Below are 72,089 nucleotides of genomic sequence, written 5' to 3'. Positions count from 1 at the left end.
TCCCACAATCACTGACTTGTACAAATATTAATTTCAAGGGATCTCAGTCCTCTTTCAGACCTAGGGAAATATAATATTATTAGTTTTCTTGTTTTTTTATGCAACTGATGCAACACCAATCTCACCAAAGCTGAAATTAGAACAGTGAGGACTTATGACTTCAACTTTCCTAGCTATAAAAAGAGTTTTCAGAACCACTTTCAATTTTTTAATATACCCTTTACTAAACTTTATTCTCATTTGTTCATGCTATTTTCTTGCCTTTTCATATTTTTCCAAATATTTATATACTCCTCTTTGTTTACAATACTTTTATATCAATTCCTCTCCAAGTCTATCATTTTAATGTATTACTTTTCTTGCTACAGTTGTTACTTTTGCACATTTGTTAAAAATAATTGTCATACTTAAGTTCATAGATTAGTACTAAGCTAACTGCCCTTACAAGCTTAGCCAATTATCCTTTGTGGGATACAAACCCAGCACCTTGTGTTTGTAAGGTAAATACCTTAACCATTAGGCCACCCTCCCAACTCACATAATCTGAAAAGGGTTTATCAACTTATGTCTATGCGTAAAGCTATACAGTTTTAGTTCATTCATAAAACTAGATGAGATGTCATTTAACAGATGACAGAATTTTGAACAACCAAATATTTGAAACACAAAATGTTGATCTAATATGATGAAAACTCACATTAACAAAAACAAATATAGATAGATAGATAGATAGATAGATAGATAGATAGATAGATAGATAGATAGATAGATAGATAGCTATGCATGAAAACCTATTTTATGCCGAACACAAGCCCCCTGCAACCTTCACATGGGGAACTGACCCCCTCAGTCCCCTGCAACTTATATATATACCCATTACTGAGACAGCACAGCAGTGTGGAAAGGTAAGTTCCCACTCCTTGCTGTACCATAACCTGTCATTCAAAGATGCCAGCAATATTTAACATTAAGAGACTTCAATCTCTTATGCAGGGAAGAACAAACTACAAGATTCCAAATGTTTCCAGAAATGCATGGAACCCATTTAACAAAACTGTTTTCCTTACAATTTTTTTGAATTTGTCCAACTATTTAGGTTTCTTAATACTGTGAGAGGAATGGATGCTGTTTGTAATTCGGGGCACAGTTAAATTAGAGAAATTAGTATTATTTTAGTCGTTAGTTTTCTTCTTGGCATTTGCTATGTACCAAGACTTGCCTCCTTCTGTAGTTCATATGGCATTATCTGCATCAGAACATGTTTAAGTATGCCTGAAAATACATCTGCTACAACTACTACAACTGATTATGGCCTATAAAATCCTCTATAATCCGGACAATACTCCTGCACTTAAAAATATTATCACCCCCTATAACAATCCTAGACCGCTTTGATCCTCTAATAAACTACTAATTCAGACTAGCAAAATTAATAACACAGCCGGTGACTCTCTCTTTGCAAACTCTATAAGTAGACCCTGGAACTCTCTTCCAGCTGATATTACCTTACTTTCTACCTTAGGTCAATTTAAAACTAGACTCAAACAACATTTGGCACTTAACTGGCTATGTCAATGTATCAAGCCTGGCTAACCCGCTCTAGAATGTGTAAAAATCTGGCAAGCCACACTATCCGTTCCAGTAAATCTCCTCCAAGCACCAGCACACCACAAATCCAACGATGTAGAGTTAATAAAAATAAATTTAATAATTTTCCAAATAACAGTTAAGCGCTTTCATCTTACAAAGACTTCATCAGAACAACTCTTACATATACTTCATTCACTTTTAAATGCAAAAACATCATCAGCTGACCCACATTCGTTAAAATTTAAAGTGCTAGTGCTATATTCAAGTTCCTTCATGACAACTAAAAATACATTCATGTACAAACATACAAACATTTAAAACGGATTTAAATGTTTTCACTTATTAAAAATAAACATAAAAATACTTGTTAATAACATTTATTAAAAATTGCACACTCTAATGACCTAAGAGTGTGCATATCTTGTCTATAATATAATAACATTGTTGGATTTGTGGTGTGCTGGTGCTTGGAGGAGATTTACTGGAACGGATAGTGTGGCTTGCCAGTATTGTTATTTGTTGACTGTTCCAGTGTACTTGGTTTATTATGTGTAAAAATCTGTTAACCAGCTTACTGTGCAATTTAATTTAATCCTGACTTACGCTCGGGATTAACTCTAACCTGTGGAACTTGTTTAACTTGCTTACTTATGTAATCACTGTAAGTAGTCTGTTTGTAATATGTAATGCTGGTATTATGTAATGCTGTATCTGCTTACCCTTAGAGCTTTCCTTCCCAGGCCTCCACTGAAAATGGACATGAATCCAGTCGCACTATCCTGGTCAACAAATGTAAAATAAATAAAATAAAAATAAATACTATTACTGAAACTATCTGAATATCTTCATCCCATTATTGTTGCAGGTTTCTGATTGCATAACCAGGTATATTATTAATGTATGTCTTTCAGTACCCAGGACACAGTCATCATAATGTGTAGCTATTTTAGTGATTACTGCTACTTTTGTCCTTTTTTTGTTTATTTTTGCTTCTACTTTAACTACTCACCCAATGTGATCACAAATAAATTTTTCAGTAATTCTTTATGGTTCAAATTTACAGTGCTTCTTAGCTACCTATGTGCTGTAGTGTTTACACAATCCCAGTGTAACAGTCTTACTGCATTACTGGGCCTTTCCATATATGAATTGTCAGTTGTATTCAGCAACAAGATGGCTAACTGTTTTTTTGTTCTGTGCTACAGAACCTATATTTGCCATTAGAAGACTTTGTAAACAACCATATATATAGTCTGTTATCTCAAATTGCTATTGTTAACCTTTCATCTACTCTCCTTAGCCATTCGTGTGTCAGATCTAGTTTGACATGTTCCTGTTCTAACAGTTCTTTATACTTGCAGCTATAATTGTGGGATGTCTCATTTTTATCTTTTACTTCTGGTAATGTGCTTCATCTTTCTTTCTTTTTTGGCACTTTCTACTGTAGCCTGATTTTTGTCTACTACTTGCCACTATAATTGGGAAGCCGCGGTGGTGCAGTAGTAGCATTATTGCCTCACAGCAAGAGGTTCTCCCATTTGATTCTCGACTGGAGCACCTTCTGTGTGGAGTCTGCATGTCCTCCCCGCAGTCGAGTAGCATTCAAAAGACATGCATAAATGGATGTGCCTTCGTTGAAGGTTGGGCATCAAGCTGGCACCGTAAAAATCTACTGCCAATCATTAGCAGAACAGAGTTCCACTGTGGCGACCCCTAACCAGGAAAAGCCAAAAGAAAAACAACAACTTGCCACTATAATTGGGAGATTTCTCAATTTCTATTCTATTCTTCTGGCAATGCTCTTTATATTATTTATTTTTCTTTTTGGCTCTTTCTGTTGCAGCCTGATTTTTCTCTACTTATGGTTTGATTTTCAAACCCACTCCTGTCTGCAATGCTTCTGTTAATCCTTTTGTTTTCTTTCTGTGCCCTTTACCTTGTCCCTGATGGCTATGAGGCATATGGGTCGGATGTATGACGAGAAGAAAGACTTTAATGGATTGATTTCATGGTGAAGAGGAAACTGAGAACAAACATGACTGACAGGCTGAAATGCAGATAAATGAGTGAAAAATAACAGCTGGATCAGCACACTGGTGCAGAGAGATAAAGACCGGACTTGTGCCCCAGACAACCAGGGTTTGAGTAGTGGCATGAGGGACAGTGGGGGCAGGAATGGGAGGATGGCACCAGCTCATCTATTCAGGGGGAGAGAGACAGCCAAGGTTTGCTGCAATAGCAGCATTAACAGCCTACCAAGCCCAGCACTGCAAGTGATGTACCTCTTGGTTGGGAGCTTACTCATGCCAGGAAGTGCAGATATACCTCCTGAAGGCAGCCATAGTGGGGCTTGCAATGCTACTACTGGATGGTGAGGTTGGAATACACTTGTCCACAGCAGTAATATGCTGCAGCAGCAGCAACCTTGACCACCTCATTGACTCTAGACATGGGGTAAGTTGAGCATGGGGAAGGCTTAGGTGGGTCCAGCAGACTCTGTAATCAATTAGAAGAGCTGATGCCAGCTTATGGTCAGCAGCAAAGATGTTAAAAAAAGAAGAAATGATGGGTGATATGCAGTTTTATGACAATATGAATTTTGTGGGTGTGCAGTACACTATAGAAACTCTGCCTCTTTTCTTTCTATTTTGTTGAAATTGATATTATATTCTATAGGAGAATAACAGTTCAAGGGCATGATGCAGAAAATGGGCAATGGCCAAATGGGGTATCTGAATGGAAAACTGGACTCTACAGGCCTGATCTCTGAGATTAAACGGGACAGGGTTTTAGAAGATTCACTGGAGTTAATACGTTGGGAATATTTTTTACGTATACATTAACTGGATGACATATACAAATATCTCCTTTTTTGTGTTTTCCATGCTAGTAACAGACAAAGATTGAATGAAAGAGGTCAAGGGCATATGATGGGGGAAGTTACACTGTGATACAGTGCCATCATAATGCTAAATCAAGGGGGCAGAAAAGAGAGAGAATGGGACAATAAGCCATAAAAGTAAAATGTTAGTGTTGAAATGTAGTGATTTTAATATCTTATAAGTGTACATTCATGTGTATTTAAATGCAAATGTTTTTGTTAGGTGTTTTATCTTTACACACAGCAAACAAATGTTATGAGCAGAAGACTGGAGAAATACTTGCAGAAACTGCTCTTATGTCTCCATTAACTGTGAGACATATGTAAATATGTAAATATTTTCTTATTCGGTGTTTCACTAATTGTAATACACAGATATGAATAAAAGTGTACTGGCATGGGTGGTGGGAGAGGGCAGTTTGATACATCATCATACAGTAGTAATTCATGTGGTCTAAAAGTAATGGAAGGGGAAATTTTTCATGTTATCAGGGCTTAATAAAAAATTGGGAGGCACAAGCTGATAATGGGTAGTTTAGTCTAAAAGTCTTTCAGCTTTTCTCGGTTAGAGGTCGCCACAGCGGAACTCTGGTCCACTAATGATTGGCAGTGGATTTTTATGGTGCCGAGTTGCCAGCCCGATGCCCAACCTTCAGAGAAGGCACACCCATTCACACATGCACCTACCTGTCTTTAGACATCATTCGACCACGACGAGGGCATGCAGACTCCCCACAGAAGGCACTCCAGCTGAGAATCGAATGGGAGAACCTCTTGCTGCGAGGCGACAATGCTAACTGCTCTACCACCGCGGCTTAATGAGTAGTTTAGTCTAAAAACCTGAAATCATGATTGCTGTGCCATAAATGTATCCTAAGCCTTATAAGGAAGTTGTGCAAAGGGTAATGAAAGAAGTACACAGTGAAAGAAAAGACATTTAGATTTTATGTGCAATAGCCACCTGGCACCGGCAATGAGTAGATGAACGGAAGAAAATTTAAGGGCTTATTTGCTGTTATTTAGGAGAATGAGACATGTTTTAGGTAGTGAAATAATAATTAGGTGTCCCAGGAATGGTTGAACGTGTCTGGTCAACAGATGAGCAAGATGACAGTATGCTGTTGTGATGAATGACCTTTAGCAACTGTGACCAGTTACTGCTGGTGGGGGAACATTGGTAGGCTTTGTCCAAAATTTCCACGAGTCTAACTCCAGAGGAGTGAGAGGTAGGGCCAGTCAGGAAGGGGGGTTGGTGAGAGGTTCAACACATGAATGTTAAATACTGGCGAAATCAATAACTAGTTTGAGAGGGGACAGATTTTGCATTAATGAAGGACATGAAGCTCAGGGAAAGAGAAATCAGAAAGCTCCATGAAAAGGATAATTGTTGACTGGGAATATTTAACACTGGCAGTAGACTTTTAATAAACTTTCAAGACCATAAACAAAATATTTCCTATCTCAATACCTGGGCATTAAATCCTAAAATTACACAAAACCAAGAAACAACACAAGAAATTCAGAATGTCCTAGCCCAACTCCAAAATGATTTTATATCCACTTAAATTCCATATGACTTACAATGGGCAGCTACCAAGCTGGTCATCAGGGGTATTATTATTCAAAAATCTGCATGGCTCAAAAAAATATATAACAATCTTAAGAATGAACTAGAGTATCAAATAAACACTGCTGAATTAGAACTTCAGGAAAAATCTTCTAAAGAACTTGAGGAAAAAATAATTGATTGGCAAAAACAATTACACAAACACTATTTAGAAAATATCTCCTTCTTATAATTAAGGTCAATATATCAATACTCAGAATGGGATCAAACACCATCAAAATTCCTAGCTAGACTAATTAACATAAAAAGTGGACCTCTTAGGATCAAAGAAATAAAATATGAAGGGCAGGTGAAATATAAAGACCAAGATATAGTAGACGCTTTTGGAGATATTTATAAGAAACAATACAATATACCCTTATCACCATCTACAGACAGATTTGAGGATTTTATACATAATATACACTTTCCACAAGTCACAGAAGATCAAAGGAAACTCTTAAAAATCACTATTACAATTAAAAGATATAAAAGCTGCAATAAACAAACTAAAACAAGGTAAATCCCCTGGGCCTGATGGATACACATCTGATTTTTATAAGCTATTCATGGAACCTATCTCCAAAGTTTTATTAAAAGTTTTCAACTATATAATAAAATATGGTATAACAGAAAAATACTTAAATAACTCCAAGACTGTGTTGATTCCTTAACTGCATTCTGACCCAACAGATCCAGCAAATTATAGACCAATAGCCCTCATAAACAGTGATCTTAAGATATTAGCCCATCTTATAGCAAATAGACAAGAATATACTCCCCTCTATTATTTCCCAACAGCAAATGGACTTTATGACAAACAGACAAACAAGTGACAACACCCTCCTCTTAGATACCATTGTAAGACTACTTAATAGTGATAAATGCCCCAGATATGCCCTTACAGTAGATGCAACCAAAGCTTTTGATAGAGTAAACTTACATTCTCTTTAATATACTGCCTTTATATGGTTTTCCTCATGAATTCATTAAAATGATCCAGGTTCTGTATCAGAAAGCTTCTACTACTATACAGGTAAACAAACATATAACTAACCCTATACTCTTATCCAGTGGTACAAGGCAAGGATGTCCTCTTTCGCCATACCTATTTAATCTTTATCTAGAACCACTCCTTCTGTTTATTTCACAAAAAACCTTTCATCATATTCCCAGAATCCACAATACAAATCTTATATACTTGGCCTTTGCCGATGACTTAAATATATACTTCCAACTCCCCACTACTGACCTCCAAAAAATACTTAAAGCTATTGATGAGTTCTCGCTAGTTTCAAACTATAAAATTTAAACAAGTCACACATATTTCCCCTCAATCCTATAGGTCATAAAGAATTGTACTTTCCCATGAGTGAGATCAAAATAAACTATCAGATAAAATATCTAGGATACTATTTACTTTGGACTTCAAAGATATTATAAACAATAACCTACTAAGTACGTAGACTAGTATTCAAAACGATATTGATAGATGGAAGAACATCAATATGTCTGTACTGTCAAAAGCTAGTGTTGTCAAGATTAATTTTCTGTCAAGAATATTCTTTCAATTAAATGCTGCTTTTTCAAATATTCCCCAAAATGTCTTCCTTGCCATGGAAAAAGCTATATCAAGATTCTTATGGTATCTCAAATCTACCAGAATTAAATATGGAAAACTTGTACTCGCCAAAGATAAGGGGGGATTGAGGTTGCCTGATTTTAAACTTTACTATAGTATAATTACTGTCTACAGACTAATACAAATAATAAACTATGACTCATATATAAATACTTGGTCACCCCAGTGGACCAAAATCTGGTATGAACAGTTGAAATCCCTTGGCTATAATATCAAATCCCTACCATTCTTGAATTTAAACCAGACTAGCATATACACGAAGAATCTACACCCACTAATTAAAAACATAATTCTTACAACACAGAAGCTATTTAAATCATTGCAATTAGCTGACACTTTTGCCCTTATACAACCGTTACACCTAAATCCTAATCTACTAATAAATACTAAATCTGTAAATCTAACAAACTACCCCTTGATAAAATACTACACAATATGGGATATATACCAATGGAAAGACTCTAACAGGGGGCAAATGAGACTTGAACTCAAACTTCCTAAGAAATATAGTATTATCCTTAACCAACTTCACCATCTTATAAATGCTAAATTCTCACAAATACACACTGACTTACGGAACATAAATGTAGTTAAATTAATACTTGAAAATCTTGCGATTAAAGAGAAAACAATTTCTAGGACTTTAAAATTGTAATGAGCGCAAAACATCAGAATTCTTTATTATTTTCAAACTGTTGGCAAATGAAAAATCAATCACTGACTGAAGAAAATAAGAAACTAGCCATTGAAAATGCAATCAAATTCATTCCTTTCAAGAAGCTGTTATATACACAAATTATGGTAAATAACAATCTATATTATACCTTATCTAAATTAAAAAAATTCAATCTTAACTTTTCACCTATATGTCCCCATTGTCTGGATCAAACAGCTGATATTTTGCATGTCATGTGGACCTGTACTAAGATACACAACTTATGGTGTTCCTTAAGAGTAAGATTAGAGAAGATGGGATATGAAAAATCAACCCTTACATGGGAGACAGCTATATTGCACATTAACATCAATCAACTTCCAAAAATATTAAAACATGTCTTTATTACGATGTGTGCCCTTATTAAATTCTTTATTACAAAGAATTGGAAGTTCATGTCACCAATTACATGGGAAAATTTTAGCAATCTTGCTATCAAATATATCTCATCTCACAAATGAGTTTATTCAAAAACAAAAAACAAATGCTATTACCAAAAATATTGGGGTTACTTACTAGATATAATTCTTGACAAATAAAATTCGCCCACAGATTGACATGGAAAGCTAACCTTTTAATAAGAAATGAAATGTAGTATAACCAGTTTTCTTGCATCTTCCCCTTCTCTTAGTATATGTGTATCTAGATATTTTCCCTAACCATACAATAAATGGTTGAATTTCTATCTTTACTTTCTATATAGGCTATCCCCATTCCACTATCACTTATGAGACCAAATGAACATAAGAATTCTCATACTCTACTTGACGATGTAGTGACTTCTAGTGTATGTATTGTGTATATATATATATATATATATATATATATATATATATATATATATATATGTATAATTTTCTCGGAACAAGATTGTTGTCTGTTTTCTTTAGATATGTATTTGTATTGTTTATTTGTGTTTTTGCATTATTGCATTGTTGTTATTATTTGGAAAAAAAGAAAATTGAAATAAAGAGATTTTGGAAAAAAAAACACTGGCAGCATTAACATAAAAGGAATTGATATTAGTGAGAGGATGGGATAGGATGGTAGGCTTTTCAGCATAGAAAGGATTAATGGGGAGAAGGGTGGCAATCAAAGTAAATTGCAAAGGAGAACACATGATTATTAATTTTAAATGCAGACGATGGGACAGTCTTACAAGACTGCATGAAGGGGCTGAGGAAAATCAGACTGAAGGTGGAACAAGTTAATTGTCAGTGGTTGCAACATGGTTTTGGAACCTGAGCCAAACAAATGGGAAGTAGAGCTTAATCACATACTTGATAATGAATTGGAAAAGTTAATATAAGATTTGGACTTGGTGGATGTATGGAGGAAAAAGAGGGACTTCAAACAGGATTCACATTTTCTTAGGATGCATGCAGGCAAGTCAACTTGATATGATGTCCTTACATTCACTGCTGCAGTATTCTTAACATATGGGATTACCTGCCATGGAAGCCCGACTTCCAACCAGTCTACCAAAGACTCCTGTTGCTTTAATGTTACGCTGAACATCACTCAAATGCTCCTTGCGTAGCTCAGGGCATAAAGGTGACATTCAGGCCTAACACAATCAGAACTTCTTTGCAGCCAGTCCGAACATATCTTTTCACCATCGGTCAGTTTACCTGTATCTGTTTTCTGCAAGTTGAAAGCATTTGCATTCTCCACTAACTACATACGACTGTTTGCTGACTTCTTTGCAATTGTAGATAAGTGCCTCATTGGGGGGTTTGTTTTTTCTGGTCTTGGTTTGTGCTCCTTAAGGTTAATGTCATCCAGGAAGGGTAAATGTCAGTGTGGGAGACACATTCCCATAAAGACCACCATGATAAGTGTCTTTTTTGTCTAGAAGCTTCTCGTGGTCATATATCTTGGTCAATTTGTCAGGCATTCATCCTGAAAACCCTTCACAGTAGACTTTCTTTCCTTTCTTTGTATCTTGAGAACCAACATCTTAAGCTTCTTGCTAAACATACAAAGGAAAGAATCTCCCACCCCAAGGGTCAGCCATTAGGGAAGAAGAAGGTGAAAAAGGTATGAATGGAATTTTCTGCTGTCCAGCTTCTACCCGGTGTTTCTCCTGAGGTTGTTATAAACCGCGAGGCTCACGCAGCTGTGTTGTCGAATTTCTCTGCCATAACAGTGTTAGATGCTGGTGAGTATCTGGCTGGCAGCATATCCAAAGAGGCTTTCCAAGCATGCATCTTAGACTTTCTGGGGAACCATGGTTGATTTTTTTCCAAGGGGCCTAGGGGAGTTTCGCTGTTTCTAGTTGGGGAAGAAGTTCCTACTACGGTTCTCGACAGTGATCCTTCTCAGTTTTTTGGTGAGTACATTCCCTTAAAAAAGAAACAAGAACTTTAACATGTTTCTTCTGCTCCTAGGGATTCACAAAGTGACTGTCAGGTCTTTACTCAGGGGCTATTTACTGCTTTAATGTCCTTAAAGCCTCCTCAAGAGTTTCAGTTCCTGCTCCCTCCTTGGTCCTCTACTCCACTTAAAAGGCCTAGAGAACAGGATTCTTCTGAGGATGAGTCAGATTCTGATGATGAATCCCTGACTTATTCTACACAAATTTCTTCTCTTTTGGACTATGGGACAGAGGAGGAGGAATTTATTAGTCCTAATGTTCCTTTTAAGAAATTTCCTTTGGGGGAACACTCTCTAGGATGATGGATTTTTTTAAGTGGGATTGTGCTCCGGTCTCTGATATAGGTTCATAGGTTGGTACTAGGCTATCAGCCCTAGGGCCTATACAAGCCTAGCCATAACAATTCCCTGGCTATTTCTTCCCACACTATTTACTTTCCTGGACCCCTGTCTAGCAGGGCGACTGACATGATTCCCAGGGTGAATTTCCTTTCTCCCATCCAATCATCAAGGTTACTTTTGAAGAGAGCCAAAGAGGTGCTCTGCTTGACATGAATGGGTAGTGTATTCCAGAGTTTGGGGAGTCTCTGGGTCAGGAACCTATCCCTCCAGCATGTTTTGTTTATTGTGATGACAAGGTTTAGATCCCTGGAGCATGTGGCTCTGAGGAATTGGGATTTCTTTATGTGTAGCATGTCCAACAGCTCTGGATTTAACATGGCCTTGTATGGTAAGCAGAGATCGCCTCAGAGTAGACGAAATGCGACAGAGTATAGCTGGAGTTTTTTTAAGGCAGTCAGCATAGGGCATCTGCTTTAGGCCTGTGATTCTTTCAGTGAGGTATTTTTGTGGCCTTTCCAGTTGTTGCAGATGTCTTGAGAGGTACATACCAAATGGGGCATTGCATTCTATAATGGGTCTAATGAGGGATGAGTACAGTGGGACAATGACCTCCTTTTTTCTGGATGTAAAGCCTTTAGTGATGAGTTGTGCCACATAGCAGGATTTCCTGACTGTTATGGTGATGTGGTTATTGAATGTGAGACCACTGTCCACCTGTGTCCTTAAGTCTCTTATCACACTTTCAGTGTTTAGTGTACTGTCACCTATGTGGTAATTCACAGCTACATGTTTTTTCCCAGAGGGGATAACTATATATGTCATGGCATTGAGCTTGAGCCCATGGCTCTGGCACCAAACATTTGTTTCTGTAACGCCCTTTTGTAGAGTATCCATATCATTTGGGGATTCAATAATGGCTCCCAGTTTGCAGTCATCTGTGAACTTTGTTAGCCAGAGTCCCTTAGTGTTGGCCTGTACTTCAGAGAAGTAGATGCCAAAAAAGAGAGGTCCCAGGACTGAACCCTGAGGTACTCCACTTGTCACTTGTCTGGAGCTGGATTTGGAGTCAGCTACTTTTACAATATGGGTTCTGTCAGTAAGCCAGCTGGTAACCCATCAAGTGACATAGAGATTAATGCCCAGCTTAGTAAGTTTATTCCAGAGTGGGGGATGATGTCAAAAGCCTTGGCGAGGTCCACATAGGCTGTGTGGACTGCCTTACCCTCATCCACGGCTCTGGAGACTGATTTGAAGAAGTCAATCAGGTTCAGGAGACAAGATGGGCCCTTCACAAACCCAAACTGGGTGGGGTCCAGTGTTTGAAGGTTGCCAAAGTCTTTGTTTATAAGTTCCATGATAATACATTCCATGGCCTTGCAGATCAGGCTCATCAGACTGATGGGGTGGTAGTTCCCGGGATTCAAGGTGGATCCCCCCTTGTGGAGTGGGATAACTGTAGTTGTGCGCCTCTCAGTGGGCATGAAGCCTGAGGTGAGGGTATGATTAAACATGACACTTAGGTAAGGTGCCAGTTCATTTTGTAGTTCATGTAGTACACAGCCCGGGATGTCATGTGGTCCCATGGATGCTGTATTCTTAACTTTGAAGAGTGAGTTTTTTACCTGTGTGGCCATTATTACTGGAATTTGGCAATCTTCCAGTATTGAGATGGGCCGTTTAGGTGGTGAGAGGGGGGTGAAGGTTGGGACTGAATTGATCTGCCAGGATATTGGCAGTATCCTTGGGATCAGTATATTTAATGCCATTCTGTTGTAGCTCAGAGCAGATCTGAGCATTGCCATTTAGATTCTTGACATAGTTATAGAATGCCTTGTGGTTGTCTTTGGAATCTTTGGCAATTTTATTTTCATAACTAGCTTTGGAGGATTTTATGAGGGACCTCAGTTTCTTACTGAGGCTGGTAAGGGAGTTTTTTGCATCCTGGGATTTTCCTCTTTTCTGCAACAGTTTCTTCCTTTTGTTGTAAAGTTTGTTTATGGCAGGGGACCGCCAGATTGGCTTCCTTTTTTTGGAGGAGAGCATCTTGGTTCTATTTGGGATGGCACGATTCATGCATGAGTGGATGTGCTAGTACAGTACCTTAGTGTAGGACTCAGCAGTCGAACGTTCAGTTCCCGTCTGCATGGGTGTCATGAAGTTTGTAACTTCTGACTTGAGTAGCATGAAGTTGACTTTGGAGATGTTTTTTAAGGACGTTTCCTTACTGGGGGGTGAGGGTGGGATGTGGATGTTAAGGGTGATTAGCTTATGATCGATTTCCCATGTTAGTAATGGCCAGGTCTGGGATATTGGAGCCCCTGGTGGGACTATGGATTAGTTGATCCAGGGCATTGGAATTTATGAATTCCAAGAACCGTTGGGCAAAGGTGTTAGTACACGAGTAGTTTTCCCTGTTACTGGCAGGGTAGTTGAAATCACCCAGTATTAGGGTGTTTGGTTGTATATTAATATTTTCCAGTATGTTTAAAAGGTGTAGTGAGAATCTTGGGGCATGGTGGGAGATCTATATCAAAATACAATTTGGATTGCAGTCTTACCTAGTGTTATTTGCACCTGGAGAATTTCTGACTCATTGTGTTTGGCAACTAATATCTATAAGATAATATCTATAAGAGGTACTATAAGTTGGTACAGTTGGAATCTCCTAAGTCTGCAGCTATTCCTCCTGTTTTGGCTGCTTTGCTCAATGCTTTTTCCAATGCCTCTCATGTGCCTGATTGTCTGTCCCCTGCTCCCAAGAAACCTGACAGGTTTTATAGGGTGTCTGAGGATTGTTATTTTTTATATAAATGTTCTGCTGCTGACCCCTCTGTATTGTCTGTGGCCTCTGGTAAATCATCTCATTTGGTTCCTTTACCTAAGTTATTGCCTTCTGACAAGGACAGCAGAGCAATGGAAAGGTTGAGTAAGGTTTACAATTCTACTACTCTAGCTTTTAGGGCTATTAAATATCAGACTCATATGTTTAGGTATGTGTTGACGCTTCTTTCTCAGGCCTGTCAACTTATTTCTGATTCTTCCAGACTCTGAGGGTAAAAGGTCTGTTCTTTCCTTGCTAGGGCCTTCCTCTCAAGTCATTCATCATTCTTCTGAATGTAGTTATGATGTGGCATATGCCTCTTCTAGGGCTGTTGTTTTTGCTTCAGTGATGAGGAGGTATTCTTGGCTTAGGCTTCAACCTCTACCTGATGATATTAAGGCTAAGTTGATGGATACTCCTCTGGATTCTAAGCTTTTGCTTGGAGAAGCTGCTGCTGGTTTGTTTAAGTCACTCAGGATAAGGGTAAAGCTTTAAAGGAGCTTAAACATATGTTTGCTTCTCCTATGCCTAAATTTCAGACAAACTATCCTGCTACACCTGCCTTTGCTTGTAGGCAATCCCACCTTTTTACTAAAGGTAAGAAGAGTGCCAAATGGGCTCCTCCTCTTAAGGCTCCTCAGTTTTCAGGGACTCTGAATCCTTCCTTTCCAGACAAACCAGGTACTGTATGACTACCCGTCCCTTCCCAGCTACATTCCTCTTTCTCTATGTCTTTCTCTTTCTCTTCCTGTTTGGCTTCAGATCACTCAGGATTCTTGTGTTATGTCAATCATTTGTCAGGGGTACTTTGTAGTGTGGAGGTTGGGTCCTACTTTTATGGGCATTCCTCAGCCTCCTCAGGAGCAACTTCTCTTTTTCCCTGAGGTTCTTCCAAAAGTACTATTCAAGAGGTGCCTGTGTCCCAAAGAAGGAAAGGGTTATATACCAAACTGTTTCAAGTGCCCAGGAAAGTGGGCACTTGGAGACCTATTCTAGACTTCTCTCATCTAAACACTTTTGTAAAAGTGTCTTCCTTCTGGATGTTGTCGCTTCACATTCTCTTTCCTGTCTTGTTCCCTCAGGCCTATATGGTGTCTCTGGATGTCAAGGATGCTTATCTCCATATTCTGATCCATCCTCTTTTCAGGAAGTTTTTGCATTTCCCTGTTGTTTCCTGGCATTTTCAGTTCTCTGCTTTGCCCTTTGGCCTTTATGGGTGTTCACCAAATGCCTTGCTCCTGTGATTGCTTTTTGCAAGCTTCAAGGGATCCAAATATTTCTTTACTTGGGTGACCTGTTGATTCAGGCTTTCTCTCCAAAGACCCTTTTGCAAAATCTTCATTTTTGCCATTTCCCTTCTTCAGAGTCTGGGGTTCACTATAAATTTCAAAAAGTCTTCTCTGACCCCCTCTCAGGATCATGTTTTTCTGGGTTGCAGGATTCAGATGTTGCCAATGTTGGCTTATCTGTCCCCTCCAAAGGCCTTAACTCTCATTTCTTTCCTTCACTCACTTCTTCCTCTAGCTTTCATTACCATCAGGGGGTTTGTGAAGGCCTCTTTACCCTGGGCCAGTAATCAAGGAGCCATAATCCTTACTACTGACACCGGTGAGAGATGGCCACTAAAACAGGAATGGATTTACACAGTATGTTTCAGATGCAGCTCTCTGCATCAAGATCATTTTCCCTCAAGATCACACAGGGAACATGCTCCAGACCTGGGACTGGACTCTATGTCTCTCCCGAACCCAAACAAGACTCACTTTGGAACACAGTGTCCCAGTTCAAAGTAGTTGACACACCCACACCTTGGTATTTGATTTTCACACACACACACACACACACACACACACACACACACACACACACACACACACACACACACACACACACACACTCCAGGGTAAGGTTGGTACAGATTTACTAGCTGTAAGTCTTCTGCCTAGACTATAAGGTAACCATGCTGCCACCAGTCAGTCACTCTAAGGTTCTTACAAGGCTATCCAATTATACTGAGTAAAATCAATACTAATATAAATGGTAGAGTGTAACCAAAGCAGCAAGGCTTTTTAGAGTGGCCAAAATGTCACTAAAATAAACACAAGCACTCTCAGTGTGCTAAAAGTATTCTCTAAAAGACCAGCCACAACGAAAGGTATAAAAACATTTAATAATAAATAATAAAATAGAAAATGTAAGAATACTAAATATAGCATTAAAGGAATTCCTGTGTACCTCTTGGATCTGGTCCTGCAATGACTCCACCTGAACATCTTCCCCCTTGCCTCTCCCTTAACTCCTAAGGCCCCATCATCTTTCTACCTCAACTGCCAAAGTAACTCCAATTTCTGATTTTACTTTTTTCACCACTAACTTCTCTCCAAACTATTTCTCTTCACCACTAACTTCCCTCCAATCAATCTCCTCTCTCAGCTACTCCTCAAGATTCTGAGTCCTCTTATTGCATATCACTGCAATGACTGTCTTGCTGACTTCTCTTATGACATAAATTGTTTTAAATCTATGTCATTCATAATTAGTGTAAAATGTTCCTATGATTAATTTACATGTCTTTTCTTTGTATTATGTTTTTTTATCTAGCTCTGTATAATAACGAATCACATTTCCTTTAATTTTTGTATTACTCAGTGTATTGCTACATTTTGCAATGGAGCTTATCTCCTCGGGTCTCTGCTGAAAAAGGGCATCTTGCCCAGTCAGACTAACCTGGTTAACAAATGTCAAATAAATAAAACACTAAACTAATCTCACTGTATCTCCTGACTGCCTATGAATAACTGTATGCTAGCTAACTTAATTAATACAGCAAGACAAGATTAGATGCTGAGATCCTTACTTCCACAAGGCAAAGTGATGAGCTTCAAATGTACACTGAAATGAACTTAACTAACTGATTGTGATAACTGTCATAGAACTTTATATCAGGTTCCAAAGAAAAGAAATCAAAGCAAAGTGCTGTGAGAGTTCCATCCTATCAGTGCTGGTTATAGAATTACATCACTCTTGATCACCTGGCTCTGGTACAATACACTCAGAGCTTTTCTAAGATCTGTTACAGTATTTGAAAGGTGTAGAACAATTTCAAAAACTACTACTCGTCCCTAAAATCTAGCAACCAAAACTAGTAAAACAAAAAAAGCACAGCAGTGTGTAGAATCCTAAGACACAAACTTTAAAAGTTTGTGTTTTTGGGATTCTACACACTGCTGTGCTTTATTTGTTTTGCTACTCTTCACTTCCAGAATTTTCTTTAAACATAAACATTTAATAAGTTATAATACCGCTGATACATATTTAACACAAGAATTTGTACAAGTCAGTGTGATAGTCAAATGACACAAATTATTTACAAAACTGCAGCTAGTTATGTTGCCATATGGTACACATGCACTTCTCCCTGACACAGATGGCAATACCTCACATCATCACAGCATCCACCATTCCGATGCTCCCTCTGGCCAAACTCCACATGAGAAACTTTCAATGGTTTCTGAATTCAGTGTGGCTTAAACATGTACATCCTCTAGACTTTGTAGTCCCTCTTCTTCCTTGTCTCAGAAAGAAACCTCACTAGTGGATTCAACTGTTGTCTCTGAATCCAGGGATACCTTTTCATCCCCCTCTTTCCTCTCAGGAATTGTTCACACATGCTTCAGATATGGGATGGGAGAACAATATTTGGCTCCCTAAAATTTCAGGTGTTGTGGTTGCCTCGTCAGCAGAAGGAGCACATCAATGTCAAAGAGATGAAAGCTCTTCTGCTGGCTCTTCAGGCCTTTCATTCTGTTTTCTCTCAAGGGCTTCAGAAGGTGTTCATAGACAATACCACAGTGATGTGGTATATCAACAAACGGGGGAATGAGATCTTAACTTCTTTGTCGGTTGGCAAGTCTGGTATGAGATCTTGCTGTCAAGTATCAAGTGATTCTTCAGGCAGTTTATATCCTTTCCAGCCAAAGCATTGTGGCAGACACTCTGAGAAGGTCCTTGACTCAGTCCCATGAATGGATGCTTTACAGGGATGTCTTTCTGGACATTATCCATCAGTGGGATACTCCTCAAGTGGATCTTTTTGCCTCCCCTCTGAGCAGACAACTTCCTCTGTTTTCTGCCAGAGTACCAGGACCTATTGTATGGAAGGTGGACATCCTCTCATTTTCTTGTAAGGAGTTGTTTCTTTATGCATTCCCTCCCCTTCCTGTCATTCTGAAAGTCTTTTTCAAAATTCAACAGGTTGCTGCCAAAATCTTTTTGGTGATTCCCCTTTGGCTGCAACAGCTCTGGTTCCCTCTTCTTCTTCTTCATTTCATCACAAGTTAACTCACAGGGTGGCTCTACTCTCACAATACAAGGGATCTCTCATCCATCCCTACCTGTCCATGTTTCAACTGACACTGTGGGTGATAGGATTTTGATTCTTCATAGGCATCTTTTTTCTGAGGATGTGCTGCAAGTCCTGCAGGAGGCCAGGAAACCTACTACTAGGAAATCCTAATTATCCAAATGGAAGAAGTTTTCTATGTGATGTCTCTCTCGTAACCTGGACCCACTCACAGTGGATGTTCCTTTGGTTCTCCCTTAGTTGTGTGAGTTGCACAATGCTGGTTTGGCCTATTCTTCTAGTAAGGACCACTTACCTGCTATCTCTGTGTGTCTGCCTTTTTCTCCTCCTTTAGCTTCTAGATTTGAGGTAAAATTATTTCTTAAAGGCATCCATAATATTAGACCTCCCAGGAGGCCTGTCCCTCCTCCCTGGGATCTTAATTTTGTTTTGGAGAAGTTGAATCGGGCGCCTTCTGAGCCTGCTGCTTCAGCTTCCATGCAACATTCTTCCTGAAGACCATTCTTTTGTTAGGTCTTACTTCTGCCAGATGGGTGTCTGAGTTACAGGCCCTTATGGCTTGTCCTTGTTTTTTAATCTTTCATGAGGACAGAGTGTCCTTGCACACTATCCCTTCTTTTATGCCTAAGGTGGTTAATGAGCTATCACTTAATCAGTCTATTAATCTGCCTACTTTTTTCCCCTCTCGGCAAACTGAAAGTGAGACAGTGCTGCATACTTTGGACATGCATAGGCAACTCAGTGTTTATTTGGATAAGACTAAGGGTATTAGAGAATCAGATCAGTTTGTTTCTTTTCATCTTAGATCTTTGGGACTTGCTGTATCCAAGCAAACTATTTCTTCTTGCATTTCTAATGCTATTTCTTTTTGTTACACCTTTCAAGGCAAGAACATTCCCTCTTCAGTCAAAGCTCATTCTACCAGATCTGTGGCTTCTTCTGCTACATTTTTCAAGGGATTAGATACTAATTCTATTTTCAAGCAGCTACCTGGACTTCTGTGCATACCTTTACCAAGCACTACAAGTTGGATGGCATCTCTAGAGCTAGGGCTGGTTTTGCTAGTGCCATTCTTCATGGCTTTTTAAGGGACTCTTCTGCTCCTTCCACTTCTCTAGTTTCCTCTTGAGCTTTGGCACTCTCCCATATGTTAAGAAGGGTCAATATCACTTTAGCGAAGTGACAGTTCAGTGAACAGTATTTCATCAGAAATGTTATTCATTGAAATTCACTCTTGTGGGGGGCTGTGCCCCCCACCCCCACCCCCGCTAATTATATATACCAAGTCCGAGATTGCACTACAGTGATGAAAGGGCAAATTTCCCTGTATTCACTGTATTGTGATCTCAGTATGAACAGTTCAATGAATGGTATGTTTGATGTAAGTGAACCAAAAATGCAGTTCACTGCACTGAATTTTTGCTGAAGTAATATAGACCAGTTAAGAATACTGCAGCAGTGAATGTAAGGACATAGAACAGTTGTGTAAAATCTTACCATAACAGTAGATTTCCTTGCCTTCAGTGCTGCAGTAGTCACTCCTTCTTTCCTTCTCCCTAGTCCTTTGCCTTCTCGGATGTACAGATTACCTCTTGGGTTCCTTGGAAAGGTGTTCCTACTGGGGCAATCTATTCTGACTATGGTAGGCCTGAATGTCACTTTTATGTCCTATGCTATGCAAGGAGCATTTGGGTGATGTTTGGCATACATTTAAAGCAACAGGACTCTTTGGTAGACTGGCTGGATGTTGGGCTTCCATGGCATTGAATCCCATATGTTAAGAATACTGTAGCCGTGAAGGCAAAAACATCTACTGTTATGGTAAGATTTTACGCAACTGCACTTTCCACCGAAATAGAATAACAGTAGTAGCGACAGGGAAGTTAAAGATTCTGGGCAGGTCAGTTTTGCCTCATGAGATGACAATAGTAGATTGGGAGTGGGGAACAGACAAAAAGGAATGGAGATGAAATTCATATAAGAGGAAAAGTGTGGACAAAACATGTTGGCTGAAGGAAGCTGTGCACAGATGGTAAAGGAGAATCAGATGGAGCAGAGTTGATGTTTATGGCTGGAGTTGAGTGCTGTTAACATAGTATGGTGGGGAAGGTTACTGTCTTACACAGGAATGCTTAGTAAAAGAATTAAGAATAAGGTGTAAGAGATAGAAGAGGAATTAGGGAGAAGTACAAATGTCTCCTGACATCTTCCTGGTAACAGAATGCTGATGTAGACAATAGATAAGCTACTATTAGACAAAAGTACAACAAGAAGTAGCTTAAATTTTTTATCCTGTTGACTGCATGTTTCTCATTGATAAATTAGAAGAGGTTATAGCAGAGATCCTGAACCTCTCTTAAAGGTTTGGGGCATAACTGGGGCTGAGGTTTCACGTACAGAAGCCAGTGATTATAAGAGTAAGCAAGAGAGTAAAGGTAAGATCAGACTTCCCAAAACTAGATGATGGGTAGAAAAATTTGGGATTAAACATTTATCCAACTGTGAAGTAGATGGTTTTCTGTAATGTATAGCATTTGGAGAGGAAGACTAGAGGTCTAATAGTTATATGAGAATGCTTTGAAGTAGTAAGTGTAACAATCTAACTCTTGGTGATGTATTTACTGTGATTACAATTGAAAATTTTTAATGGAAAGGAAAGACTATGAGTTAAATAGTAGCAGGCTAAGAGAAAGAAAGATGGGGAGAATGGGAAGTGTCCTGCTGCTGGAGATATTCAGTATAATGACTCTGAGCAGATGCAGGATCCAGTGCTAAGATATGCAGTTTCCAGTGGTATGTGGGTTCCAGTATGAGGGTTTCAGTGCTGTGTGGGTTCCAGTGGTGTGTGGATTCCAGTGCTGTGTGGGTTCCAGTGGTGTGTGGGTTTCAGTGCTGTGTGGGGTCTAGTGGTATGTGGGTTCCAGTAGTGTGTGAGTTCCAGTGCTGTGTGGGTTCCAGTAGTGTGTAGGTTCCAGTAGTGTGTGGGTGTCAGTGCTGTGTGGGTTCCAGTGCTGTGTGGGTTCCAGTAATGTGTGGGTTTCAGTGCTGTGTGGGTTCCAGTGGTGTGTGGGTTGCAGTAGTGTGTGGGTTTCAGTGCTGTGTGGGTTCCAGTGGTGTGTGGGTTCCAGTGGTAAAGTGGTTAAGGTAGGAGAAGAAATGAGATGATGGAAGGATGAGGAGAATAAATAACTAGCATAGAAAAAGGAAATGATAAAAAGCTGTGGAAATGCCTGGGGTATGATAAAATATAGGAGTTGGAAAGATACAGCGTTATGCTCTTTATAGGATAATGATTTGCCTTTGACAACCGAGAAAACACTGGAGGAATTGCAAAACAAAGGGGTGTGGTATGTGAATGACATACTATGACAACAAGCATGAGTCCAATAGAATTTAATGAGTTGAAGGTAAAGTGGAGAATTGTTGGGACTGATTGCTTTATTATGGCATAAAACAAAAGGATTATGAAACTGAAAGTGAGGGAGCAAAATGAGGCAAAGATTGGAGATCAGAGAATAGATTAGGCAAAAGGTGGTTGGTAGCTAGAAAGGGAGAGAGGAATGTTATGAAAGGACTTCAGTAGGAAGGAGAGTAGATGGGAATTAACTTGACTGAGATACAGCTGGATAGGTGAAGACCCCAACTAGAAAAATGATGAGATGTGGGAGAAAGTGTGGTGGACAGTACTTTGGCTAAAATGGATAGGACCAATACATGGCTTACAAATGACTTTGCTGCATCTTTGGTGCATTCATCAAGTAGATTAAACCAGAGGGATGGTTGCAAAATGCAAGGTGTTGGAAAAACAGATGTGGATAATTTGCATATATGCTGGAGATACAGAAACAACAGACAATTTTTGGAATACATAGGAAATATGTTGGAGAAAATACATATGAAACAGCTTCAAGAAGATTGTTTTCTCTATTTACTAAGTAAAGAAGGCATCACAGTGATAAAATGGATAGGAAATGGAAGTCATACAGGTTTTTGTAAGATAGTTTGAAAGAGAGAAATAGATGACACATGGGATAACACAATGAATTTGCTGTTCAATGAAAATGACATTTATGGATGGATAAGAAAGATCACTAGATGTTTTGGGGGAGGAAATTTGAAATATTATGAAGCAGATAGAAGTGATATGAGTTAGAGGTGGTAAAGTCAAAAGGATGATGGTGGAAACCATCATGGATGTTTAAGAACACAATGTTGAAGCAATACAGAAACAAGGAGCAATAGACACCTTTATGCTAACATCCCTAATAACTATTGCAAAGTTATGGCACATCAGAGAGGGAAGAGAGAGCTGTAAAATAGAGAGCTGTGAATGGAAGGGGGGGCATAAATTCCAATGGGCTAGAGGTAGGATATAATTTTATTACCAATGTGTTACAAGGTCATGCTCAACAGAAAATTATACTGTTTCCTCTTAGATGTCTGTAGGATAACATGTTATCATATTATGCAAGACATGCTGTGTTTGAGTATTAGCTTAAAAAATGCAAAACTAAATTGTGGTGATTAATGCTTTGTTGTATATACGCTGGTTATTAAATAAGCATAAAGAAAATAAAAAAAATATGAGGCTGGTCTTGTTTAACATAATTCTATACAAGGTTTATAGTAGTGGATTTAATACAGTACCATTTAAAATACACAATTAAAGTACTTATCAAAATAAATATTATTGGTATTATATTGTGGTCGTTCAATGCAAATCAACATTTTTTTCTGGCAAAAGCATCTTTTGCATGAGGTAATGTGCTGATGTTCATTTCCTTACTGTTATATTATTGGCCAAGGAATGATACAATATGCTTTCAATGTCCTTCAAAACACACAATTTTTTAGAAATGGTTTGGACCTTTTCTGTTATTTCATAATTGTCATAGTGTACAAGGGTGATATAAAGTTTGCCATATCTGCCATATACTTTTAGGGATGAAAAATAGTTTCAGTAAAACATGTGAACTATTTTACACAGAACCCTATAGAACAAATACCCAGTCTTACCTGCCTATATTCAATTCATAATGTAATCGTAAGACACCCATACTACACTAACCCCTCCCTCCTCTCTCTGCTCTCATCTCCTTCCTGCACCTTCTTCCATACCATCTTCCCAGTCCACTCTCCACCACTTCCCCACCTTCATTGCACCCACCTTCCTCTTGTGTTTTTCAGTTCCTGTTTAACCTGTCATTCACCTTCCACCTTATCATCCTATCTGTCATTATAGCCCAAATGTACCTACAGTTGCTTAGTGAACAGAATTGTATATATTTTGATATCAGACTCCTTCTTTGTTAGGCAGCTGTCTGCTATGTTTTTATAATGTTTTTGCATGATGGATATTGTATTAGACTCCATAGGTTCATTGTTGATTACTAGGTTAACAGCTCTAGGAGGCCTTTTTATGATTCGCCCTGTTTTCTCATGTGTAAATGAAAGGTTAAATTAGACTGGCGGTGTATAAATAGGTTTAGGTTGCCAAACATTTTTAGGCTGCCTCTGTTAAATAGTGGCATAGCAGCCAATCCAGGGTCAAATTCCTGATTCTCCATCCATTGTTTCAGGTTGTGTTTGAACAGGGTCAGGAGTGAACTCTGCTTCACATGAATGGGAAGCCTGTTCCAGAGTGTGGGGAATCTCTGAAATTCATACCTGTCTCTCTCCAAGAGTCTTCTATTTATGCTGCAAACAGGTTTAGAGTCTTTGATTGGCTATTTCTAATTATGTTAAGACTTGTGGATGAGCAGCAAATCCATCAGTGCTGGATCAGATCTGTGTCTTGTAGGTCAAGCATGATCACCTCTCAGCAGTCCGAAGGAGACTGAGTACAAAGATAACAAGTTGAGATGCTCTATGTATTGCATGTGCTTTACTCCTTGTATCCTACTTGTGATGAATCTTTGGAGGCATTCCATTTGTTGCATATACCTGGTCAGGTGCATATTGAAGGGAGCATTGCACTCTATGATATTATTGGCCTAATGACAGTTGAATACAGTAAGACAATAACATCTTTGGATCTGAATGAAATAGCCTTGCATATAAGTTGCAAAATATAAAATGATTTCCATACAGTGGTAGACATATGATGGTGAAAGGCTAAGTCTCTGCCCACATATGTTCCCAAGTTCCTAACCACTAGGTCTACTTCTACTCTAAGGAATATATTGCCTACGTAGCAATTCCTAGTTAACTCCAATTATGTTAGACAGACTTTTACCATGTAAATATGTTTTTGCATGCTTAATATTGCATTTATATTCTTCGTCTGCTATTCATTTAGTCTAAAAACAGTTCCTCATGGATCAGTGCTGTACCCAGGTCAACAAATGATAAATGCAATAAATAAATAATGAATTCAGTATGAAATGTAATCCTTAAATAAGTCACTTAGACTAATCAGGTTTGTTATATGTGGCTATCTTTTACTTGCCAGCAATATATTTTGTAAGATATGAAATTAAAACTGGAACTTAACATATACTCCAGCACAAATGTCAGCATTAAATAATTAAATTGAAATAATTCCCACAGTCTAAAATTGTCCTTTGCTAGCCTAAAAGCATATATATCAAGACATGAGCAACTGACTGTTCTAATGAATATTTGTTATCGATGCAAAGAAAATTGTATTAACCGCCATTCCAAAACAACTTTATGCATGCACATTATAAGATATTGTAGCCATCAGCACAGTGAGTATTGCTTGATTCAGAATTTACAAAATAAATATAGGTGTAAATTCAATAAATACTGCACAAGCCACTAAAACTGTGTATGCATCATGACATAACATGCACACGGTAGCTCATTGCTTTGTATTCAGTAAGTCACGCTACACGGTAAACACCATGGTATGCTAATTATAGGATAAGTGGCTAAATTCTAAGCTAATCAACTAATCCAAGATGGAGGAGTTATTCAACAAGCTATAAAGCAACTGTGCAGACTCAGTGGTGGTTTTCCTTGTGAATTCCAAAACCTATTGGAATACAGCCACTGAAAGGGAACACACAGAAAGAATGTTAAGGGCTGTGTATGTGCAATAGGCTGATGTCTATGCTGCTAATAAACCAAGGCCAAGAAGGAGAATAGTTTTCAGACCCCATTTAACTTATCACAATCTGTATGAGGTGGAAAGCACTACAGGGTGGATAGAAACACACTACAGGAACTCTGCAACCTCTGTTGTCCTCAACTCAAACCAAGGGCCAACTGAGGGGAACCAATACTGGTGGGAGACAATGTCATGTGTGCCACTTAGAATTTTAGCTACAGGAACCTTTCAGAGACCAACAGGAGACATGCTGGGTGTAACAGGCATCAGCATCCAGAATCCTCCATCAATTCCGGAATGGTATAGTCCAAAAGGCCAGTGACCATGTATATTTTCCCTGTACATCTGAGGACAGGGCCGCAAATATGCAGGAGTTCTACCTTGTTGCACACTACACTGAAGTACTGAGTGCCATAGATTGTACACATACAGAAATCAAAGCGCCACCCAGGGAACAGGGAAGGGTCTACATAAATAGAAAAGGCTTCCACTCCATTAACTGCCAAGTCGTATGTAATGCTAAGAGAATCATCTTGAATATGTGTGCTAACAACCCAGATAGTTATCACGACTCAGATATCTGGCACAACTCCCAACTGTATCAGATGTTCACTAGGGGTGATATCACACATGATCATTTACTGGGGAAAGCAGGTTATGCAATGGATCCATGGCTGATGATGCCCATCAGAAATGCACACACACCCACTGAAGAACACTATAATGAGGCACATGTCCAAACCAGCAATATAATAGAGCATGTGTTTGGGCTTCTGAAGTTGAGGATCCAGTGCCTAGATACATCTGAGGGAGCCTTCCATACAATCCATGTACATGTACTGAAATCTTCACTGTCTCTGCCATGCTTCCCAACATCATCTTGAGTAAACAGTTTCAGCAAGATCAACAAGGGGAAGAAGCACACATCCCACTACCACTGGCAAGGTCAACACATCCACACACAGGTGAGGAGTAAGAAGAGGAACCAGCAGCTGCTATGGGTTTAGGCAGATGTAGGTGTGCTCAATATGCCCTCGCATTGGCTAAGAGGCAATACATAGCACACTCTCACCACCTAAGGGGCTAAAATCTTTATCCTATGCACATTCATATAGTAGAATCATAGGATCATTGGAAGGTACTAGACTATTGGCCCTGAGGCCCTTACAAACCTAGCCAAAATTTTAGCCCATGTTCCAACAAGTCAGCACTCAATGTCCCTGTCCAGTAGGGACACTGATGGAATCCCAGGGGTGTATTTTCTGTTCCCCATCCAGTTATCCAGGTTGCACTTGAAATGGTTAATGAGGTACTCTGCTTGACGTAAAGCAGGAGTCTATTCCACAGAAGGGGAAGTCTCTGGGACATACATCTGTCCCATCAATAAGTCCTATTGATGTCACAGATCAAGTTGAGGTTACTCGTGTGGGTTACTCAAGTGAAGCTTGACTTGTGGATATGCAGCAGTCCTATCAAGTCGGGGTCTGAGATTGCTTTGTATGCCAGACAGCGGTCACCTCTGAGGAGTGTGTAGGAGACTGACTAAAGGGACAGAGCCTTTAGCCTATCTGTGTAGGGTAGATGTTTCAGGCTATAGATTCTCCTGGTGAGGAACCTCTGTGGTCTCTCCAGCTGCTGCATGTACTTTGTGAGGTACATGCCGAAAGAGGCATTGTACTCAATAATGGGGTCTTATAAGGGAAGAATACAGGGATGTTATGACCACCTTGTCTCTGGATGAGATACTCTTACTAATGAGATGGGCCATGTAGAAAGCTTTCCATACAATGGAGGCAATATGGTGGGCAAAAGTCAGTTTGCTATTAACCTGGGTGCCCAAGTCCCTCATGACTGATTGTGTGCTTAGGACCTTGTTATTAACATGATAATTTGTGGGGACATCAGTCTCCCCAAAGGGATGATGATGCATTTTTTTCATTCATTTGAGGCTATGTTTCTGGCAAAAGTTATTTGTCTGGGTGAAACCCTATTGGAGGATCTCCACATCACTAGGGGGAGTTCATGACAGTGCCCAGCTTGCAGTCATCTGCAAACCTGGTCAGCCATAGCCCACTGGTTTTGTTCTGCATGTCAGAAATGTATATCCCAAACAACAAAGGCCACAAGACTGATCCCTGTGGTACACCACTCATTACAGGTTGACTGCTTGAGGTGGCTATCCCTATTTTGACTAGGTGGGTTCTATCAGTAAACCAGTTTGCTACCCATCTGGTAACATACAGATTGATGCATAGTTGAAAGAGTTTATCTGTTATACCCGAGTTTGGAATAATATCAAAGGCTTGACCATGTCAAGGTAGGTGGTGTGTAGCGTCTTCCCTCATCCATGGCTTTGGTGACTGTCTCAAAGAAGTCGACTGAATTTAACAGGCATGACCTGCCCTTGAAACCAAACTGTGTGGGATTGAGTGTTTGGAGGTTGCCAATGTCCTTGTTAATGAGGTCCATGATAATCTGCTCCATGGCCTTGCAGATCAGGCTAGTTAGGCTGATGTGGCTCTAATTTCCTGGATAGGTGGATGCTCCACCTTTGTGCAAAGGTATGACAGTAGCTGTCCTCCACTTGGCTGGGATGAAGCTGGTACTCAGGCTTTGGTTGAATAGGGTGCCTAATGGTGCTGTAAGTTTGTGCCTGAGTTCATGTAGGATACATCCTGGGATGTTATCGGGTCCCATGGAGGCTGTATTTTTTGCCTTTGAGAGGGCAGTGATGGCTTGCTCCCTAGAGATAAGAGGAGGGGGGCAGGTGCTGAGAATGTCCTGATTTACTGATGGGGGAAGAGGGGTGAACTTTTCACTGAACCTGTCTGCCAGCAGGTTATCCATATCTATGGCATTTGTGTATGTGGTGTCCTTGACCACCAGTTCTGAGCAGATCTGGGTGCTTTCCTTGAGATTGCGGACATATGTGAAGAAAGGCTTGTGATAGTCATTAGTAGATATGGCCAGTTTGGACTCAAAGTTTGCTTTGGAGGATTTCACTAGTGCTCTTATTTGCTTATTCAGACTAGGGAGAAATTGCCTCCAATTAGTCACATGCTCCTTCTTGGTCCTGGACAGCAATTTTGTCCTTTTATTATAGAGTTTATTTATTCCAGATTTTAACCAGACAGGTTTAACCTTCCTTGAGAAGGAGGATTTTGTCCTGTCGGGTACTCCTGATTCCATGCAGCTAAATAAATGCTCATATTATACTTTGGTGTAGGTTTGAACATATGTGCCAGTTCCTATGGAGGGAGAGGGGACTGTGAAGCTGTTTACACCTTCCCTCAGGAAGTTGTAATCAGCTTTGGAGTTTTTTTTTTGTTCGATCCTAGCTGGGGGGTGGAGATGGTGACTTTAAAAGTGACTGCTTTGTGGCCGGATCTTACCAGGAAGGATGACTCTGTAGGGATGCTGCAGTGGTTACTTATGTTGATTAATACCAAGTCCAAGATATTTTCATCTCTTGTGGGGGGGGGGGTCGGCAAGCTGGTCCAAGGCATTTGCACTGACAAAATCAAGGAATCTCTGGGTATTTGTGTTTTGGCATGAGCAGTTCTTCCAATATATGGTTGGATAGTTAAAGTCACCCAGGATCAGGGTAAAGGGTTGAACCTTGATAGATTTGAAGATGTCCAGATAGGTGGAGTGGACATCTTGAGTCAAAGTTGAGGCCTGTAGCTAGCTATGATTTGAATAGGGGTCGTGGCAATGGTTAACTGCACCTGAAGTGTCTATTGTGCATCATGCCATTTGACCAGCCTGGAGGAGTGTATGTTTTTATATATATTGCAATTCCACCTCCTTTTGCTTTGCCCAAGGTTTGGGGTCTGAATCTATGATAGGATGAGTAACCTGGCATGATCGGGGTGCTCTCCAGAGCTTTGAACCAGGTTTCTGTGACTGCACAGATGTCAGCATCTTCCAGGGTTAAGAATGCTTGCAATGAGTGCAGTTTCATGTTTAGACTCCTAGTGTTTAATAACATTGATGCCATGCAATTCTCACAACCTTTACCTACCAATGTAATAGCTGTGTACTCCTATCATCAGATAGAGTCAGCCCTGAACTAAAACTGTAGCAACTGCTGGATTTACAAGTGTTGAACATGAAATAGAACAAAAAATGTGTAATACTACAAATGAATGGCTTGACCTTGAATACTGTTACTTGGCAATGAAAGTAAGTAAAAGGTGGTTGATTTTTACAGCAATTACTTTAAGATGTGACAGCAATGACTTATGTGAATACCTGTGTCGTCTATCAAGTAATAGGCCTCAGGCATCAAAGATTCACACATTCATACTTCTCAAAAGTAGTGATAGCCCCTGAATGTCCTCAGTTTGGCATCATACTTTTATACTGGCAAATCATTAAAAAGAGAAGTTAGAACTTAATGACACATATTTCAGTTTCAGACTTAATTTCCCTCAGAAAAATCTTAAAAAGACTGATGCAAAAACTGTCTGATTCTATTAATTTCTCTAACTTTGTAAGACCAAAATATTTAAAAAGTCTCCTTATTCTTCAGCTTTTGTCACATTTTTTATGGCTTGGTGCACCTTTTTTGCTGTAAGAGTATGGGAGGCATTTACACATTGCAAAAACCTGTAAGAAAGCAGTAGAATTAGAAAAACAACATAACAAACACAGATATTCTAAGCGCTAAGTCAGTTATGCACCCTGAGCACTAGACACAATGCTTATGCATTCCTGAATCCAAAATCTAGAAAACAAGGATATAGCACAGTTATCACCACTTGTTCAGGGTTTTGTGGGAGTGGGGATGCAGAAAGCCTAGGCTGAAACAAAAGGTAAGTGAGTGCATTTGAGAAAGAAACAAAAACAGTCAGAAATATGGATAAAGTATCAAATGACCACTGAGACAGAATGAGCTTTAAACCTCACAACTGAACCATATAACTGGTGTGTGTGTGTGTGTGTGTGTGCGTGTGTGTGTGTGCGTGTGTGTGCGTGTGTGTGCGTGTGTGTGCGTGTGTGTGCATGTGTGTGTGCATGTGTGTGTCTGTCTGTATAGTCACTGGTGTGTGAGTGTCGGCAAGAACACAGCCAAGCTCTTTGCTAGCTCTATCTTGTGGTATTTTGGATATGTGTGAGCTCTGCATGGTAGAGGTGGCAGTTGATCGTTGTCGTACCTGACCACAAGAATTGGCTCTGCTAGGAGTTGCACTAGCATGTTCATATCCATGGTCAGATGCACTACTGTTACCTGAATGTGACTGATGTCTGCTGGATGAGCTCTCGTCATGAGTATGCCCAGAACCACAAAGACATGGCATGCCTCATCTGGGTGTGGACACCTCAACCACTGATGGAACCGTGGAAATAGTGACACTACAGAAGTGTGATTGGGCATGGCCACTTTGGCTAACATCAGATGATGTGTCTGACCTACTCCCACAAGGATGCCATCCCCCTCCCAGCAGACATTCCCTCACAGACACCGCCCATTCCAAAGTGTCATTCATCTGATCCATTGAATAGGCAACATGATGGAGACAGTCACACATGTCACCCTGTGCCACATATACAACCCTAACCTTTTCCTCAGAGGCCCTATTGGAACATGCCTGCACCTCCATGACAGCCCTAAACATATGTCGAGTGGCATGGAAATACACATGTGGATCATGTGGAGGATAGACAGCAGGCCTCCTCCGAGCACCCCTAACAACCCTCTTGTGTGGCACTTTGCCCACACTTTGGCCATGTCCATAGTCAACAGGCACTGAGGCCACAGTAAACACCACCCTGATCAAGTGTCTCACCCTCCACCTATCCAATATCTGAGGGCTCACTGGAATGCGTTGGCATAGACCTAGTGACTGTGTCCACTGAAATTACAGTGGATGGCTAAATGTCAACCTCAGTGTCAGATTCAACCTCTGTACCCCCCCCCCAAAGGTGCCATGTTTGGCCACCCTCACCATCAAAGTCTGTCAATACTCTGACATCAGGTGGGAAGAATCCTACACTACCACTGTCAGGACTACCTGTGATAATAAGCCTCAGACACAGGAAAGAAATTAATAGCTACACTACTATAGTCCAATATATGCTAACAAACTAACAGTGGTGTCACTATTACAGACAGTACAGCAATACAATGACCCCCACATCACACATACAGCTAAAATAAATATTTATGTGAACAATAGTTGAGTCTACCTGAAAGCTCATCCTGGGACATATTTGTCCTCCCTGAAACAGCCAGACCAACATCAATCACATGCTGTTGTGAACTTTTACTGAGCTCTCTGGATCCCTGACAGTGGACAGGAACTCTTCATAAGGTGTCAGTGGTAGCTCTGTAGCAGTGCTCTCCTAGTACCATCTGTACATGGGCCACTGCAGCTCCTCTCCTCTGGGCTGATGAAATCATGTCAGCGGCCCTGTGACACATCTGATCATATGTCCTGCTGCAGCCCCCAACAGCATTTACATCTTCCACTATCTGCTGCAAAATTTGCATTCTTACAGACATACCTCCATGACCTCTCTTAAGCAGAAAGCCACCATGTTGCCTAAAGGCTTGTAGAATGACATCATTCTCAGGGTTACTGAAGGAGGGTTTGCAGGGAATGGGATGCTTGGGTGCCACAGTCCTAGGTGACATAAAACAGAAAAGAAGGATAATACACATAGATAAAAGTCCTGCTTATATATAAAAAATAAAGAAGTAGTTGTTCAATATTATCTACTGGAGAAAAAATATCAAATATATTCAAATATAAAAAAAATGATTTAGTGGTTTTAACATATCAGTCAGACACAACGCAAAGTTGGATCCAAAACTAGGGGAGTAAAGGGGAGTAAAAATAACAAAGCAAACCTCTTTACAATTTTCTATGTGCTAACACTGACATGGAACTTGGCTTCCCCACCCTCCCAAGACAACAAACAAACAAATGACATGTTGCTACCAAAGAAAGGAATTAGAACTTTCAGTGAATTGATATAACTGCTATCAAAGAAACTATCCTAAAACATTTGTTCACATTTACCACAGAACATTAATTTTGATGCATTTGATGGTCATTGTACATGCAGCCAGCACTCCCCTAGAGGTGGCTATAGGCTATCCAAGAAGGCTAACACCCCTGCATCATTGACAATATAGGATATTTACATTTTACCAGAATAACAATAGAAGAGTGTAAAAAGTGACAGTTGTAACATTTAACACTTGTGATGAAAGTTAATAAGGCTGTGTATCTGTGAAAGTAACATGTCCTGACCAAAATGCCTATACCCATCAGTAAACTTCTAAAAAGTGCATACAGATAAAAGTAGCATTTGCTAATACATATATAAAATATTTTTTCTGACATCTAAGCATATCTAGTATGTAACTGAAAAATGCAATTATACCTTATCGAAATCAGTAGTGTCCAGCTGAATCCAAAGTAATACCAATCTTCAATTGTATTATGCATAAAAGGAAGTCTCTTCACTTTCAGGTTCCCCAGCTATGTGGTTACTTTTTTATAGTGTAGAATCAGGGCTATGAGCATGGTGAAGATACAAATGAGGTTAGAATTGCTGAATCCCAAATTCTTGGTTCCATATAGCAGATGTAAACATAGCGCAGGTACTCCCTCAGTGTTTGTTGCTAATGGATGGCAACTGTGGAAGATTACTAGGGAGAAGGAAAAAACAAGAGCAATTCAGACTCCCTTACCTCCAGTTGGTGTAGCAGCCAGGTCAGACTTAAAAGTGTAGAAGCAATTGTATCAATGTTTTAAAAGTAAGTAAGCAGCATACATTTCACGGTTTCTGTTCAGTAACATCTAATCTCCACTACATTGGTTGAAAACTGTATATTTTTGTCATTTAATATTCTCTGATATTTTAAAGACAAAGATACAAAATGCTTTACATACTGTATGTCTCAGATTACTGCAGAGATAAGAGAAAATTGAACAACATACAGAGATAATACACAACTGCATTTCTCCAAACAATAGACAGAAATGGCTGTGTGATCACTCATTGCACTACATCTGAAATTAATACATGTACAAACAAGTGCCATATGTCTTGCTGATACTGTGGATGATTTTGGACTTGTATGCATGCATAATTATTTTCATTCTCTGCTACAAAGCTGTTTCTGTGGCAAAGAGGTATAAGACACCCTTACACTCTGTTTTGAAGGTTCATTGGTGTGAGAGTTCAAATCCAGACTTGTGTAAAAATCTTTCATGTGTAATAACATATATTTTGTAGTGTTGTTTATTTTATAGATTTCTCTTTTTTTTTTTTTATGACAGTATTTGCATGGTGCATGGTTTAGCTCAAACACGAGAAATGGAAAAACACAATAAATGTCAAGTAATGTACTTATTTGATAATGAATACATCAGCTACACCTGTGAATCACCTGTGTGTGTAGCACATCTACTAAACACATTGATCCACACAGCATATACTATGTGTACATTGGGTCTATATTAGAACGTTGAAAGGCCAAAAGAGAGAATGCCCTTACGTCAACACATCTTAAGGGAAACCACTAAATCTTGAATGGCCAGAACATCAATTTTTTTCCCCAGGGAAAAAAATCACTGGGCCAACAAAAAAAAAAAAACAAACCAACAGACAAAATAAAGTAGGGGGCTTCGCCTACCACACCCCCGATGTGCGGGGCTGTGCCCCCCACAACCACCTACTTAGATATACCAACTCTGAGGTTGCACTACAGTGGAGGAAATGCCAAATTCCCGACAATGGCCCAAAGATGTTTTGACATGGGAAAAAAAATTACTCTTCTGGCCATTTGAGATTTAATGGTTTCACTTAAGATGTGTTGACATAAAGGCATTCACTTTTTTGCCCTATCGACGTTCTACTATTGACCCATGTACATCAGGGTTCAAGTCCCACCTTTGTCTTTTAAGGATGACGCCTATAAACACTGATCACAAGACTAAAACAAGTATAGCTTTGCTTGTCTCATTTGTACAATGCTTACCATCATGCAAACCTGAACTAATGGCCCACACAGGAAGCAGACAGGACATAGACATTCTAAACATCAAAAAGGATACCTTGTTGCATTTTTTGCTTTTCGTCACATAACACCGCTTAGCTACAATGTGTGGCAGTTAACACACCTAATTTAATAATGAATAGAAAGATAGGGAGATATCCAACTATTATTTAAATATTCCTGTGGCAGCAGGTGTAAGTGTAGGGCTGTAATACAGATAGTCCTGGATTCTAATATGGGAAGTCCAACGTATTTTTACTGTTGTTACAGTTCAGTTTATAATAATGAACAGGAAAATATCCAAGTGTTATTTCAGTATTCATGTGGCCACAGGTGTAAGTGTAGGGCTGCCATATACATGGTCCTGGGTTTTAATACAGGAAATTTCAGACATTTTTACTCTTGTTCCCTTTCACAGTATATTAAATATCACTTATAACAATTTAAACATAATTATAAATTACCATAACTATGCATAACAGTGGAGCTCATATGAATTATATGTATAAGGGATAAGACATACTTACTGTGTTCTGAAGGTTCAGATGTATGACTGATGGTATACAGTCTACTAGGTTTCCATAATTCACCCAATCGCCCCACTGGTCAACTCCTGCTATCCTTTTCCTTAACAAAAAAATGGAATTCTCTTCCCTCCTCTCTAAGGACTTGTGCAAACTTTGAAAACTTTAAATCTCAGCTACATTCCTACATTTCTTTTAACAGAAAATGCAACTGCATTCTCCCCACCTAGTCCTATAATTCTCTCTCCACCTCTAAACCCCTGACTAACTATGATTACTAAATAACCAAACATAATTGCACATATTGTAAATATCTAAATTGTACTATGTACCTAAGAAATTATGCCTGCTCTCTAACATGAAATGTAATTGTAAATTGCGTCTTCTTTACTAAGATTGTATCTGTAACTAAATTATGTAATGCAGAGCTTTTCTCCCCGGGCCTCCACTGAAAATGGGCTCCCTGAGCCCAGTGGAACTCCCCGGTCATCAAACTAGCAATAAATAAAGTATAATTCTGTTAGCTCCACTTGGATGGCATTCACACTGCAATAAGACACATACATACATGGACGTATAAACACAGACCTTGTCTAGTCACATACATTCATGGTTAACACCTGAATCTGTCATCTGTATTTATAAATAATTCATGTCTATGTCTGAGAAGCACTTCTTCTTTGGCAAAGATGGAAAATTACTGCCGTGGAAGAAACCATTTTCTCTCTTACACATAGATTTGAATACCACAGTGTAAAAATCAGTTTTATCAGTGTATAAAGCCAAACCAAAAATGTGACAGGTCATGAAATTTATGACCCTAGTGCATGTCTGTAAATTTAAATCACATAAGAATTACAGCAGCAAACAACCCTAAAACCAATGTCAAGTGTCAGATTAAGTCTACAGATAAAACACCGCAAAGGCTCGGAATACTCTGAAACTAAAACTTTATTAAAAAACAATCATGTGAAGCGTTTTTCGTCCAGTAGCTTCACTGGACTTCTTCAGACTTGTTCATAAATATATCAACTACACTACAGAAATAAATAACAAATGCTTTCTTATATACCATACACATCTTTATAATGACAATACACATTCTGATTTTGCAGTACTTCTAGTAATACGGACACCTTGTTTGCATATAGGTTTTAAACCTGTCGCTTAAAGCCTACCTGCACATTGGAAATTCAAAACCAAATACTACACATTGCACACTCATCAATCTGGTAACACGCACAACATTAATATCTTGACAGTTGGACATGGCTTGCTATCCATTTCATGCAAGCCTCCCAACATCTTCTCTCCAATATCCATTGCTGATGTCATCCACTATAAGTTTTCCTGCAGCCTTGTAAAAATCAGACTTGTGCTGTGGCACCTGTGTAAAGTACTGAGTTCTCTAGTCCATGTACTTTTGATAGGTAGGGGTTCTGTTCTCACTGCAATCAAGTGTTTTGTGTGTGTGTGTGTGTGTGTGTGTGTGTGTGTGTGTGTGTGTGTGTGTGTGTGTGTGTGTGTGTGTGTGTGTGCGTGTGTGCGTGTGTGTGTGTGTACATGTGTTTCTCTAGTCAGAAGAGCATACGTGTGTATTCTGCAGTTACTATTCCAAACCCATGGAGCACCAATATTTGACAGTTGCACATGCCCACACATCCATTTTGTGCAGGTCTCCCAACATCTTCTCTCCAACATCCACTGCTGATGTCATCTACTATAAATGTTTCCACATCCTTGTAGAATTCAGACTTGTGTCATGGTGCTTGTGTAAAGTATTGAGTTCTCTAGTCCATGTACTTAGGTAGGGATTCTAATCTCACTGCAGTCAACTGGGGTCCGTGTGTGTGTGTGTGTGTGTGTGTGTGTGTGTGTGTGTGTGTGTGTGTGTGTGTGTGTGTGTGTGAGTGTGTGTGTATACTTGCTTGACATTAGAGACAGCATTTTACACCAGTGTGTTGGACACTGCTATTACCATCTTCCTGTCAACAGACTCACAGACTCTGCTGATGTCATCAGCTACAGCTGTCTCTCAAGCTTGTTCTGCTAAAGTCACAGGCTAGCTTAATATCCTTAGAGTGAATGACTCTTGTGCCACTAGATTTGTGGATGTGAAACATTTCCATCAGGGCAGGGTCAGACACTGGCTTGTAGGCCAGTCACAAGTCATCTCATCCTATACTATACAGAGTGCAGTGACAGGGCTTCTTGTCTATCCACACACATCATGGCATCACTTGTAGATACTGTATTTTCTTGATGAGAAATCCTCGTGGTCTCTCCAGCTGCTGCAGGTGTCTGGTGAGGTACATGCAAAAGGAAGCATTGTACTTTATTAGTGTTCTGATGAGATAAGAGTACAGTGGTATTATTACATTATTGAACTTGGGTATGATGGCCAGACTTATGAGGTGCACAACATAGAACACTCTCCTTACAAATGTGGAAACTTGGTGGTTGAAGTTTAGATTGCTATCTAGCTGTGTTCATATGTCTTGCATTACTGGGTTTGACATTGCGGGGGGTGTTGCCGATGCTATTTTTAGTGTGGAATACCACTTTGCAGAAGGAAAATATAATGACACATTTTGTGTTTCTTTGTAGACCGTGTGGCTTTGGCACCAATCATTTGTCTTTTTTAGCCACTCTTGTAGTATGTAAACATCATTGGTGGACTCAATGATTGTAGATCAATATGTGTGTATGTACTTTTAAGAAGCTATCCAAGGGCTTGCACAAGTGTATAAATACTGAGTATGTGCAAATCTGACTGCCATTTTCTAGTTAGCTGTAGAGATGTAAGAATGTATGCATGTAAGGTCTGTCTGTTAACCAGTTTGTTTATATTTTATGATGCTGATATATATCCTGAAGTGTTTCTATGTATTAAAGCATCTAAATGAAATATACCACCTGCTTGTCATCTATGTTAGAGAGAGATAAGTGACATGGTGTCAGAAGTGGCATGTCTAAAATGACATGGTGTTAGAAGCAGCATGTCTGAAGGACTTGAAGCCAGGATGGAATCCAAATTCTTCAGTTCGAGATCGAGAGACACTTAGTTGAATTTTTGTTGTGTCTTTTCGGCTTTTCCTGGTTAGGAGTCACTACAGTGGAACTCCGGTCCACTAATGATTGGTAGTTGAGTTTTATGTGCTGAGTTACCAGCCCTGACGCACAACCTTCAATGAAGGTACGCCCATTTACGCATGTCTCCGCACAGAAGATGCTCTAGCTGAGAATCGAACCGGACAGCGTCTTACTGTGAGGCGACAATGCTTAGTTGAAACTGGAGGAATATACAGGAGTAAATCATCCCTACAGTGTGCATAGCTCGCAAAACAGGTTAGAAATGAATTTTAGATATTAAAACTTGCTCAGCACTATTTCTTGTTCACAAAATATGAAATGAGGCATACAGAACGCTCTAAATGATATTCACATAAACCGATATGTTCAGTATTTATAAAAATATTCAAATTACTACAGAAAATGTTTGAAATAAAGGCCAAGTTGCATAAAACGAGTAAAAGAAAAGAAAACAACTGCATTTTTGCTGTGTGTGTATTTTTCGCATTAATCAAAGATATCTGAGTTATCAGAAGTGTATAAAGTTTTTGGATGTTTGTGCAGTATTACAGTAAAGTTGTTTCACAAAAATACAGCCATTACAGAGTATATATCGCAAAGTACAGTGTTTTGAAGAGTTTATTCTGCATTTGAATGTTAATTCAAGCTCACAGAACAGTTTGCTCATACATAATTACAAGGGCCATATTTTCAGTGTGTTTGTACATACTTTGTCGGCAAGGCAGACAGATTTTGAAACCCAATGCACTTGTGTTTGATAGTAATATTGCTAAGAACGGAGAGTGTTTGAGCAAGAGTACAACATTTTCATACAGGCTGCATTTTCTGATAAAGATGACCATACAAAGGCATTTATTCTACTTAATTTAACTGGGTCAGAAGCCATAGGAAGAGAATGTTCATTTGTGTATACACCTGCTATCTATACAGGAGAGAGGGAAAACCACCATATTGTTGTACAAGCTGAGTCAAAGGAGGACTCCATGCTTAAAACATACATTTAGAGAAATGTTTAACCCCCAGACAAATGTCACAATGGAGAGGCACTTATTTTACACAAGGTATCAAAAGCCTGGTGAAACCTTTGCAGCATGTATAACTGACTTGAGAAACAAAGCTAAAATGTGCAAATTTGGTGGTTTAAGGGATGAGTTGATAAAGGACAGACTTTTGTGTGGTATTAAAGATGATGCTGTGTGAAAGATTTTGCTTCATGACAGTGATTTAACTTTGAATAAGGCCATTGAGATTTGTCAGATACATGAGCTCACAGAAAAGCACACAAATATGCTTACAGATGAGAACAGTTCTATCAGGCACAGTGATGAAGCTCATGTTGATAGTATGCAGCACGTAGTTAAAAGAAACAGGCCCAAGCATATGGCAGCAACTGTAGCCCCTGTAGCACCCTCTGATAAACTCCAGAGCTTTCCAGCAAATTCCAGAGTTTCACACAGTCTCAGTGAAACATAAGAGTGAGTCAGCAAACTCAAAATACGGACCCTGACCCAGTTTCATTGGCAACTGTCATAGTTGTGGTGGAAATCATGAATCTAAAAGGGAAAAATGTTTAACTTTTGGTCAACAATTCCACAAATGCAATAAATGGAATAATTTCAAAAAGTTTTGTAAATCAAAAGGCCCACATTCTTTTATTAAAAGGGAACATTTTAAGAAATGAGCTGCAACCCTAATTTTTATGTGGATGGTGTGTCAGTGGTTTATGAAACAGTCAATGCAGTAAATTTAAGGGCAGAGACTGAAGTATTTTGTACTGTTTGAATAAATGGCAAACCCACAGAGCTCAAAACTGACACAGGTTCCAAGTGCAATGTTATGTCAGCAGAATCCTTTGCTAGAGTGTGTTATGGTGAAAGGCTTGATTTGGCGAGATGTGTGAAGCTCGTTGCTTATGGAGATGAAGAAATTCAAACTGAAGGCTCAGTAATGCTTTCATGTTACTCTGCTGGGAGAAGCTACGACTTGTTATTTTATGTGGTCAAGAGGCATGTCCAGTCATTATTAGGGCTCAGAGACAGTTTGAAGATGGGACTGCTTTCATTTAATAAGGATTTCCATCAAGTTATCTTAAAAGACCACTACTCTAATTTTACCCAGTATATTTTGTCTACTATGCTGATCTTTTCCAAGACAAACAAGGCAAGCTTCCATTTGTGTAGTCCATGAAGTTAGAACCAGATGTCAGTCCAGTCAGCAGCCCAGCTCAAAAAGTTCCAATAGCCATGCAGGACAGAATCAAAGCCGAGCTAGATAAAATGGTGAAACAAGTTGTGATTTGTCCAGCTGATAAACCTATTGAATGAGTATCTTCCATGGTGGTAGCTCATAAGAAAAGCTCAGATGACATCAGAATATGTATTGACTCACGAGATTTGAACAAAGTGCTAAAAAGATCTCATCATCCAATGTGCACAGTCGATGAAGTCACAGCTTTGATGCCAAATGCCACAGTTTTTTTCTGTCCTAGATGCACAGAGTTAAATTTGGCAAATTTTGCTTGACAAGAAATCATCATTGCTGACTACATTTAGCACTCTGTTTGGCAGGTGCAGATTTTTGAGAATGCCATTTGGGATAAATTTTGCAACTGAAGCCTTTCAATGTGCAATAGAGCAATTTTTTCCTGGGTATCCTTGTGCTATTATAGTCAGTGACATACTAGTAGGAGGTCATGATGAAGCTGAGCATGACAAAAGCCTCAGAAAAGATCTGGAAAGAGCACATCAAGTGAATATTAAGCTCAATCCATGGAAATGCAAATTCAGGCTACAGGAAGTCACTTATGTTGGTCATTTAATTACTAGTTCAGGCCTATGTCCAGACCCTTCTAAACAAACAGCCATTCTTGAGATGCCAGCTCTAGACAATGTTCATGCCCTGCAACATTTTCTTGGCATGGTTAACTACCTCGGCAAGTTCATTCCAGACTTGAGACAACTTTCACCACTGCTCAGAGAGCTTACATGTAAATATGTATCATGGTCTTGGCTAGAGCAACACAAAAGAGCATTTGAAGTCTTGAAACAGAGAATTGCTAATCCACCAACTCTCAGATACTATGATGTTCACAAGCCAGTTACTCTTTCATGTGATGCTTCAAAATCTGGTCTTGGTGTAGCCATTCTACAAGAAGGTCAACCTGTTGCCTGTGCATTGAGAACTCTTACCCAAATTGATATACAGTATGCCCAGATTGAGAGCTTTTGGCAATTGTGTTTACATGTTCAAAGTTCAATGATTATGCTTATGGTACACCTATCCAGATCAAAACAGCTCACCAACCTCTAGTCACTATCTTGAGAAAGCCTATGCATTCAGCTCCAGCCAGACTGCAACATATGATGCTGAGATTGCAAAAGTATAATTTCAATCTTGTCTACAAGAAAGGCAAACTTCTTTATCTTGCTGATACCTTATACAGATCACCCAGAAACACCACAGACCAACACGAGAATGAGTACATTGATTTTGAAGTCATGGAAGTGAGAAATATTTCTTTCACATGTCTTGATGAGCTGAGAGATCACACAGCCACAGATACAGTTTTACAAAGGCTGAACTACTTTATCAATTAAGGATGGCCGTCAAAGCACTCTAGTTTACCTCAAGAAGTGCAACCTTATTTTACATACACAGATGAGATTTTGTCTGACAAAGGTAGAATTATAAAAGGTCTGAAAGTATTTCTTCCAGAGTCCTTGCAACAAGAGTACGTTACTATCTCGCATCGTGGTCACCCAGGAATCAAGCCTACCAAAAGACGGGTGAGACGGCTAGTATTTTGGCCTTCTATGTCACAAGATATTGAGAAAGTACTTTTATATTGTTCCATGTGTAATAGTACAAAGCCACTTGCTGAATCGGATTTCTGAACTACTTTGGTCAACAGTAGCCACCAACATTTTCAAGTGGAATGGTCAGCATTATTTGGTGTTAGTAGACTCTTACTCCAACTGGTTCAAGATTGACCTACTTCCCAATCTGGCATCCAGTACTGTCATTACTAAGATGAAGCATCATTTTACAGTCCATGGTAGCCTGCACAAAGTTATTTCTGACAATGGCACATAGTTTACAAGCCAACAATTCAAAAGATCTGCTGAAGAATGGGATTTTACTTATGTCACGAGTACCCCAGAGTACATATAGTCAAATGGTTTGGCAGAACATGCAGTATAAACTGCAAAACAGTTACTAGACAAGTCAAAATGCGATAATAGTGATGTTTGCCTGAATCTCTTGAATCTCAGAAATGTTCCTCATGATAAACATCTTGGTTCACCTGCTCAGAGACTTCTTTCGAGAGAAACCAGAACCACATTACCAATCAGTAGTCAATTGTTGGTTCCATGTGTCAAGAACAACAGATCAGTGAAAGCCAATCTGTTAAAAAAATGCCTAGTCCAGAAGTCATACTACGATAAGACCAGCAAACCACTCGATCCTTTATGAGAAGGAGAAATGGTAAGGATGCAAATGTCCAAAGGTTATGATCAGATTGGTATCATGAAGAATATTTGCCCAGAACCAAGATCATACATTGTGGAATCACAAGGAGCAGAGTTTAGGTGGAACTGGAAACATTTGAGATTGGTGTCCGAGCCTATACCACAGCACGTAGCCTGTGAGAGAGACTCTTTATCAGAGTTAGTTGTCCGGTGTTCCAGTTCCAGAGGAGGTTCCAGAGAATATTCCTATTCCTGTAATGAATCCAGAAGCTCTTGATATGAGTTGTTCACCAAAGACTGTCCCTGTTGCTAAATTCAGTCCAGACTGTTATGTTATGAGATTTGGTCATATTTCTAAACTATGTTGCAGATACATGACAATGTGGACATGAACATTGTGTCTTGTTTCTAATGTCTATAGTAATGCATGCCTGACTCTAGTGTTGTTTTTACAAAGAGCAATCTTTAAGAGGGAGGATGTAGATAAATATGTGTGTATATGCCATTAAGAAGCTATCCAAGGGCTTGCACAAGTGTATAAATACTGAGCATGTGCAAGTCTGACTGCCATTTTGTAGTTAGCTGTCGAGATGTAAGCATGTATGTATGTAAGGTATGTCTGTTAACCAGTTCATTTATATTTTATGATGCTGCTATCCATCCTGAAGTGTTTCTATGTATTAAGGCATCTAAATGAAATACCCCTCCTGCTTGTCATCTATGTTAAAGAGGTACAAGCGACAGTGATTGCACCTAATATGCAGTCATCAGCAAGTTTTGTAAACCAAAGGCCATATACTTTAGCCTGAACTTCCAAGAAATAGATTCCAAACAGTAAAGGGACCAGCACAGATCCCTGGGGTATGCCACTGGTGATGGCTCTACTGGTAGAGGTTGTTTCACCAACTTTCACAGCGTGGGTTCTCTCAAGTGAGCCAGTTGGCTAACCATCTACCAACATAAGGGTTAATCCCCAGCTGGGAGAGTTTCTCAATGATACCTGAGTGGGGGATTATGTCAAAACCCTTGGTCAGATCATCATAGGTTGTATGCAATGCCCTATCTTCATCCAGCCCTTTGGTGTCTTTGTTTAAGTCTACTATGTTTAATTAGCATGATCTACCCTTAACAAAACCAAATTGGGTTGGGTTTAGAGTTTGAAGTTCAACCTATGTCCTTGTTGATAAGATCTATGATGATTCCTTTCATGGCCTTGCAGTTAAGACTGGTTAGACTTATAGATTCATATTTCCAGGGTTGGCTGATGATGATCCACCATTGTGCAAGGAGATTACTACTGCTGTTTTCTACTCCACTGGAACCAATCCAGTTCTCAAGTTATGGTGACAAAGAATGGTAATCTGGTCCACTAGGTCCTGTTGTAGATTGCTTAGTAAGTGATGCACACAGTACATACATAGCTGTTTGACAACATTAATGGCATGGGTTGCATTCATGACAGTGTGGATTGTGTCATATATATGCCATGCACACCTGTCAATTAGCCTGGATTGTTCATAATGTCACATACAGGTATAGCAGTGTCCCTCCTAACATCTCCAGCAGATGTTACAGTGTCAAAACGGTGTGCTTGATTACCCTCATAAATTGTTGACATCTCATAGTAATTGTACAAGTATGTTAATGCAGAAACATCTGTGATCACTCACAATCACATATGTTATTTCAGAGACATGGAATTACTGGTTGGATTATTCTGATATTGTTCATGACAGTGCATGCTTCAGTTTACTGTTGTCCATGAGCCTGTAACTATGTATCCCACTTGGTGGAGACCTCTGTTGACATTACAATCATATTCAAACAGCTCATTTTGCACAGCTTCACAATATGCAGCTAATGTCTATTGTAGATATCATCCCTGATAGATGTCCCCCATTGTACTTGTCAGGTTGTTCATATCACAAAAACATCCTTCTCCATTGTTGTCACCTTGTGTGACAGTCACATAATACACATTTACACTGTGCCGTCTGTACTGTATCATGATGATATGTGATTACTGTGCCTCCTTTGCTGTGTATTAAGATGTTTCACCTGTCCAATTTCCATTCATTTCTACAATTCATCGGTGGTGGTGCTGCAGTAGCGTTGTTGCCTCACAGTAAGACGCTGTCGGGTTCGATTCTCAGCTAGACCGTCTTCTGCGTGGAGACATGCATGAATGGGCATTCCTTCATTGAAGGTTGTGCGTTACGCCTGGCAAGCCAGTACGTAAAAATCAACTGCCAATCATTAGCGGACCGGAGTTCCACTGTGACGACCCCTAACCGGGAAAAGCCAAAAGACACAAACAATCTGTGTGTCCCTATTTAATAAACATGCTTCCCCTGATTGTGTATTTTAAATGATGGTCCATGTACAGTTATGGAGCATTTGCACTACTTTTGTACAGGATGCATGAAATATGATTCCACAATACTCTGCCCTGTATACACTGTCCTGTAATGTGGTTGGACCATATACATTGCTATATTATTAACCCTGGTAATCATTGTGGCATTCCGCACAATCCCACCGATATAGTTTGCCCATAGGTAAACAGGTCTTTTGTTGCTATCCATGTTGCTTTCCACTGTTTCTTGACCACCAACACATTTGCTAGTCACAAAACTAACTATGATTATTTATATTTAAATGTGGTGAGAGGAATGAATATGTAATAATTCGTACTTCTGCTCACTGCCCAAACATGTAAACACCATGTAGACTTCGCATGAAGCTTGCACTGAATTTATTGAATCTGCAGGATAATGTTAACTTATGTTATTGTTTCATGGTGTTCAGATGTTTAAGCTCAGTGTAAGTGGATTCAATAAATTCAGTGTAACCTTGCACAGAGCTTACACTGAGTTTGAATCCCCAGGATAATGTTAACTACTGTTACTGTTTTGTGGTGTTTAGGTGTTTAACTGATAAAGTAAAATTGCTTTATTTTTAAGCTGCCTGCATTGCCACGTGCCCATGTAGCAATCTGCTAAAGCAACCAGAAATTTCTGAGATGATGATGATGTAAGATGTAGCACCATATCAAGTATGCTGGGTGAGGAGAAAAAAAAATAAATCACAGTAATCATTGCACTCGGGATACAGATGTACTTAAATAAAATGTAGTAGTTATGTAACTTTAGTATTACTTCAGGTCCAGCACAATTAACCTGGGAAATATAAAAATCACCACTGTTTTCAATAACTCTAGCATTATTTGGAAAACTATTTAAAAGAAAGACATAACTACTTCGCTAATGAGTATTTAGATCATTATATGTACAAAGATATACAGGAGAACTTGTTTTACTCAAAATAGCTGCTGTTGTACTGCAATTATAATATTGTGTCATTACTGAATGATATCTTGATTAATTGCCAGAAGGCATTGAACCAGGTGTTAACTATGTGCAGATTGGATTCAGGGCTCTATGAACTTCATGGTATATTAAAGGCACAGACATCCCCAGTTGGAGAAATAAGCTTTTGTTTGATTTGGCAATGTTTGTAGCTCCCTGGGGCTAGTACCATAAAGGGTTTCCTGTAAGATTCTAGAGTAGTCTTTGTTGAAAAATTGTCCTGCAAAAAAAAAAAAATGCATTGAAGAATGGAGAGCATGCACAGTGATACACAAATGACATCTGCTTAGCTGAAACAATGGATATGAAATATATTTTACTATGTTGCATATTTCATATGACTTAAGTTAATAAGTGCATCTTAAAAATATTATGCAAAGTTTATGAGCTGAATTAATGTCTCTGGTTTCAGAACAGCAATGTCTCTGGTTTCAGAACAGCAAAATGCCAAATGAAAACATATACACTGAGATAGTACGTTGCAGGAAATGAGTTTTCAAAATCCAAGTGCTAGTGCTGTATTTGTTTGTCACTGAAAATCATTTCTAGCCCTTTGAATTGAGCACCTTCTGTTGGTTTAAGGCCAAGCTGCTACCTGCTAAGTAAGCACTTTTTTGTCAGTAGAAACAGACTATGGTGGCAGTCTGTTAGAAACACAAACGTAATTGAAAACAAAGCATGTGTGAGGCTATGAATAAAGGGGGCTGTTGTTAATTTTAACACCATCAAATATGGTGATGATTTCTTCTTCTGTTAGAAAGACCAAAGATGTCAATAAAAAAGAATCTAGATCAAAGCATTAAACACAGATCTAACTAGTCCCTGACAAAATGAAACATGATCGCTTACAGTAAACAGGAAAGAAAAAAAAAAGCCTTAAAGATGCTTTGATTTGTATAGGGGTTTCCAGTAGTATGTTTATGGAAAAAGCAACCCTGGATATATTGGAAAGGTAAGGGTTCCAAAATGTAAATAGTACATTTACAAAGAGAAGTGCCTTGTTTATCAAGCTGTTGTCAACAAAACTGGGTCATATTACATTACTACCAACTGTTTAAAAATTCTGATTATGACTGACCAGAGTACTTATGAATTGTATTGTATGGAAATATCATGAAATAAAATGATATTTGCTGAAATTAGGAATTTCAAAGAATATTTAATTATCTGACTACAGACTTCACCTTATATTACTTCCAACTTTAGAGCATGTCCTACAAAAATAATTTAAAAAGCATGGAGGATGTACTTCATTAAAGAAATATACAGTAAAATGAAATGGAATAAAATTAAATAAAGTTCTGAAGGCTATGTTTCAGAAAATTCAAGCAGTGTTCTGCACTTTGTGTAAATCAGAAAATAAAGGCATAAAGTTGTTACAAATTCCCATAACTGCTTGAAGGGAGCTCCTCGCTGACAGCACATTTAAGTCCTCCTGTTACAAATCTGGAAAGAGGAAATCATAATGATACTGGAAACTGCCCCTCAACAATCCTCTCAGTTCAATATTCAGACTTCTTATGCATTGCTGGCACCGTCTGTTCATACAAACTAATTATAACACCAATGGTATAAGGAAAGTAGTACCTTAAAATGCTTGTATGACAGTTACATATTCATTTCTAATTTTACCCAACTTAACTTCAATTAGTCTTAATATTTTTTGATGCTAACACTATGAATGCGTGTTATTTTATACTTCACAAGCCATGAGATACTACTGTGTGTTACTAAAGGGAAAACAATGTTTATTTTATTGTACATTTGTTAAGGTGGGGGGTGAGATAGTCTGTGAACCCCTTTTATAGATGAATGATGCTAAAGCAGAAGCATAAAATGTATTGTACAAATACAAATGACACATGCTATCATGTCTGTGTGCACATTCAAAAGTGGAATCAAACAAAAAACACTTTAGTCCTACAATTAAGTCAGGTAAGTAGTGACTTCCACTTATACAGTAGTGTTCACTGGCAGGAAGCATGGCACCTTACTTACTGAATCAATTCAGTCCTTCTATTCTTGAGTTAAACCAAAGGAGGCATACCTTTCTATTTCCCTATTTTAACAGGAGAGAAATGTACACAGGTGGTTAAAAAGAAATTAATTATTTGGGTTATGTGTGAGCTCAGCTATATCATGTTCTAGTCAGAGAAGCATGGCTATTCTGCGGCTGAGTGCCTGAGACTGTTTGAAAGGGAAGTTAACACTGGTGAAGTGTGAAGGTAAACTGTGCTCCTGTATATTTATGTATTTATTTTTATTTATTTGACATTTGTTGACTGGGAGTGTCTGACTGAGCAAAAGCCCTTTTTGAGTGGAAGCCCGGGGAGAAAACTTCACAATAGCATATAACAAAAAAGTATATATGAGTGAATAAAGTACATTAAGTTAAACAGTATATGCTTGCCTGAAGCAGCAGTAAGCCTATGTACTCTCTACGATATGATTACAGTGAGGAGAGGCAGTGTCCATCATATTTTGAGACTAGCTATGTCACAGGGCATTTGCTTGAAACAGTGGATCAGTAATTTAGAATTTACAAAATATCAATATAAAGTCAGCAAAAAACAATTAACAATAGCAAGAGTTATTTATAGGTTATTCAGAAGAGAGTCAGCATAAGACAGTTGAAGAACAATTGACAATGTACAACACCAGTATAGTGCAGGCTAGCAATGTCAGCATTGTTTGAGATTGGCTAGGAGATGCAGTTACAAGCTGAGGTATTGTTTGAGAGCCTTTTTGTATTTATGTGCAGTTGTTATTTTTTTTATGTCAAGGGGACGTTTGTTCCAGTTTTAGGCAAGGGAGTAGCTATATAAGTTTTGGCCAATGTTATTTTTGGGCTTAAAAATTTCCAGGTGCTGTTGACTAGAGCTCCTGATGGTTCTTGCTAGAGTATACATTGTGACCAGAGAGGAGATGCTAGTGCAGGTAGTGGGTTTGTAGAGAATGGAATGAATGGCAGTTGAGAGAGAATTGAAGTTGATGGGGGAACTCAAGCCAGTTTAAGGTGGAGAGTGAAAGAAAGTGATGTGAATTTGGGGGATGATTAGTAGCAAACTGTGCAATTTTGTTATAGGTGCTTTCCAGTTTGGCTCTTAGAGACGTCTGTAGGTTAGAAAGGATTTGTAAGCCATAGAGGAGACTGGGGAGAAGGCAAGCATGGGAGAGTGAGACTGTAGAGTCTTTAGTAAGGAACTTTTTATTTCTATAGAGTAGTTCTAGTTTTTGGTGGGTTTTCTTAATGCAATGGTGGACGTGGAGGTCAAATTTAAGTTGACCATCAATGATGGCCCCTTGGAGTTTTATTTGGGGTTCTATGTTGATTGTAGTGCTGTTAGATGAAGTGATAGAGAAGGTAGATTTGTGGAGGGTGAGAGATTTGGGGAGGAATAGAAGAAGTTTGGTCTTTTTGGGAATGAGAATAAATTGGTTGTTAGTGAGCTATTTTTCAATGGAGTTGAAAGAATTTTGGGTGAGGGTGTAGAGATCAGAGATGGTATCAGTGGTAGAGATTATAGTAGATCATCAGCATATTGTATGAGAGTAGTGTGAGGACAACATGTAGAGAGGTGGTTTGTGAAGATGCTGAAGAGCAGGGGGCCAAGGATAGATTCTTGAGGGATGCCCAGTTGGGTGGGAAGAAGAGAGATAGAGCAAGAGCCATTTTACTGAATGTTGCTAGTTGGAGAGGTAGCTGAAGAATCAGGAGATAGTTGAGGGAGAGAGGTTAAGGTCGGATAGTTTGGAGAGGATTTTGGGGTGAGAAGAGAGAGTGTCAAAGGCTTTAGTCAGGTCGAGGAAGAGGCAGGAGATCAATTTGTTATTATTTCTAGCAAGTAAGATGGAGTGGGAAAATATTGAGAAGGAAAGGGGGATACAAGAATTTGCTGGATAGTATCATGATCTACTTGCCTATTAAACATGTATAGTCATATATTCATAGATTGTTACTAGGCTAATGACATGAGGGGCCATTCTAAGCCTAACTAAGTTTTCCCGAAAAAAGAATGATGTCCTGTATCCAAATAGGCCATTGAAGGTCATGCATTTATTAGCTATCTTTATCCATAAGGAACATAGATGCCAGGTCTGGTGAAAATTTTCTACTCTCCATCCACTGGTCTAGTTTGCACTTACATTGGGTTATAGATGAACTCAGCTTCACATGGATGGGAAGCCTGTTCCATAGGAGGGATAGTCTCTAGGACTCACATCTGTCTCTCCAGCATGTTCTAAGTCACAGACACAATTCAGGTCCCTAAACCTTGTATTTCTGGTGCTGTTTGACTTATGAATATGCAGGAGATTCATAAATGTGTGGTTTGTGGATGCCTTGTAGGTCAGGCATAGATCACACCCTTCATAAGGAATGTCAGCAACAACCTGCTCACCAGTCCACAGGATATCAAAGGCAGCTGGAAGGAGTATTTCCAGCAGCTTCTGAATGAAGAAAACCCCACAGAAGCTGTACTGCTCCAGAAACAGCCTACAATGAGAGAAGAAGAGGAGCCCACCCTAGAAGAAGTAAGAACAGCACTAAGGAAGATGAAGTCAGGAAAAGCACCAGGCTCAGATGAGGTCACAGGAGCTATGATAAAGATGTGGGGTGAGAAGGGGAGAAATGGCTCCTGAGGGTACTAATAGCAGTGTGGAGAGAAAGGCACATCCCAGATGACTGGAGAATAAGCATACTTGTGCCAATGTACAAGAACAAAGGGGACATCCACAACTGTGGGCAGTACAGAGGCATAAAGCTCCTATCACATTGCATGAAAGTTTTGGAGAGGGTGATTCATAAATGGATATGCAGAGTAGTAGAATGTAAGAAGGGAGATGAGCAGTTTGGATTCAGATCAGGATGCAGCACAAGTGACCTGATGTTTGCAGTGAAACAGATACTTCAGAAGAAGCTAGAGATGAGGAGAGAGTCCAACTGGGCATTCCTAGACTTGGAGAAAGGATATGATAAGGTCCCAAGTAAGCTGATTTGGGCAGTACGGCGGTGGTTTGAAGTCCCAGAAACATTGGTAGAATTAGTGCAGACTATGTACAAGGACCCAATGACTTAAGTATGAACAGTGTTCAGCCTCACAGAGTGGTTTCCAGTGGGAGTGGATGTGCACCAGGGTTCAGCTCTGAGCCCACTGCTGTTCATACTGGTGATGGGCTACATTAGCAAACAGGTTGGAGGGGACAGATCAACAAAGTTTCTATATGCAGATGATGTGGCATTACAGGCAGACTCTGAGTTAGAACTTCAACAAAGGATAGGATAATGGAATGCAAAACTGAAGGTACATGGGATGAAACTAAGCACAGATAAGTCAGTGGTAATGACACCAAACTGGGGAAATCAGAATAAGCTGAAAATAGAGATAGATGGGAAACTAGTGGAACAGGTAAACAGCTTCAAGTATCTTGGAGGGGTTGATGAGGAGAAGAGAAGAGAAGTCTGAATGAAGCGGTCAAAGTTAGAATCAGAGGGGCTTCAGCCAACTGGCATAGAATGTCAGGTGTAATCTATGACAGAAGAATGCCAAAGAAGCTGAAAAGTAAGGTGTACAAGACAGTGGTGTGACCAGTACTACTGCATGGTACAGAAACCTGGGCAGTAAAGGCATAACAGTTGAAAAAGCTAGAGATGATGGAAACGAAATGCCTGAGAAGGGTGGTAGGATGCACACTGTGGAGCAGACGAAGAAATAAGGACATAAGAGCAGAAGCCAAAGTAGCTCCAGTTGCAGGAAAGATCACAAAGAACAGCTTACGGTGGTTTGGACATGTGCAGAAAAGCAGAAGACAGTCTGGTGAGGAAGAGTTGGGACAGACAGGAAGAAGGTAAGAGGAAGCAAAGATGTCCAATAAAGAGGTAGATGGTTTGTGTGAAAGAAGACCTTTGACAGTCAGGCATGAGTGTTGAAGAAGGCAGGAGTGTGGCACTGAATCGAGAGAGTTGGCAACAGTTAACACGATACCCTGTCCCCAAGTAGAAAAAATGGGGAAACGGGGGCAGATGATGATGAGGGCTAGCAGCTAGGGTGTGTGATGCCTCTTTGTACTTAATGCAGGATGGAACACATACTGGTCCTACATTGACAGAAGCAATATACAGAATTGAAATTCACCTTTAATAACGTAAATGAACTGCAGACTGAAATCATTTGCACATTGGTCAGACTGTCTGACAAATACGAGCTGTACAAAGAGTACCACCATGTTAAACAGTGAAGTCTGACAGAGATGGTAAAACATCAAGGCATGGCACACAGCAGGACCTGTGCACCATGCATCCAAATCATACTGCAAGCCCCTAATCTGTTTATTTTCCAGCAAATTTATTCCCATCTGTAAGGTTTCTACATCCACTGGGCAATATGTTTACAAACTTCTCTGTTTCTGATGAACATCCATTCATCTCTATTTTTCTTGCTTCTGTAAAAAAAAGTAGCTCTATTGCATTTATCTAGTTCCTTTTAGTCTGAAAATAAATGCTTGTGTAACTTTAAAGGATGTTACCCAAAGTTCAAGGTCCCTTTCTAACTGCTAGTAAAATAGCACATCAGTCGTATATGTATACCAAGCTTTTCTAAACATATTGTTTTGCCGTTTCATGAATTTTCTGCACAGTTGCACTACTTAACTAGCTAAGGTAGAAGCCCAAAGTGTATCTTTATCACTTTACTGCTCCTTTAACACCTTTAACTTCCACCTGTGCAGAGTCACTCTTGTCATATCCTTTAGCCTAGCTTGCTACACATGCCCAGTAGTGCTTCCAGAGATGGGCATGCAGTGAGTATAGTATGAGACTGTTCATTCACTTTTGCAAATGACATAAGCCTTCAGACATCACTTTCCCATCTTGGAATAGGTACCTCTAGAGTTTCTCCAGTCTCTGGAGAAGAACTTGGTGAAGTATGTGCCCCTGAATATGCAACCTTCTCCCAGGAAAGGCAAGTGAACACACTCTTTCCTCTGTGCAACAATTTAGTGCTTCTACTGCCAAGGCCACTAACCGAATCCCAGTCTTTTGATTCATAATTGGGATACTCTCTTTCTCTCTCTCTACAGCTATATATATATATATATATATATATATATATATATATATATATATATATATATATATATTAATACACATATGCACATGCACACACACCCTACACACACATATATACACATACATCTATATGACTCACAGTAAGACGCTGACCGGTTCGACTCTCAGCTAGAGCGTCTTCTGCGTGGAGACATGCGTGTATGGGCGTACCTTCGTTGAAGTTTGTGCATTAGGGCTGGCAACTCAGCACGTAAAAATCAACTGCTAAGCATTAGTGGACCGGAGTTCCGCTGTGGCGACCCCTAACCGGGAAAAGCCGAAAGACACAACAACATATATACATCTATATATACATCTATATATATATATATATGTATATATATACATCTATATATATATATATATGTATATATGTATGGAGTCACTTACTGAAATATCAAAATTCAGTAATTTGAGCCCATACAGTGGAATCCTGAAAAGAGCGAAACCTCAGAAGTGCAAAATTCAAAACCTCGAATACCGGAGGTTTTGAATAAGCTCTTCTGTTGTTTCGCTGTGGTATGGATTCAGGTAAGTGTGTATGTGCTAAGGGTTTTGGGTAGGGGCTGTGGTGTGTTACTGTGTTTTGTTGCTGTGATGTGTGTGTGCGAGGAGAATGTAGCTTGTGTGGTGGTGTTTTGTGTATGTTTGTATGTAGTGTGACCTTGGAGTTAGAATATTTAATTAGGGAGGCTGTGGGGGGGTGCGGGCCCCCAAATGGGTGCTGCAGGCACCTGCTTTTATGTTGTAGAGAGCTTGTGTTTGTGTGTGGGGAGGAAGGTGTGTGTGTGTGTGTGTGTGTGTGTGTGTGTGTGTGTGTGTGTGTGTGTGTGTGTGTGTGTGTGTGTGTGTGTGTGTGAAGTAGAAGCGCTAATTCAAAATCTCCAGCGTGCGAGATTTTGAATTTTGCACTTCTGAGTTTTCATTGATTTTAGGTATTGACTTTACAGTCTCAAAGTACTGAATTTCATCATTTCAGTATTTCGAGGATATAAAGTGAATCCAATACATATATATATATATATACACTTGACTAGCTTCAGTTTTGTTGTTGCCATTCCTACTAAACATCATACCATTCTAAAATGAAATAAAATGCACCCTGAAATATTTGCGGTTTGAGGTGTGTGTTTGTGTGTGTGTGTGTGTGTGTGTGTGTGTGTGTGTGTGTGTGTGTGTGTGTGTATATGTGTGTTTCCAAAGTGGCAACATCCCATCTCACTCAGGTCGTTTCAGTGAAATGTCCGTCCCTGGTCATTTTAGATTTTGCATACATCTTCTGAAAAATAGGCTTAATTTAACTTTGATAAAGACAAGATAGGAATTCCAGTTGGTATATGTCTGTCTGAACTGCATGGAAAGGCATACCCCAGCTGATTGCATGTACACACACAGATTCAGTCTGCATATGCATACCAGTGTCTGTAAATGATACATCTCCTCTCACAGCATCAAGGGATAAGAACAGTGACTGGACAGCAGGGTCACTGCCTCACATTATAACAGTTACTTAAATCACATGTCACATTTGCATTATGTAAGAAAGATACAGTAAGCCTGACTAGTTTTCCTTTAACACACTGCCATCCGTATAATCCCACCTTCCCCTCACCTTACCTTAACCTGTCCCATGCCATCTACAATGCCTCTCTGGATTCTCTCTTTAGCATTAAGTCCATAAGACCAATGCAGAAGTCCACAAATACCTTTGGAAAGAAGTGCTCTTAGAGATAAATGGGTAGTCATTTCCTATAATATATTGCATGTGTGCCATCCTAACCCCACTCTCTCTCTCTCTCTCTCTCTCTCTCTGTAATTCCAGTTATAATGAAGCCTTCATACTTTCCTAAGATGATATTATGAACCCATATCATGAACCCCTTTCTCCATTTTTCTGTTTTTTTAGTTAGAAGAGCTTTATCCCCTCTAGTTTTTGGACATATCATTTCCCTTCCATCCCATGAATCCTTCTAGTATCTTTTACATTGATTCCTCCAAGAGAGGTCTGTCATCCATTTCTTTGTATAGCATTCAGAAATGCACTTAACATGTGCAAGATATGCCCTTAGCAGGGCATGGCAGAGTGGAAGTATTACCATTTTGCTTAGAGTTGATCTCCATGAGGATACACCTCTGCATTCTCTTGACTGCTGCCTCTACTCTCTCACCTTTCTCTTGGCAGCCCAGTCCAGGAGTGATCATCACCCCACTCCCCAAAGCCTTTTCCAGCCCTTTTGCTATCATTTAATCTCCCATCTTCTGATACATCCAACTAGGGCTGCTGTGGACTATGTTTAACACAATGCATTTGCCTACGTCAGACTTCAGCTATCATATTTCAGTCCACTTGGTCAGCCTTTCCATGTTGTTCCTTAAATTATTTCACCATTCTCCATCCTACATCATTGCACCTCTATGTTATCAGCTAACATGCTAATCTGCTCTCTTTTATCTTTGATATGCCAGAGGCAAATACATCAAAGGATACTACATCTAGGCCTCATGAGTACTGCAGTGTTTATTTCCTAATTCCTGAAATCCCCCCCCCCCCCCACTCAGCACAACCCTCCATAACATACCACTCAGACATGCAGTGTTCATTTCCTCAATCTTCACCTGATCACAAAATCCACCACATTTTCTATTCTTGTGTGAGTGACTATATGAAGGGCCTTGATAATATTTTTCTCTCATTTTCTCCTATAGCCCAATCATAAAACTGGATCAGGACTGAAAAACATCTTCTGGCAACAAACCTGTGCTCTTTTTTGTTCTGAGGATTGTTGCTGTCTAAGAAAACAAGCAACCTTTCTCACATTTTTTTCTCATTGACTTTCCATAACACTGCTGTTAGATTAACAGGCCTACAGTTTCTTGTATTTGTTCCTTCTTCTTCCTTATAAGAGGTTATCATATTTGCTATGTTGTAATTCTCAAGTACTTCCACAGTTTGGTGAAAAACCTCATCAGAAGATCTGTTGGACAGATACCTAAACACCCTAGGCACGGCTCAGCTGATCTTTGGTCTTTATCCTTTTTACAGCAAGCCATTTCCTCTTTTAACCTTTTCTCTGTTTATCCCACTGGCTGTCCACTGTTCTCAACATTCTGCACTATTCTTCTTCCAGTATGGAATAGTTCCCTAGGTTTCTTTCTTAAAGACTGAAGCAAAAGCATTTTTTCACTGCCTCTGCTTTTTCCCAGCCCTCAATAATTTCTCACCCTACTTGACTAAGCCACACCATGGCTGTCCAGTCTTTATTTCTAATCTATAGTGAAAGAAGCCTTTGTCTCTCACTTGATCCCTTCTTCCATTTCTGCTTAAGCCTGTGCCTTTGCTACCTTTACATTCTTTCTTACCTGTCTACTTGTCCTCTTCTATTGTGCCTTATCTGCAACCCCTACTATGCTCCATGTTTCCTACATTGTTAGCTTCACCCTCCCATGTAGCTACAGTGGCCTTCTATTCCTTTTGCATTTTTGTCTCCTTATCATACCCTTGTCATTAGCCTAGGTATGGCATCCCTTACCCATTCCATGGTATGTTTACTCACTTAATTTGTCCCAGTTTCCTAATTAATCATTGACACTCACCTGTAACTCATCATTACCAAATGAACTCAAATCCCACACCACCACCCTGGCCCTTATGTTTTAATTTGTTTCTCTGCCCTAAATCACACACACACATATACATACCGGCATGATTACTATTGGCTAACAGCACCTTCACTCAAACGTCTTGGAAATCTTCTACCTTTGTTTTAACTACACACATAATTCTCTGCTTTCTTATACAGTCCAAAGTCAGCTGATGAAACCCCTCATGGCCTAAGATCATGATCAGCTTTCTGTCTTGGAGTGTACCACATCAGTTTTTCGCACTCTTCTTATAACTTTTGATCATCCTTTCTTTTTTCTCCCTTGAACCTTTTTTTCATCTGATCCAATCAGTTGGTCTCCTGTTGTCTTACTTTCAATCCAGCTCTGTTGTTTTCTCTTATTAGCTAGACCACTATATCTAAAGTTCCTAAATTGTCCCCATAAACTCCTCCACTCTCCATAATATTACATATCGTTTGCCTCCCAAAGCTTCCTCAGCCAAACTGCTGCCCTATTTGCTGAGCTTAATCACCCATCTCTGTTTCATGTTTCTTGTACAGTTTGTCCTTTTCCTTTCAGGCTGTCCCGGTCTTGGAGTCTCTTTGTTTCTCCGAGAAAAATTCAGTTAATGAGATGTAAAATTCCTGTCTGCTGGCAGACTGGACATTTCTGCCTTGGTGTCTAATGCATTTAAATGTGGAAATGTGTCTAAATTAAACAGATTTCAAGACATTTAACAGATGGCGTATTTCTAACAATCCTTTTTTGGGTAAGGTTATTGAGAAGGATGTCTTTATGCAGCTTGAGTCCTATTCTGCTATCAATAGACTCATGGACCTGTTTTAATTTGTGTTTTGCACCTGCACTACTACTGAAACTGAAAATGCTCTTCTCTGACTGTCAGTCATCTCCCAATTACCAAAGAATGGTGATACTATTCTGTACAAGTTCTGCCTGACCTCACGCAACTATTTTGTACCATAGGACACAGTATTCTGATTGAGCATTTAAGAATTCTGCCATTTCATCTGTGCTCTTGGAGTGGTTTAATTTTTACCTCTCTGGCCACAAATATAGGCTGAACTTGTACTATTGTCAAAAAACAGTCAACAAAATGGACAGCATATTAATGGCTACTTAACTTTTATTGCTTCACATTGTCTGGAACTTTAGTTCACATCCCTTATAAAGTTTAAATCTCATCCTGTTTATAGCTCACTTTAAATAGCCACCACATCAAAGAGGCATTTGACAATGAAAACTTTCTTATATAAATAATAATTTTCCATGTATAAATACAGATATTCACAATTTATAAAAACATTCTCATTTAGTTTACAAACATTGCCAAACTTCATTGCTATCCATAACAAAGAAGACACGCTGACCTTGCCATTCAAACATTTTGGTCTCGAAGTCTTCTAGCTCAAAATCATTCTTGTCTCCAAAGATAGCAAAACACTTTGCCCCCTCTAAATAGAAATGGCTTAGCCAAAATGCAGTAAAATAAATCTGTTTCATTTTCCTTGTGACTCTGGTAATACTGAACTGCCACTGCATTATTAACATGTTTGATGCATACATCTCAATAGCACTCCATGAGTCTAACTTTCACCTTTCTTTTAGTTTGTCCCACATAGTATTACACATTTTAGTAATTACACCCTGTAAAATATCTGACCTCATGAGAGTCATACTTAAATACACAAAATAAAAACAGCAGATACTATTATCAGGTATTATATCTTGATTTATTTCCACCTCAAATATTGAACAATCATCTCAGAATGTTTTTGTAACATATCTCCCATGCAAACAGGTACTGCAGATTAACAAAGGAAGCCCAACAAGCACCCCTTTTTTGGGTGATAGGATTTAACAAGGACAACTTTTATTTCTGGCAGTAAGTAAAAATCTACTTATGTAAATCCTACACCAAAGCATGCTTACTGAAATACATATTTTAGAATAGTATCATGGGAGGTTACTGGGCTATCGACCAGGTCATTTCAAACCTAGCCGTTTCATCCTAATGTAATGCCATAGATACCCTACTCAATACCCAGGATTGTATTTAGTAATGACTGTTCATGTCCAGGAGGGTTGTGGGCGCTATCTCAGATAAGAATTTATGGTTCCCCATCCACTCCTCCAGGTTCCTTTTGAACAGCATCATAGAGGTGCTGTGCTTCACATGAATTGGCAGCCTGTTCCAAAGAAGCAGCAGTCTTGGCAATAGAATCTGCCGCTTGTGTTCTTTGCAGTATATCTACTGTTAGTGACTCTCTCTTCATGTATCCATTGGTTGATTTACTAATAATACATCCCTTCCTCTTCCAGCATACTACATGATATATATAAATCCCAGCATGAATACATGGCAACAATATTCTGCAGGTCAACTTGTGTCATTTTAATGTTGCTGCAAATTTGTTTTTTCCATATTGCAACACTCAAAAGCAGAGTGATCTAGGACAGGATAGGATGGTTTACCTTGTTTTACCATGCTAGAAGTCTGATAAGAATTGTAGCATGTGTACTAAAATGCTGCTCCTCAGCACCTTAATATGCGTCTCCAAGGCATCTTATAATGTTCCACAGCTAGATAAGCACTACCAGCCTGAAGTGTATAAAATAAAATTAAAGTGGAATTTAATTCAGTAGAGCTAATAATAATGAAGGGGTGATAATGGAGAAGACTTGATCATGGTAATATATGACAGTCCTGCTGAGAATATTAGTGCAATAGTGTAGTTTGATGGAAGCCTGGAAAACAAGAAAACTGCTACCTGATACTATCCTGAACTACAAAGGAATACTACTAGGTAAGTGAGCATAGGAACCAAAACATAAAAAAAATAACAAATCTTGTCACCTTTGTCAGCCTTCTAGTCCTGCTTACTTCCTGAGTAAAACAGTTTTATAACTATCCAACTTTGCAGGAGGTCCATGACTTTATCATATTTTTTATCTTGTCCCTGGTATTTTTTGGGGTGGGGGGTCTAACTGACTGGTGTATACAGTCAGTCAATAATACCATACTTCCAAGTTTCGTAAATTTTAAGAAAATGACCATTGATGCACTGTTCTATTTACTTTTTTGAGGTCCCTGATTATGCCTCATATTTTACTCTGCCCTTCCAGAAACTATTGATTTTCTGTTAAATCACTTTGCTTTATGGTCACTCAATTATACAACAGGTATTAGAGATTTATACTTCTTATTATTCAGAAAATGGGTGCTGATACAAAACCTGTTATTCTATTAAGTTTTTGGTACTTTTCCATTATCGGGGCGACACTTTAAATGCTGTTGCTGAGCTCCAAATCCAGTTACTTGTCATGTATTTTTGGTCTGAATATAACCAGATGTGTGTAAAATAATTTTACTGCATAATAACTAACAAAGGCAATGTCATTTCTAAATTGTACACACATCTGGTTAAAAGACATGATAAGGCACTGCATTTGAGCTAAATGATCTTGTTTAAAGTGTTTCCTTCCTACATACCAAGCAGACAAGTCACAGAAATTGGCAAGTTTTCCACAAACATCATTGTTCAAAATGTAGGGGTTTATTTTTTTTCTTAAAACCTTAAAAATATATTTTATATTTACACTACAGAAAAATAAAATTAAGCCTCTCTCTCTTTAAACTGTGCTCATTTAAGTATCCTCAAGCAAGCTGTAAAGTGTCCACAACTCATGAGTTGATTGATTATCACAGGCAACACCTCTGTACCAGGCCTCTCTCACTAGCTTCCCCATTCATCTCGCTGGCTTTTTGTACATAATTTAGCTAAATTTATTTTCTGCATTTTTGATGTGGATGGCACACTTACACCACCAACACAGGTATGTCATTTTTCAACAGAACTGCTCATTGCTTTTAGGAAGTATGTCAATGTACAGCACCACTCGATCATAGCAGTTGGTGGAATTTCACCTGCCAAGGTTGCAAACTGGGTAGTGGAATTCATGATGAACCTCATTTTTATCATGAATACATCTGCTAAATTTTGCATCACCCTTGTTCTGTAGCAAGACTCCAGTGCTGTCATATAGAAGGTTTGCAGCCATACTATTTATCTTCCAAAAAAGCACCAACTACTTTTTTTAACTGACTTGACCCAAATCAAGACAACTTCAGGATGTCTGTTCACTCTAATTTATATTAGCGAGATCTATTTTCTGCCTTTCAGGATGTCTGTTTGCCGTAATTTCTGTCTGGGGCACAATGTTTATTTATACATGCATTTACAGTTTAGGGAAACAAGCAGAAAGGAAAAAAGATCCTGCATAAGTTTAGGTACTTCTCCGGCCACACTTCACGGCAACAGTTCTGTTTCGCGAAGACTGTTGTCCCGTTAATGGAAAAGTACCAAGTTTTTATGTGAGGGGAAGCTTCATGAATGTGTAATGCTGTTGTATTACTGCCAATAAGTAGTGAGCTGTATAACCGTCTGCATCCTTTTTTTTCCCTCAAGTTGTTGTTATGGAAAATTTTAACAACTTGACCATAATTTACTGAGGGTCCAGTATTCTTCATTATTGCCAATGAAGGAAGTTCATTCAGTTTAGTCACAGCTTGTGTTCATAGTCTAACAACCACAAGAGCCTTTTTAAATCTCTCCATGCATCCCCAATCTCTGCCAACTTCTGGTACCCTTGGAAAACATAAGGAGATGTTTGGGAGATGAAACATTTACAAGTAGGGTCATGAGAGATGAAGCATTTACAAGCTTCCTGTGTTCATTAGACACATAGGTGCAAACTCCAGGATGAATTTTCTGTTCCCCATCCAGTTTTCCAAGTTACACTTAAATTGAGTTAGTGAGGAACTTTGCTTCACATGAATGGGGATTCTGTTTCAGAGAAGTGGTAGTCTCTGGGATACGTACCTGTCCCTCCAGCAGGTCCTTTTTATTATCACAGTCAAGATTTAAGGCTGCCTATTGAAATGTCAGCACTCAAAATGCTTAGTGCTGACAAGCCAAAAAAAAAAAAGACTGAAAATACAGGAGAAGAGCGAATCTTGAAAATCTCTCTTCTTAAAACATCTTTTATCTGGTGCACTGTCCATGTGGGGGGCAAGCTACTACCCCAAACATAAATATGCCAACTCAAAGAACACTATACCTCAGAGAAAAGGGAATATTCTGAGAAACAGCATCTCAGACTTAGTATATGTAAGTCTGATCTTTCGGCTATTGAGCTCTGATCACTAAGATATAAAAAAGTGCTAGCAAAGTGAAATGCAACAGTGTGCCAGTGGAAGATGATGCCTGTACTATAGTCCTATCTCCAGCTGACATAATTTATTATTATCTATTCAATTTTTATAAAAAAAGAGAGAAAAAAAGAAAAATACTATATTGTAAAAATAAAACTAAAAACTATATTATTTTTATTGTTACTAAACTGAGAACTGTAGCTTAAGTGGGATGCCTACCACTACTGCACTCCCATTGTAAAAAGAAATAGTCATATATATTGTATAGATATATTACAACTTGATTTATTTAATACTGTAATATGTTCTGAAAGACCATGGTTAAATGGGTTGTGTTTATTTAAGGTGCCTGTTAAAATATTGCCTGTTCTAATCATGAACTTCATAACCATGAATATATTTCTTTTAAAGTTTTTTTTTTTTTTTTTTTTTTTTTTTGTGGGGGCTGTATTCCCTGCCCTTCCATTCACATTCCCTGCTTCTAAATAAACTAAATTCAAGTTTGCAGTAATGTATGGCAAGGTAAAAAAAATAAAAAGTTACATTTTGATTTTTATAATTATGCAGTTTGTGATGCCACATATTTATAGTATTTGTGATATAAAGAAGTTGTTTTGTAAAACATTAAGCAATATAGCATAGTTTGGACGTAATCCGTACAGTAAAACTCTGAAATCTTCTTTGTTCTTTTGTTCCAGTATACCTACCATTTGTCAAAATATAAAAATAAATAAGGCTCTCATTTTACACTATTTTTTAGACTTTTATAGTTCTGGCTAATGATGTAATATTTACTTCTTTAGTTACTTACTTTATTGCTTATGTGCATATTTAATTTGGTATTTGCATCCAGGAAGCTGCATTTTCAACAGAGTCCATGAAAGACAACTCCAGGATACAAACCAAAACAGTTGTATATAAAGAAATATTTCAAAATGAAAATCAACATGGCACAGATTGTGAATGCACACTAAATATTACTAATGTGTTTCAGATCCCTTCAAACAGTTTTTAGTAATACCACCACTGATCACAGTACCCTAATTACTGATAGAGATACCTTGATTTACTTCCATGTTTAGCTTTCAAGGAGAGGTATCATCTAGTGTTGGTTATTTGGTGTCATTATCTTTAACCATTTTATTTTTCTTTACACTTGCAGGTGAGAATGAGCTACAATGGTGGCCTGTCAAGGCTAGAGTGCAGGTGTATCCCGAATATATGCTCACTTGGCTACCATATTCTCAGAACCAAGGAAATTACATGGCTATGACCCTAATTGTACATCAAGTTCTTTGTCCGATGAGCAAGTTTCCAGGGTCATCTCTATGCAACTGTAAACCAAAAATGCATCTCCCCTGTAGATACAGACATAACCTATATTTTATGTACATCACAAATGTATTAGCATATAGGACAGCAGTCAGAAAATCTGGGATTACTGTGGAACTAGAATCTCAGTTGGCAATTAGAAATAGAAAAAGTGCGCCATAAATGGGTAAGCCCTAAATATCATAAGCAGCACTTTTAGAATTTTTAGAATTATTCCAGGCTTCCATACCAAGACACAGTGGCATGAATGACTTCTACCCTAGGCATCCATCCCAGTCAATCTGTTTCATGTAGTGTGACTTTTAATTAGATCTAAGCTCCTCCATTCTTTTTCATCCACTCACATCCCATCATAGAGGACATCTGCTCATGGCAACCAGTCAGAGACCATGAATCATGTCACTTTATTAACCATTGCAGTGCTGTTTTACACATCACAAACTGTACTGACTGCTATGCAAGTTTATTCATCCACAGTCTAACAATACTTTCTTGGAAAGAAGTAAGCATTAGTCTACCCATCTTCTCCTATCTGTGCATTATTTGTGTAACATCCAAACCTGCCATTAACTAATATTCTTAAACTATACAGTAAAAAGGTGCAATCTTTTTACAAATATTCCCCATATCATAAGGTCAAATTTTGACAGCCCACTGCAAAAAATGAAGTTATGAGAGTTAGAAATATCAGTCTCAGTAATGTCCATATGACCACATGGATCTTTTGCAACAAAACTGCTCTTCTACACAACTGCTTATAGCATTATAAATCAGATTATCTTAGCTTTTACAGAGACATGGTTCTATCCTCACAACACTGACTCAGAAATTCATACCAGCATATTATATGAAGAGGAAAAAGAGATTACAGTAAGAGGAGGAGGATGGCAAAATTATCCAATGAACTAATCATTTGGGTGCATTCCTTTCAAAAGAACAACTGCTGTAGGCCTTGCAAAGAGTCTGCTTACTTGCTGCCTTTTAAATTAATAAGATAAAATCTCTAGCAGTGAGATGTAATTGCATTCTATCTGACTCCTCTAAGTAACCTGTAGATCATACCTATTCATAGATAATCTGTAATATTATAAGCGGAGAATTAATGTGAGGAGCATTGAGTAGCACAGTAGTGAAAGCATAGTGGTAGCAGTATGTTATCTTTGGGTGGCACGATGATGCAGTACTGATGTGAGGTGCATTGGGTAGCACAGTGTTACAGTGGTTAGTGGTATTGATACTTAATGTTTGGTTGACACAGTGTGTAATAACAGTACTGTTATGAGGAGCATTGGATAGCATAGTGGTGCAGTGGTTAGTGGTATTGATACGTAATGTTTGGGTGACACAATGTGTAATAACAGTACTGATATGAGTAGCATTGGGTAGCATAGTGGTGCAGTGATTTGTGGCATTGATACTTAATGTTTGGGTGACACAGTGGTGTAATAACAGTACTGATATGAGGAGCATTGGGTAGCACAGTTTGCAATGGTTAGTGGCATTGATATGTAATGTTTGGGTGACACAGTAATGTAATAACTAACAGTACTGCTATGAGAAGCATTGAGTAGCACAGTGTTGCAATGGTTAGTGGCATTGATATGTAATGTTTGGGTGACACAGTGATGTAATAACTAACAGCACTGATATGAGGAGCATTGGTCAGCACAGTGTTGCAATGGTTAGTGGTATTGATACTTAATGTTTGGGTGACAGAGTGGTGTAATAACAGTACTGATATGAGGACCATTTGGTAGCACAGTGTTGCAATGGTTAGTGGTATTGATATGTAATGTTTGGGTGACACAGTAATGTAATAACTAACAGTACTGCTATGAGGAGCATTGGGTAGCACAGTATTGCAATGGTTAGTGGTATTGATACGTAATGTTTGGGTGACACAGTAATGTAATAACTAACAGTACTGATATGAGGAGCATTTGGTAGCACAGTGGGGCAGTGGTTAGTGGTATTGACATTTAATGTTTGGGTGACACAGTGGTGTAACAACAGTACTGATATGAGGAGCATTGGGTACCACAGTGTTGCAATGGTTAGTGGTATCGATACTTAATGTTTGGGTGACAGAGTGGTGTAATAACAGTACTGATATGAGGACCATTGTGAAGCACAGTGGTGCAATGGTTAGTGGTATTGATATGGAATGCTTGGGTGACATAGTGATATATAATAACTAATAGTACTGATATGAGGCACATTGGGTAGAACAGTGTTGCAGTGGTAAGTGGTATTGATACGTCATGTTTGGGTGACACAGTGATGTAATAACTAACAGCACTGATATGAGGAGCATTGGTCAGCACAGTGTTGCAATGGTTAGTGGTATTGATACTTAATGTTTGGGTGACAGAGTGGTGTAATAACTAACAGTACTGATATGAGGAGCATTGGGTAACACAGTGTTACAATGGTTAGTGGTATTGATACGTAATGTTTGGGTGACACAGTGATGTAATAACTAACAGTACTGCTATGAGAAGCATTGGGTAGCACAGTGTTGCAATGGTTAGTGGTATTGATACGTAATGTTTGGGTGACACAGTGATGTAATAACTAACAGCACTGATATGAGGAGCATTGGTCAGCACAGTGTTACAATGGTTAGTGGTATTGATACTTAATGTTTAGGTGACAGAGTGGTGTAATAACAGTACTGATATGAGGACCATTGTGTAGAACAGTGTTGCAGTGGTTAGTGGTATTGATATGTAATGTTTGGGTGACACAGTGATTTAATAACTAACAGTACTGATATGTGGAGCATTGGTCAGCACAGTGGTGCCATGGTTAGGGTTATTGATGGCACAGTAGTTATCACTGCTGCCTCACACTATTTGATTTGTTAGTTCAATACCTGGATGAAGTGTGTCTGGCCTGCTTGCTAGACCCATGTCTTCAATATTTACCTGGTGGCCCTGTTATCTTCCATATCCCAAGAAAACTTGGTAGGTGAACTGGTGATTCTCCAAAGTGCCAATGAGTGAGGCTGCAATGTATGTGTGTGTGCATGTGTGCGTATGTGTGCGTGTGTCTGTGTGTGTGTGTGTGTGTGTGTGTGTGTGTGTGTGTGTGTGTGTGTGGGTGTGTGTGTCTGTGTACATCCTGCAATGTACTTGGGACCTCACTGGGAGGCGTTTCTTTGCCCTGACCCTAATGAGTGCTGGAATACGCTTTGGATCTCCCATGACTCTAAACTGAGTTAAGTGGTTAAGCAGAGAATAAGTGCATAAAGAATAGATATGTAAAAGAATAAACGAATGGTTGGATGGACTACATCACCCAATGACTGCAACTATCCGCATATAAAGCTCCATGGATTATATCAGCTCATGAACTGGACAAAGTATATAAGAATGACCCATGGTGTGGCACTTTTTTCTCAACATCTGCTAATATAATAGATGCTAGACTGATGGGTTCATACATTTAAATGTCTTCCAGTTTTGACTTGACACATTATTCATATGAGGCAGGAGAATGCATGTTTAAAAAAATTGTTAGCTAAATATATGAATACACCATTAACAGTAATATTGTTCTTAGCCAGTGGATGGTGAAAAGCTGGAAGGCTGCAGTGAATATACTTATTTCTGACAAAAATCAGAGCAATATTTCTTAAGTACTTAAGCTATGCAGTTTGATCAAGCTATTTTCATATCTCGACCTGTAAATTCTTCAGTAAGTGCATTTACACTAAAATGTTGATTAGCACAATATATCTACAGTAGATGATAACTGTTGCTGTTATAAGAATGATATTCCAGATTTTGACTCCATATTTTTTAGGAACATTTAGAAACAGAGATATTTAAGAAACATTTGTGGGAGACTGTTGATGAAATTTGTTCATTTAGTTTGGTTATTAATTAGTTAATTGTGAGTTGAATTGGAGAAGCTTAATTTTTGTTAGTGACAGAAATAACTGCTGCAAGGTTAAGGACACCAAGAATGTTCCCAACTCTGAAAGGCATGCAGACATGTATGACAGACTTATAGAACCACTTAGATGGGTGTATTCTTGCAAATGGATACCCTGGCTTCAATGAGTTCATTAGATGGTTTCTAGACATGCAGTCTAGGAAATCATAAAGGAGACTAGCCCAAGCTTCTTAAAACGGTTGTCTGTTTAATTAAGTGCTCAAGGTGACACAGTAGACAAGTAAAGGTGAAATGATTCTAGCCCTGCACCCTTGGAACAGAAAGCAGTGCATTAACAAGTCAGAATGTTGGTACTCTTCAAAAGCTACCAGACTTTGAAATGTCTGGGTAAACATACACCTCATGGATGAATCTAGTTTGAAAACCCCCCACCCCCATACCACCAGGCAGGAAAGGTTATATGATTTTCAGGTTGTAGAGTATTTATAAATGTAGTTTGATAGTGAGACACCCAAAAATCTCTCTCTCTCTCTCTGAAACTTTAGGTTAATAGTCACCTTTACTGTATCGTCATAAATTTTCATTTTACAAAGTCATCATCCCTAGACCAACTGAAAAAAAAAATCACTATGCATACTTAAATCACTAAATTAGTTGGAATGTATTCATTTCATTTTGGTTAGCTCATTTGATTCTATTCTTTATTAATGCACTTTCTATGATTAAGTCCCTTATAAAAAGATTTGCTGATATCTACAACCACTGTTCTGCCAGCTGCTTTGATGTCCTTATTTTTAGTAACCACAATATTTTTCTCTAATGGATACTGTATTTGCGCTTTATGTATTGTAATGGTCATATTCACGTAAGCGCTCTTCAGTCTGGGGTTTTATTTTTATTCTGTTTCCTTAGCTTTTACTGTACTTGCTAGAAAAATATGTATTAATGTATATGTTTAGTGCTTATTAGAAGCTAAAAGGGTTAACACATTTCATTCTATTTTATGTACAGCTTAATTCTGTATGAGATTACAAGATGTTTTTCAAACTGCAGTATGCTTTCTGAAATTGCAAGATGCCCTCTGACCTAGTATTTGCTAGCACAAGCAAAATTCATGTTTTGCCTTTTGGAAATTTACTGAGAAGCAGGTGATTATCTGCTAGGTCAGGAAAATAATGAATAGAACAATACTGTTTTCTATAATGTTATTGAACTTGAACAATCAGCTCTGTTCGTGTTATGAGAACATGCACAGCTGCAGAAAAGAAAGATACATCGAACAAAGACTGCTTGAAGAAATGAACTATAATCTGTACTTGCTTTGTGCTCGAATTAGCCATAGTACCTTGAATAGTAACATTACATAGTGAGTAGTTGTATCTGACCGGTGGTCATCAAGGCCACGTTGTTTTTCTTAGGAAGTTTTTTTGTAAACTTGATATGACAGCAGAAAATCATGGACAAACAGCTGCTATGAAATAATATTGAAAGAATAATGAGCAATAAACAACAAAACTGCTCACAGTTGAACCAGGCTGTATATGTTCCAACCACCACAAAAAAGCAGTATAAAACCTTGCAGATAAATAACTTTCAGTTGTGTCTATTCAGACCAGTTAGAACATGCAGAATATGAAATACCAAAGTCCAAAATATTGAAAAAAGCCTCAAAATGAGTCCAAATGCGATGAATAAAAAGCTCTTTATTAGGATCCAAAAGTGGTGAGCGCTTTCGCTAACAAGCTTTATCAAACCCAAAACCAGCAGAAAAGAAACAGGGTTATATAGTGTAAGCAATTAAAACAATAAAACAATTAAACAATAATATTGAAAGAACTTGTGATTTATTACGTCAGCTTAGTAGGCAATGTCTTGTAAGAAATGTATAAGAATAGCTTCACTTCCTGATTCTAGTTAGATAAACTCTGTATTAGCACATTTTTGTCTCCTTGCTGCAAGATTAAAGTGCCTTAACCTGAACCTGCCATGTGTTGATCTTTTTGAAGTTGTTTTTCCTTTGACAGATTGGTCCTTTGGACCGGAAACTCTCACTTCACCTCAGGTCAGATGGGCCAGGTGGCATGAAACCGTACGGGGAAGAGACCATATCGGTTCTTCTGCTTTGAAAGACCTCTGACTGAATTGTCATTCAAAAGAGGCCAGCCACTTTTCTGATCTGCAAGTGGAGGATGAGTTAATGGCTTTCCATTGAACCTGGTGATCAAGCATGGAGGCTCAGGTAAGGTGAGATTTACCTTTTTTTCTGTTTTAGATCAGGGACTTGATTTGAATCATCTGTCAGGAGATTTGTTTTGTACAAGTCAGGGACAGAAAGATTGCAGTCTTGTCATAGATCAGGGAAACAGAATAGGTAAGACAGTTATTCTAGATAAACTGTGAAACAGTAAAGTTGTGGTACCACATAAAAATAAGATGGGTTATGTAGCATTTTTTAACAATCAGAACAATATGGGTAATAAGTGCACAAAAAGTTCCCAAGATCCACCGCTAACCGAAGATGCAAAATATATGCAATTACAGCGTGCTGACAATGTTAGGTACTATACAAAATGGGTTAATAAATATAAATTTGATGGGAAATTAGAAAAATCCTTACTTATTAAACTTGTCAAACAGCTTAAAACTGACGCAAAAGGTCAGGTAAAAAAGCAACGTCAATTAGGCATTCCTCAGGCACACAGGTGGATTGAGGAAGCAAACCGTAGGGAACAAAAAAGTAATAATTCAAAAGCTATGTTTCTAGATAAAGAAGACAATAATTTAGTAATAGCATCAGCCCCTCTGCCCCATCCTCTTCCCGTACCAGAATATGAAGTGAGTAGACAAGCTGATCCACCTCCGCTATACCCGGCTGCCACTGCGAAGCCAAGACCGTATGTCAGAGATCCCATCGAGACTACGTCTCGAACACGTAACTTAAGAGGGGATACTGAGTTATATCAAATAAATTCAGGAGCTATGAGTGAAAAGGAGATATCTCCACTCATAGAAGTACCAAATCCTCAGGCAGGACAGGCAGGGCAGGACCTGAATCTCCTAGTATATAGACCGTGGACACCGGAAGACATCCGGAAAGCCACAGAGGGAATTCCCCATCACAAAGTTAATTTTAGAAAATTCTTAGAAGACTTACAGGGCATGAGGTTAAGTTATCATTTAAATGGAGAAGAAGTAGAAAAAGTAGTTAGACAAATCGTAGGTCCAGATTGGCACATGATCAGTGGCAACTGGAATCCCCATGACACAGAACACAAGCCACTCCCACATAGCAACGCAGAACTGGATAACAGAGTGAAAGGTCTAACAGACCGAATCTCTGAGAAATGGAAGCCTAGGGCAGACTGGACTTGCATTAATCAATGCATTCAACAGGAAGGTGAAACTGTTGACAGATATTATGCTAGATTATTAAGAGTGTTTTAATAAACGTTGTGGAATGCAGATACCTGAAGACCAAACACATGATTCCCCATATGAGCATCAGCTAAACAATGCATTTTTGAAAGGCAGTATTTTGCCTATAAGCAGCTTTATTACAAAGCACATGGTAGATCATCATACAAGTAGATTACAGTCACTACTTGAATATGCTAGACATGCCGAAAGGCATTTTAACAGTAAAAAGAAAGCCCAAATAATTTCTGTAGAAGATGGAGCAGAAGTTTATGTAGTACAGTCCGGAAAAAAGAGTAAGAAAAATGCCCAGGGAAACAAACAATCTGACAAACAATCAGAAGAGTTTGAAGAGAGAAAGAAAAGGGGTGAATGTTTTAAGTGCGGAAAAAAGGGACATTTAGCAAGGGATTGTAAGCAAAACAAGAAGGTAACCATGGAAGATAAGGAGGGTGAGGACTGACTATATGATAGTCAAGAATCACTAGAAGGGAGTAACCGAGAAAAGACAAATGCAAACGTGATAAAGGAAGTAGAGGATGTGATAGAAGAAATAGAGGAAGTACAAGAGATCGCAGATGGTGAAGAAAGTGAAATTTTAGATTTAGCATTATTGAGCCTAGAGTTCTATTTAGCAGACACGAAACTGGAAGTTACACTTCTGGTAGAGGGGAGGGAAGTTAAATTCCTGTGTGACTCAGGGGCTTCACAGACCCTGATACATCCTTCCAAACTACCAGAAAATTCAGAATCACTTGATTACATATTAGTGAAAGCAGCAAATGGACAGCTGTATCGGGAGCCACTCTCCCATAACATAGCAATAACCGACCCTGTTTCAGGAATGACCCAAAAAAGTAAAATTGTTGTTTCTGCAAAATGCCCAGTAAACCTTTTGGGCAGAGACCTTATGCAAATATTTGGCATAGCAGTAGTTCTGACTATGCAGGGTATGGAAGCACAGCAACAAATGGATACTTTTGTGGTGCAATCGGAGGGCGAAACATTTTATTGGTACAGCCAGGACTTGGCCACGACTGGTCCAGGGGCAGTAACCGAAGAACTGATGAACATAGCCATCAGTAAGTCCCCCTCCCTTGACACTGATAAACAACATTTGTTGCACTGTACTCTGTATTATTGTAGCACACCAGGACCTGATAAGGAATATGAGCAAGAACTGTTTAAAAACCATGCAAACAGATTAGTATTACGTAATCTGTACTGGGACACAGAAGGGAACAGTGCAGTTAGCTGTTCATTGCCCCAGGAATTATTTGCACTCTATAAATCTAATAGATTACCACATGTTAGTTTAACTAAAGACAAGAATGTGAAATGGGCAGACGTAGGAGAAAAAGTCACAAAGTGGGAAAAACAGACAGAGCTAGAATTGTCAGAACAGGGAGTATAGAAGCAGAAGTTAAACTGGATAATGCAGACACACCCAGCTGTACACTTGCAGTCAAGCGAGGACAGCTGATTAGCACTCTTACTAAAAGAGGAAGAAAATGCCTTACGGAGCATACCAGAAACTCTCTGGTCAACAGGGAAGTCAGATGTAGGACTAATTCGTACAGCAGGACCTGTTACTATTACGCCAAAATCAGCATTTAGACCTCAA

Source organism: Protopterus annectens, chromosome 2.part0 (genome assembly GCF_019279795.1).
Source record: "Protopterus annectens isolate FY-2018-M chromosome 2.part0, PAN1.0, whole genome shotgun sequence".
NCBI classification, from domain to species: domain Eukaryota; kingdom Metazoa; phylum Chordata; order Ceratodontiformes; family Protopteridae; genus Protopterus; species Protopterus annectens.
The sequence above is the reverse complement of the archived record's forward strand: the minus strand, read 5'-3'. Positions refer to the sequence as shown.